Source organism: Hevea brasiliensis, unplaced genomic scaffold (genome assembly GCF_030052815.1).
Source record: "Hevea brasiliensis isolate MT/VB/25A 57/8 unplaced genomic scaffold, ASM3005281v1 Scaf32, whole genome shotgun sequence".
Classification (NCBI taxonomy): Eukaryota; Viridiplantae; Streptophyta; class Magnoliopsida; order Malpighiales; family Euphorbiaceae; genus Hevea; species Hevea brasiliensis.
Genome location: NW_026614829.1, coordinates 120,542 through 171,801, shown reverse-complemented (window position 1 = coordinate 171,801; position 51,260 = coordinate 120,542). Strand labels below are relative to the sequence as shown.

The 51,260-nt window shown below is 33.5% G+C and overlaps 1 protein-coding gene and 1 pseudogene across 1 annotated transcript; both read right to left on the bottom strand.

The window, feature by feature from the left end:
• Positions 1–37,508: 37,508 nt before the first annotated feature.
• LOC131177071 (ankyrin repeat-containing protein ITN1-like) lies at positions 37,509–41,663 on the bottom strand. Its single transcript, XM_058142064.1, has 5 exons — positions 41,327–41,663; positions 40,218–40,703; positions 39,824–39,973; positions 38,426–38,856; positions 37,509–38,111 (listed from the first exon to the last, which is right to left on the bottom strand). Exons 1-5 carry the CDS (start codon positions 41,661–41,663, stop codon positions 37,509–37,511), a joined length of 2,007 nt encoding a protein of 668 aa, XP_057998047.1.
• A 5,024-nt stretch (positions 41,664–46,687) lies between these two features.
• On the bottom strand, positions 46,688–50,950 carry LOC131177070 (uncharacterized; annotated as a pseudogene).
• Between the last annotated feature and the right edge of the window lie 310 nt (positions 50,951–51,260).

Here is a 51,260-nt window from a genome sequence, read left to right as displayed (position 1 = left end):
TGTTTGGGAAAAGAATAATTTGACTTGCGATATTTGATGAGACGTTATGATGATTGATCATCCCAGAAAGATTTCCTAAAGTATGTGGGATTATTTCGCTAAGGTTATTGCAGGAGAGATCGAGTATTTGAAGAGCTCTGAGACTTGACAAATTAATTGGAATTGACCCATTGAAAGAATTGTTTCTAAGATTCAAAACTCGGAGAAAGACATTTGTGAGAGAAAATTTGGGATTTCACCTCCAATGTTGTTGCTATCAAGATCAAGGTACTCAAGCTGGATGAAATTTGACAGATTTTGAGGCAAGGAATGAGAAAACTCATTTTCGCTTAATACGATCACTTTTATGCCCAAAGAAAAAGTTGTAGGAACCTGACCAGATAGTTTATTGGAGAAAAGATCAATATAAACTAGTGATGAATTTGGATTAAATATTCGAAACTCAATGCTTGAAAATCTGTTTCTTGACAAGTCCAGCAACAAAAGTTTAAGCATATTTGAGACGGACGTAGGAATTGGTCCAGAGCAATGGTTACCTGACAACATGAGTATAATCATTTCAGCGGCTTGACCAATAGTGTCTGGCAATACTCCTGAGCAATTGTTATTTGAAAATATAAGGGCATTTAAAGACTGAGATTCAAATAAGCAAGGTGGCAGAGAACCTGAAATCTTGTTATTCGATAAAACTAAACCTGAAAGATCTCTTAGAGGTAACCATTGAGGAAGAGTTCCTTCAAGGTTATTATCACTCAAGTCCAAGAACAAAAGCTTGGTCTGGTTGGAAATCCATATGGGAATTTCCCCAGAAAGATTGCAAGATCTCAATGATAGTGCAAGTAACAAGCTCCTTGGTGCTATTCTCGCATTATTCAAAACAAGTTTGTTTCCCCCAAGAATCAATTGTTTGGGGTTGTTGAAATCGAACAACCATGTTGGGATCTCACTAGAGAACAAATTATTTCCTAAATCAAGATTTGCTAATCTTTCCATCTTTCGAATTGATGAAGGGATCTCTCCAGACAAATACTTTTTATTTAAGAACAGAGATTACTTAAATTGGCAAACCCAACTCCCTGGATTTCACCATGTACATTATTTTCAGAAATGTCGAGTGAAATGAGTGTTTGCGAGTGAAAGAGTGGAGCTAAAACATCAGAGGACACTACAGTTTTCAGGTCTAGTGAGGAAATTAGACTATTAAAGCGAAGATGAGTCACCTTTGCGAAGTGCAGCCGACTAGTTTCCCCAGGCAGCAGTCAGAAGTGGAGTTCTCATTCCCATAAAGCTCCATGTTAGAATCAGAGGACGTGTTTCCAAGTAATGGAAATTTGAAGTGGAGGAGAGCTTCTTTCTGATATGAAGGGCAACAAAGAGAAGGGGTTATGAAGAAGAAGAAAATGAAAATGGGCAGGCTTAGTTTGGCCATTCTTGTGTTCTTTGCACTTCCTTCTACCAATTGCATGCATAATTGTAATCTTTAGTGTTTTTCTTATATAGAAGCATAGGAGAAGTACAAGTAAGTGATATGTTTTAGTTAATTAAACCAAGCTAGGCTTGTAATCTTTAAATCTTACACCATATATTGTTTTCTTTTTCTGCAATTGACTCCATGCACCTTTTTAAAATGTAAACTTTAACTTAAACACTCCCATCCACAGCCATGTCCGTGTTTGTTGTTTCAATTATTTCAATCAATCAAGACTCCAGAAAATAAATAAAATTAATCAATAATTGGGCATGATTTTTCTTTTAGTTGCGTGGGGATGAGGGAAATTTCGTTTAAAATAAGTTTCTTACAACCAATGATTATATTTGGAAATGTTAAACAGATAAATTATTTATTTAATGATTTTATAACGTTTGAAATGATGTTTCTCATAATTTGTTTTCTTATAAATAGAATGCTGATGACCTCAATTTAAGAAATAGTTAATAAAATATTTTCCCTACTAAACAAAATTCCAAAATTATTGGGACACTCATGCCTATTTAATTTTTAAAAATTAAAAAATTAGTTTATCCATGTGGGAAAAGACATAGTTAAAAAAAATTATCCAAGGGGGAATATAAAAAAAAAAAAATCACATATAGTTAACCGAAAACATAAAAAATAGTACTTAAAAAAAAAAAGAAGGCTTATATAGGAAATTTAACTCCACATAATAGCCTTACAAGAAAGGTTATATTTAACAATAATGATTTTTTATTATTAGATTTATAAATTTATAGTCATAAATTTATAATAACAATATATGAATTATTACATATTATTGTTATAAAATTATAGTCGTATATATTTTACAATAAAATTATGATTATTGAAAAAAATAGTTATTGACAATAATAATTATTATTATTAAAAATTTTTAATGATAATAATAATTTTTGTCATATCTATTTTATATATCATTAGTAACAATTATTCATATTATTGTTGAATGTTAGCTTTATATACAACAAAACAAAACTAATGTTGTTCCAATTTTAACATTTGTTGTAGTAAAAGAAAATAAGAATTACAAAATAAGTCAAAAAAAAAATAAAAAGAAAGAACGTAAATATGTTAATAAAAAATATATTTGAATTTATTAAATATAAATAAAAGAAAAATAAAAAAGAGCTACAGTTAGTTTATAATGACAAACTCAAACTAAAGTTGGAGTTAAATGAAAGTTTGAGAGAAAGGGATGGGTTTAGGGGAAATTTTGTTTAAAATAAGTTTTTTATAAGCCAATGCCGTTATATTAGGAAAAAAAAGGACAAATTATTTGTTCATGTTATTATAAGCTGTGGAATTAATGATTCACCTTTACAATTTGCCCATAAACAAGTTCAAAAATATTTGTTGGAATATGTTTAATTAGAAATAGAATGTTGATAACCTTAATATAAGAAATGATAAAGATCATCCCTGCTAAACGAATTGTCAACATTGTTGAAGTGAGAGACCTAATTTTTATAAGCTAATATTATTATATACACATGTGTTCAAGGGATCATGGTGGTCTTCAGCACATGAATATATTAGTGAATATATAAGAAAAAAGTGGGGCACATGTTCAAATGAAGAAGTCTTCGTGAGTTTGTGGCAAGAAAATCGAGGCAGGTTCATCTGTCAATGGATTGATCTTTTGGGATATCATATCGATTATAAAATGTGTATAAGTATGGGTTATGTGAGAATAAAAACTCTGTTAAAATTGCCATAAACGATGGTCCATTTCTATCACTTATAGGTGTGTGCATATATTCTATCTTTGACCAAAAAAGAAAAAGTCTTCATTAATATGGTAAGTTATATAGATGATATTTTAAATTAGGGGTATATAATAATAAATATGTAAATTTTAATTTATAATACAAAATCATTTAATCTTTAATTTAAGTGACATAAAATACATGTAACTTTCAGCAACTAATTTCTAAATTATTTATGCTAACTTCTCATTTATTAAATTCAAAAGAATTATATTTTCATGAATTGATGATTTCGAGTAAGAAATGTCGATTTATGTAATTTAAATTGTAAAAACTATGGGCAAAGAGAATATTAAAATCTTCTCTGATTAAGTTTAAATTAATAGAGAGAAAATATAATTTTTTTTAATCTAACAAATGTTACGTTAATGAAAATAATTTAGAAACTGACTACTGAAAGTCATAGAGGGTTTTATGTCATTTAAATTAAAAATTAAGGGATTTATATTACATAAATTAAAAATCAAGTGATTTTATATTACATATTAAAGTTTAAATACCTCATTGTTATATGCTTTTTAAATTGATGCACTGAGTTGGCAATAAACTTAGGTGGATTGTTGACGGAGCAAATAAATACTGATTAAAGCTCATATGCTATACTTATTGGGAAAGTTTAATTTAGTCTATTTTTAAGTTTTTATTTAATTTAATCTAAAAGTTTCAATTTAAGCTTAATTTAGCTAAAAAATAAGAAAAATAAAAATAAATAAACTTCTTAAAATTTTGAATTTAAATAAAAAAAATCAAGAAATTTAGTCATAAAATTAAGATATTGAAATTCTTGATTTTTTATTTAAATCAATAAATCAAGAAATTCGTAACACTCCTAATTTTTAAATTAATTATTTTATGAGTAGCTATTAATATTTTATTTTATTTAAATTTTAGAAAATTATTTGAAATTTTTTGAATTTTTTAAATCAGGTTCGATTTTTCGAAAATATAAAACTTTGATGATTTTTAAAAATTTATTTAAAGACCACGTGGTAAAACTAAAAATATATTTAGACCCTAAAAATTTTTCTAAGTTTTCTAGAATTTTTTTGAAATTTTTAGGTCTCGTTTTCAATCTTAATGCAGAGTAAAAATTTAATTTTGAGTATCCTGAATCGAACCGAATCGAATCAGACCAGTTGAATTGAACCGGTCCTTTCTTCTTCCTTTTTACCTCTCCCTTTCTCCTCCCGATGCCATTTTTCTTCCTCTCATTTCTCTCTCCTCTTTCTCCCTCCGCGCTGGCCACCGCCTCCCCTCTCCTCCTCACAGCGCCGGCGACCTCCCCGGCCCTTCCCCAACCAGCCTGTCGGCTGCCGGAAAATTGCACCAAACTCCTCCCCTGCTCGCGCGCAACTTTCCATACAAATTTAGGAGAGGCAACATTAGGCAACCTCTTATCAATTTGAAATGGTATCTTCCTCATAAGAAATTTGAATGGCATGTAAAGCCAAAGCATTCTTCTTGATCCAATCCTTGCAGTTGCAATCTATTTCTTCTGGTTTAGGTTCATCGCCAGAGACTACTCCTCGTAAGCCTCGCCCTATTAGGTCTCTTTTCAGCTATCAAAATTCTTTTATTCTTTTCCCATTGACGATACCATCAGCTGCACTCTTATTGGCAATTGCCATGCCTACCTTGACATTAAAACTAGAGGTTACATATAATAACATTTGAAACAATAATAAAGAAAGCATTTAAAGAAAATCTACCCAAGAATCAAATCTCAAATTAAAAATCCACTCAATAAGCATACCCAATTTGGAGCTCACTTGGAGATAAGGTTTCAAGTGCTAAATAGCTAAATGCCTTTGGATATAATGCATTAACCACTAAGCACTATTGGTTCATTTATACATACATATTTAGTTCCATTAATACCTTTCTCCATAAGTAATTAAAACAATTTTCTTTTCGTAACTGTCCATTTTATTACTTTTTTAAAGGTTATTTAAAGTAATAGGTTATTTTCTTCATCATTCATTCATCTTGTAATTAAATGTCTAATCCAAGATAAGTATTTTTGTTTCCCTTTACTCTTTAGTATTTTGAGCTGAGGATCCAGAGGTTAAAAAGTAAAAGAGGATCCAAATTAAAACATTAAAAAATTAATTTGAAGCCCAAAACACTTAAAAAACAAAAAGGAAAACTGAAAATAAAATTTTCTTTTATTGCAGGCACTGTTCATGCGGGTCCCCACCTCACTTTCAGCACATGGGTCATGGTCACAGACGAAGGATCAGTTGGCTGAAGGTTGCATCATGGATCTAGGGTGTTGGTGACTTCACAGGAAGCCACTACATGCTAAGAGGGTTGCTGGCATTGGGCGAATTGAAGCCCGTAGCTGCGAACCTCAAAAACTTCGATTTTTTTTCTCTCTCTCAATCGTCGTCTGAAATGGAGGCTAATGGGAGGGGTTATCGGCCGCTGGAGAAAATGAGGAAGTGCTGCATTTCATAACCTACCAGTGGGAGCCATCATCGTTATATAAAAGGCCTAAACTATAGAGCTGTAGTTCTTGAATTTGAACCCCAGTTGAGCCTATTGTCTAGGGCAGAATAATGTAGAAAATGACCAGGAAGTTCTTTTCTTGTTTCAGTTGCTTCAGGTTTTCCTATTATCATTGCCCTGCTTTGTCAAGTTAGTCTTTCTTCAATCCTATACAACCATTTGATTGTTGTGTAGTTCTATGAACTTTGTCTTAATGTTTATACATTCTTATACTAATTATGAAGTTTTAAAACTTTGAAGAATTTGTTACTGAAAATTAAAGTAGTGAACTGAATCCTGGAAACCTGAAACCTGCTCTATCAGGAGCTTACTGCTAGTGAACTTATTCATTCTACAGCACATTTTGGTCTTCTTGTTTAAAAAGTTGTAGAATTTATGATGGAATTTTAGCTTAGCTAAACTTAACTAAGAAAGAGAGCATATTAGGAACCAAAGAAAATGGGAGAAGGTTATTCTTTTTATTGAATAATGATCTGCTTAAATACATGAGTTTGCAACTAAAAAATCAGAAATAAAAGCAACAAACTTCCTAAACTTTAGCTACTAACTTTAACAGCTAGTAAATAACAGAAAATCAAAATAAATCTCCTAAAAACTTGGTCAAAGAGCATATGTTGCACTGAATATTAGTTGCAGCACTTACAATCTGATCTTATGTAAAACTCTAGGCAAATCTCATATCGGCAAAATACGGGAGAGATGCTGGGTTTATAAGTTGGCAGTTCGTAACTCCTAGTGACGCGTTTTAAAACTGTGAGGGCTTCGGCCCAGAGCGGACAATATCACTAGTAGGCCGGCCGTTACATTTGTGGTATCAGAGCCGCTCCGCATGCAACCTTCAGCGATGGTGGGGCAAATCTCAGCGAGGACACTGAGTCCCATAAGGGGGGTGGATTGTAACACCCTAGGCAAATCTCACATTGGCAAAACACGGGAGAGATGCTGGGTTTATAAGTTAGCAGTTCGTAACTCCTAGTGACGCATTTTAAAACCGTGAGAGCTTCGGCCCAGAGCGGACAATATCACTAGTGGGCCAGGCCGTTACATCTTAAAGACACTTGGCATTTAGACCTGAGCCTGCAGCCTTAGTTTCACATATGCAGCTACCTCTGCTAGCCATGTTAGCATCCATATCTGCAACCCTGCAGCTATTGATGCACACATTCAATACTTCTCCTTGCATCAGTGGGTGGAGATTCCAAGTTTCTCTCTTAGAAACTCAAACCTGCTTCTAGGAAAAGCTTTAGTGAAGATATCTGCTAGTTGGTTTTCAGTCTTGCAATACTTCAAGCACACTGCACCATCCTTTTGAACATCTCTGAGAAAGAACAACTTTATACTGAAATGCTTTGTTTTTCCATGAAAAATTGGATTGTTGGAAATGGCTATAGCTGCCTGATTATCCACAAAGACTTTTGTGCTTTCCTTCTGTTCCATATGCAAATCAGCCAATAATTTTTTGAGCCACAAAGCTTGATTCACTGCTGCTGGAGCAGCAATGAACTCTGCTTCAGTAGTTGATTGAGCCACTATCTCCTGCTTTTTTAAACTCCATGAAAATACTCCTGAGCCAAGTGTGAAGCAATACCCTGAAGTACTTTTCATATCATCATAGGAACCAGCCCAGTCACTATTCGAGAAACCAAGAAACTGAAAATCCTGGCTTTGTTGAAACAAAATTCCATGATCAAATGTTCCTTTGACATATCTAAGCACGTGTTTAGCAGCTTTAAGATGCAATTCACTAGCACAATGTAAGAATCTGGACAGAATACTCACAGCATGTAGTATGTCAGGTCTTGTTGCTGTGAGATACATCAAGCAGCCAATAAGACTTCTGTAGTTAGTGTAACACCCTAGGCAAATCTCACATCGGCAAAACACGGGAGAGATGTTGGGCCGAAGCCCTCACAGTTTTAAAACTCGTCACTAGGAGTTACAAACCACCAACTTATAAACCCAGCATCTCTCCTGTGTTTTGCCAATGTGGGATTTGCCTAGAGTGTTACAGTTAGTCTCCTCCACTTTCTCAGTTCCATCTTCCTTGCAAAACTTCTCCTTTTGATTTATAGGAGTGCTTATTGGCTTGCACACCTCCATCTGAAATTTCTTTAGGATCTCCTTAGCATACTTCTTTTAGCATATGAAAATGCCTTGCTGATTTTGTTTGATCTACATGCCAAGAAAGAATGCCATAGCTCCCAAGTCTGTCATCTCAAACACCCTTGTCATTTCTTTCTTGAATTGCTCAATAAGTGCTGCATTGCTTCCTGTCACTAAGAGATCATCTACATAAAGTGAGACAATCACAATATTTTTATCAGCATGCTTAAAATAAAGAGTGGACTCACTCAAACTCTTCATAAAGCCTAGGTCCAGCAAGTGTTGATCAATTCTGCTGTACCAAGCCCTTGGAGCTTGTTTCAATCCATAGAGAGCTTTCTTAAGGAGATAAACTTTGTTCTCTTGGCCCTTTACTATAAATCCCTCCAGTTGTTCAACAAAAATCTCCTCTTGTAGATATCTATTGAGAAAAGCTGATTTAACGTCAAGTTGAAATACCTACCACCTATTTTAAGCAGCCAATACTAGCAGCAACCTGATAGTGTCCAATCTTGCTACAGGAGCAAAAGTTTCTAAGTAATCTACATCGAACACTTGAGCATAGCCTTTCACCACTAGCCTTGCCTTGTGCTTGTTAATGGAGCCATCTGGATTCAGCTTGGTTCTGAACACCCATTTGACACCAATGACTTTTCTGTGCTCAGGTCTATCAACCAGCTCCCATGTCTAATTTTTCTCAATCATTCTCAACTCCTCCTGCATTGCAACCATCCATCTTGGATCATTTTTAGCCTCTTCATATCTTGCTGGTTCAAGAATAGCAACGCTGCATCTTTGATAAACATCAGAGAGCAATCTAGTGCCTCTTACAGGAGGCTCATCAATTAATTCATCCTGGTTTTGTATAGGATCAGCAATCAGTTTCTTTTCTGTAGTATTCCAACTCCATTGCTCATTCTCCATGAAGTGCACATCCTTGCTTATGAGAATTTTCCTTGTGTGCGGTTGGAAAACTCTGTAAGCCTTAGATATTGAGCTATATCCCACAAAGATGCCAGGCTCAGCTTTCTTATCAAGCTTATCTATTTTAATCTGTGGCACATGAGTAAAACACAAGCATCCAAACACTTTAAAATTTTGCAAAGAGGGCTTATAACCATACCAGGCCTCAAAAGAAGTCTTCCCATTCACTGCTTTTGTGGGAAGTCTGTTTAATAGAAACACTGTAGTGTTTGCAGCCTCTGCCCAATACTCTTTAGGCAATCCTTTTTCATAGAGCATGCACCGGACCATTTCCACAATTGTTCTGTTCTTCCTTTCACTCACTTCATTTTGTTGTGGAGTGTATAGAGCAATGAGTTGATGCTCAATGCCTGCTTCATCACAGAACAAGTTAAAATGTTCAGAAGCATATTCTTTGCCATTGTCAGACCTTAGAACTTGAATCTTGTAGCCACTTGGGTTCTCAATCCACTGCTTGAATTTCAAAAAAACTCCTGCAACTTTTGACTTAAACCTGAGAAAATAAATCCAACACATTCTGGTGAAGTCATCAATGAAAACTATGTAATATTTACTCCCTATGAGTGAAGGAGTTCTTTGAGGTCCAGCCAGATCAGTGTGGATGAGTTGCAGCTTTTCAGTTGCTCTCCAAGTTGACTGTGATAAGGGTAATCTTGCTTGCTTGCCAAATTGACAAGCCTTGCAATTTGGCACATCAACTTCTAAGTGTGGCAATCCCTAAACCAACTGATTCCTTTTCATAGACAAGACTGCTGCATGATGAAAATGACCTAGTCTTTTGTGCCAGGTCTCTATGTTACTCATTGCAATAGGATAAGCTACTTGCTCCTCCTTCATTGGATCTAGTGAGAAGCTTTTGCCTCTCATTTTGATTCTGAAGACTTCCTTATCATTGGCATCCTTGATTAGACATTGCTTATCTTCAAAGATGACTTTAAATCCCTTCTCAAGTAACTATCCCACACTTGGCAAGTTTTGGTCAATATCAGGTACAAACAAAACATCAGTAATTAATTTTGTACCTATGCAACTTTCAATGGCTACAGTTCCCTTTCCTTTGACAGTAATGTGCTCACCATTGCCAATTCTGACTTTTGATACCTCTGATCTGTCTAGCTCTTTGAAAAGCTCTTGATCATAGGTCATGTGATTGGTACAACCACTATCCACTAGCCAACATTCACATGAGCTATTGCTTGCAAAACAAGTTGCTACAAACAACTGCTCTTCCTCCTCCTGTTGGTCTGCAACTTGAGCCTCATTCCTTTGCTGAAAATTGCTTTTGCAGATTCTCTCATGATGCCCCAACTTGTTGCACTTATCACACTTAACATCAGGTCTTCTCCAACACTTAAAAGGTGGATGACCCTTTTTGCCACAGTGTCTGCAAGGAGGAAATTCTTTGTTTTTTCCTCCACTACTGTTGCTGGTGTTAGCAGCTGCTTCTGGTGTGCTAGAATTCTTCTTTTTGTTTTTCTTGATTTGCAATTTAGCTTGCAATGCACCCTCCACAGAACCTTCAGCCCTCATTATTCTTCTTTGTTCTTGGGCCTGCAAAGCATTTAGAAGTTCTTCCAAGCTGATTCTTGACAGATCTTTAGCATTCTCCAAGGAAGAAATGGTAGCTTCAAATCTTTCAGGGATAGTTACTAGTATTTTCTGAACTATTCTTGAATCAGAAAATTCAGAACCAAGTAATCTTACCTTGTTGACAATGCTAAGAAGCTTATCAGCATATTCTTTAATTGTCTCTGACTCTTTCATTTTCTGCATCTCAAATTCTCTGACTAGGTTCAGCACTTGCATTCCCTTAATCCTCTCATCTCCTTCATATTCATTTTTGAGGAAATTCCAGATTTCAAATGCTGATTTCATTGTCATAATTCAAGTGAAAATTGTTGATGAGACAGCAGCAAACAAAGAAGCTCTTGCCTTTGACTTTCTTGCTTTCCTTTCCTTATGATTTCTGAGCTGTGCCAATGTTGGATTGTCTGGTAATGGAAGAACTTCGTAGTCTTCCTCAACAACTTCCCAAAGATCATTTGCCTCTAGGTATGCCTCCATTCTGACTGCCCAGACATGATAATTGTCACCATTAAACACTGGTGGTGCCACCAGGACTAATGATTCTAAAGCTGTTGTAGGTTTTATCAAGTCAAACATTTTTAGTAAGTTTGGAATTCCTAGAGCTTTGATCAGTGACTGGGGCACACATTTTTGTAATAGAACTGTTGAGGAGATATGGTGTTTTTCATAGAGTATTTATAGCTTATCATCCTTAAACAAGTGGGTAAGCAGAGGTGTCTAATAGAGAGATCAAGTCTATTTTGGAAAAAAGAGTGAAGCCAAATTGAAAAGATTGGAGCCTTAGACTTGATGATGCTTTGTGGGCTTATAGGACTGCTTATAAGACACTAATAGGTATGTCCCGCTACAGATTGGTATTTAGTAAGTTGCGTTACCTTCCTGTTGTATTAGAACATAAGGCTTATTGTGCTATTAGAAATTGTAATTTGGATTTGGATACTGCTGGTGTGGAAAGAAAATTACAATTGTAGGAATTAGAGGAAATTCGACTTAAGGCTTATAAGAATTCTAAGATCTATAAAGAAAAGACCAAGGCATTTCATGAAAAACAAATTCTAAGGAAGCAGTTTGTGGTTGGACAAAAAGTTTTATTGTATAATTCCAGATTGAAGCTGATGCCTGGTAAGTTGCATTCTCGTTGGATTGGACCCTTTGTTGTTACTAACGTGTTTCCTTATGGTGCAGTTAAAACTCAAAGTTTAGGAACTAGCAAAGTGTTCAAGGTCAATGGTCATAGACTCAAGCCATTTTATGAGGGGTTTCAGGAGCATGTTAGTAGTATGCCCTAGAGCATATCATTTAGTATGTATCTTGTACATGCTTTATTAATAAAAGGCATTTTCACTTTTTCGTTTACATAATATATTTAAGTATAATAGAAAAGGTTCATTGATATTTTGTTAGAAATTCTATTCTTAAGTTGTTAAGAATATGAGTAACAATATTTCTAGCACAAAGTATTATAAATTGGTTCACAATCGAGGATACTTCACACAGGACATGACTTATCCAGAAAGATTGTACTCATGTTTGTTCCCAATGTATTTATATGAGATATAAATAAGATGGAATTGTGAGTCTCATGCCATATAATAAACATGATAGGCACTTATGCATGATAAGTAGGCCGAACCAGTGACATTTATGACAAGCACATGGAGTTTACTCTTGTCAATGCATTGTCATAAATCATATAAGTGCATATAATCTTTAGACCTGATATAGCACAGTTATCTTGTATATAGGTAGTTTGAGTTTGATACTGCTTTCATACTTGTAATGTGTATAGGTACATGGGCATGTGTTGGCTCCTACTAGTTATATATGGAGGTAGATATTGATCAAGATGGAATCTGTTACTCTAAGTAAATAGGGATAAAATCCTATGTTCATTTAATTATTCTTGATGTTTCAAGTTCCTGGCTAGGACAGATAGATTTAATCAGAAAAGAGTTTCTGATGAGAAAATCTTTTTAATCAAGAAATGGAATTAAAAGAGAACATAATATTCACAGCAAATGGGATTTGACATAAATCATGACTCCAGCTCGAATTGAGATTTCTAACAGAGAGATTCTAGTGCATGGTAACAAATGATTATAGGTTCATTTAAGGTAAACCTTATTACTGATTGGGTATCCATGGCATGCTATGCTAGGTGTTAACCATGGTCTATGAGGTGCATAAAATGATTTAAAGAAATCATTTATGGTAAGAAAGAGTTCTGATGATATTAAGAGTTGATATCATATCTCATTGCCAATTAGTAATGAGCTTAGTGAGTCACACACATACATAAGTAATCACCAAGTTAAATGTGATTTAATTAATTAATTAAAAAGTTTAATTGATTAATTAAATAGGTTTAGTTTGCAATTAGATTGCAAAGTCCCTAGCATGACTTGAAACCAAATCTAAGTTATTGGATGTATAGTATAAGTTAAATTTATATTTAAAGTGTTTAAATATGAATTTAATTATGAGAAATTGATTAGTAGAGATTAATTAATTAAATTATATTTGATATAAATTGATTAGAAGAAGAGAAATAATTATTTTGGATTGAGAACTCAAAATTAAGACACAAGGGTATTTTGGTCATTTCACAGGGTGACATGTGGCACCATGAGATGGTGACACATGGCACTACACATAAACTTGCCATTTATCTTTTAATCATATAAGATTATCAAAGTCAAGATTAAATCTAAGTTTGACACTTGGCACAATGTGATTGGGTCAATTAAACTAAGAGCCAATCATAAGGTGACATGTGGCAAGGGTTTTAAGTAGTGACCTAGCTGCATAAGGGAAAGGATGAAAAAGAAAAATAACAATTTGCTATTTCTTCCAAAGGTGCAGCCACCCTTGCCTTGTTCTTCCTCTCTTCTTTTCATTTCTCATCAATTCAAAGAGATTGTCAACATTCTCTTGAATTAAAAATACTAGAAATCATTTCTAGTGTCTTGTATGCATCTATAACATCTCTAAAGGCAAAACCTGATTTTCTAATTAATTGTAAAGGCTTGAGAAGCTATTCAAGGGGCTGCCATTGGTGATCTTAGTGTGGAAAAGCTAGAGGGACAACATCTGGTATCCTAGGCACATCCCAAAGGTGCCAAACACAACTACAGTATATCAAAAGGTTAGTGCACTTGTTCTTGATTTAATCTAGGGTTCTAATGAATTAATTTGTTAATTCTAAAATCTTAAATGACAAATGTAGATCCAAAAATATATTAAAATTATTTTAATATGCTGTTTATCATTGAAATCAAATAGATAAATAATGAATCTTGCATGATGCATGAGACCCTAGAAGAAAAATTTTGAATTCAATGATCTAAACTTATGTTCTTCATACTTCCGCTCCTTCAATTGGTATCAGAACCACTATATTTGCCATTTAGATTGTTTAATATTTGGTGTGATTTGATCAAAAGTTAGTTGATTCATTGCTGGTTGCAAAGAATAGGTGGCGGCATGCTTGGTTGAGCACCACCATGGTGCGCATGGTATTGGTCTTCAATTGTGCAATTATTGTATGCTTGATGTCCATAATTATGCCTATGTCTAATTAAATTGTTTAATTAGAATTATAATCACACAATTAAATTTGTTTGAATGTGATTCAAATCTGAATTTTTAAATTTGTTTGAATGTGATTCAAATCTGAATTTTTAAATTTGTTTGAATGTGATTCAAATATGAATTTTTAAATTTGTTTGAATGAGATTCAAATCTGGATTTTTAAGTTGAATATGAGATATTCAATTTAATTTTAGTGTATATGTTTTATTTAATTGTTAAATGGTGATATGCATGATGGAGGATCTTGGACAATAAAAGATCAATGTGATTGGATTTATTTCTTTTATGTTTCTTTGGGTTATAAATTAATTAATTTATTTTAATTTATTTTGGTGGCATGTATTATAAAGGTTGTAATATTTTTGAGTTGTAATTTTATTTATTTGGTTTTTGTAAATTCGCCTTGGTATGCCAATGATTACTATGTAATTGGATTGCAAGAAGATCAAGGAGGTCAAGAGCATTGGTGGAACCAGTGGGAGGAATTCAAGATCAAGTGTTGATTATATACTCCTTCAGCAACTCTTGTAATATGAATGAATGAAATGCACCTAGGAATGCCCTGATTCAATTCTTGGTGGCTCAGAATTGAATCCCTTAGAAAGTCTATGATCATACCATATTTATTATTATCCATGAATGCATAAGATGTATGTGAATGTATGCAAATATATGATATATGCATGCTAATTGGATAGTGTGCAAAGTGAGACCATAATAGTAATTAGGACGACCACAAAATCTTTCAAACAAATGATTAAGTTGGAAATGGTATAATTAAAGTAATTATAACATGGGCCCTCCATTGAGGCAATTATTGAAGAAATTTTAAATACTTACATGTGATGCAATTAATTTAAGAGATTTTCTTAAGAATAATTGTTAAGCATGAGATGTTGTAAAAATGTAAATGGTTTGGTGGCCAATATTGGTTGTACCTGAGGAATTTAAAATTATTTGCATGTTTACTGGCTCAATGGGATCAACTTAACTAATGCAAGATAAGTCAATAATAGATGTACCTGAGATTTTGAGCATTAGGAGCTAGGTAAAGGATTGAACCTCACATGAGATGTGATGGGCAAGGAGTTGCTCACTTATAGTTTATTGTAATTCCAATAATAGATGTACCTGAAGATGATCAATAAGACTATAAGAATTCAATTACCCACTAGAAATTCATCCAACTAGGATTTCCGTTTTCTACTATGAAAGTGTAGAATTCGCTAAGTTAGTGGGATGACCAATTTGATTAAAAGATCATAATCTTTTTGGTAATTACATGATACATTTACTAATTAATCTGGTTATTTTCTACAGTTAATTTTCTGATAATAATGAGCACACCACAACCACCACCATCCAATATCCTTGCAAGCATACTTGATCGCAATAGGTTGACAGGACCTAATATCTCTGATTGGCTAAGAAATTTAAAGCTTGTCCTGAACCTTGAACATATAGGATATGTTCTAGACTCAAATGTTCCGAGTCCCTTACCTCCAGAGGCCACTCAAGAGGAACATGAAACTTTGGACAAGTGGAAGGAGCATGATATGAGAGCCAAGTGTTACATGCTTGCTTCTATGAGTAATGAGTTACAGAAGCAGCACGAGAACATGCTGAGTGCGAGTGAGATCCTCCTTCACCTACAAGAGTTGTATGGTGAGCATAGCAGGAATGTTAGGTATGAGATATCTAGACAGCTATTCTGCATGAGGATGTCTGAGGGACAGAATATTGGAGATCATGTCCACAAGATGATTCGGTTGATTGAGTAGCTGGAACATCTAGACTTTAACATGGATTTCCAACTGCAGACGGATTTGATCGTTCAGTCCCTTCTTGAGTCATTTGGGAATTTTGTGATAAATTTTCATATGATTAAATAGGAATGCACCTAGGCTGGTTTACTCAACATGCTGGTTATTGCCCAAAAGAATATGCTGGGCAATAAAGGAAAAGAGGTAGCTTTGATTACATCTTCTTTTGCTGGAAAGTCCAACAAGAAGAAGGGCAATAAGAAAAAGAAACCTCAAATTCCTGATCCTTCCAAGAAAATAGCTAAACAGAAAGGGAAGACTAAAGCTGATGGAGGCAAAGGAAAGTGTTTCCACTACCAGCAGGATGGGCACTGGAAAAGGAACTGCCTAGAGTATCTTGCTTCTTTGAAGAACAAGAAGGATGCACCTTCGAAAGGTATGTCCATATCTTGTTATTTAGATTCTGATGATACTCATAGTTCATCTACAGCTTGGGTTTTAGATACTAGTGCCAGTTCTTACATTTCTTATGATATGCAGGAACTTGCAAAAAGTAGCAGCTTGCGTTCTCGAGATGTTAAACTTCGGATTGGCGATGGCTTAACTGTTGGAGCTTTAGCCATATGATCTAAATCTTTTTATATGTCTGGACATGTTTTGTGTTTGGATAATATTTTATATGTACCTGATGCTTTTAAGAACATTATTTCTATATCTGGTTTGACTAGAAATGGCTATGAATTTCAGTTTACAGATGATGTTTGCAATATTTATTTTGGAAATAAATATGTTGGCTCAGGTTATATGTATAATGGTCTTTATTATTTGGATAATAATGACAAATACAAATTGAATGCAAGTGATCTAAATGAATGCAATGCCATGGTGAAAATCAACTCAATTACAAAATATATTTGACACTTAAGATTAGGTCATGTTGCAGAAGATAGGATTACAAAACTGGAGAAAATGGGAATTTTATCCTCATTGAGTTCTGAGCCTACTCCAACTTGTGAATCCTACCTTCAGGGCAAAATGACTAGATCACCCTTTGTTGGACAAGGGCTAAGAGCTGAAAATATTTTGGAGCTAATATATAGTGATGTATGTGGTCCATTTAAAGAAATGGCCAGAGGCGGTTTTCATTATTTTATTACCTTTATTGATGATAAATCAAGGTTTGAGTATTTGTATTTGATGAAATAGTATTTGATGAAATACAAACATGAATCCTTTGAAAAGTTCAAAGAATTTAAATTTGAAGTAGAAAATCAAACAATAAAAATCATTAAAGCTCTTCGATCAGATCGTAGAGGTGAATACTTGAGTACTGAATTTGATAAATACTTGAAAGAGCATGACATTGTTTCCCAACTGACTCCTCCAGGAACACCACAGTTGAATGGTGTATCTGAAAGGAGAAATCGTACCCTATTAGATATGGTACGTAGTATGATGAGCTATACTGATATACCAATCTCCTTTTAGGGAATTGCATTAGAATAAGCTTTGCATATTCTGAATAGGATTCCATCAAAATCAGTATCTTCCACACCTTATGAGATATGGCATGGAAGAAAACCAAGTCTTAAGCATGTTAAGATTTGGGGTTGTCCAGCTTATATCAAAAAGCTGAACACTGATAAATTGGAAACCAGATCAGAAAACAGTCAATTTGTTAGATATCCAAAAGAGAGTTTTGGATATTATTTTTATTTGCCTATATAACAAAAGATTATGGTAAGTAGAGAAGCCACATTTCTTGAATAACAGTTTGTTCAAGAAGGAGGCAAAGGAAGGCCAATAGAGTAAGAATTGGAGAATTCTGACTAACCAACAGATCATATGAATATAGATCCACCTAGTCAACCTACACCTGTTGATGAAATATCTACTGTAATTCCTCGCAGATCAACCAGGATATCTCACCCACCAGTGAGATATGGTTTTTTTCATGAAGAAGAATAAGAGTTATCTACTCATGAAGAAGTAGATCATGGAGATGATCCACTTACCTATGAAGAAGCTCTATCAGATATAGACTCTTCAAAATGGATTGATGCTATGAAATTCGAGATTGATTCCATGTATAAGAATCAAGTTTGGGATCTTGTTGACGCACTTGAAGGTATTGTACATATAGGGAACAAATGGGTTTTCAAGAAGAAAATTAGTTCTGATGGAAAGGTAGAGGCCTATAAAGCAAGGCTAGTAGCGAAAGGATTTTATCAAAGGCAAGGAATCGACTATGAGGAGACTTTCTCGCCTGTTGTCATGCTTAAATCAATTAGGATTCTATTAGCAATAGCTACATACTATGATTATGAGATTTGGCAGATGGATGTCAAAACAGCTTTTCTCAATGGATACATTGAATAAAACATTTTCATGGAACAACCTAGGGGTTTTGAATCCCAAGATGGTTCCAAGGTATGCAAGCTAAAACGATTCATTTATGGGTTAAAACAAGCTTCGAGGAGTTGGAACATCCATTTTGATGAAGCCATTAAGTCATTTGGTTTTATAAAAAATGAGGATGAGCCATGTGTATATAAGAAGGTTAGTGATAGGGCTGTCACTTTCCTTGTCTTATATATGGATGACATTTTATTGATGGATAATGACATAGGTATGTTGACAACTGTAAAGGTATAATTGTCAAATACATTCTTCATGAAAGACTTAGGGGAGGCAACCTATATTCTTGGGATTCGCATCTATAGAGATAGAGTTAAAAGAATAATTGATTTATCCCAAAGTCTATACTTGGAAAAGGTGTTAAAGAGGTTTAACATGTTTAATTCCAAGAGAGGATTGTTACCAATGAGACATGGTATCCACCTTTCTAAAGAGATGTCTCCAAAGACACCTGAAGAAAGAGATAAGATGGCCAGGATTCCATATGCTTCGGCTATTGGAAGTTTGATGTATGCAATGTTGTGTACTAGGCCGGATATCGCATATGCTGTTAGTTTGACTAGCAGGTATCAATCTATTCTAGGTTTGGAACACTGGATAGCTGTTAAGAATATCCTTAAGTACTTGAGAAAAAACTAAGGATTTATTCTTGATATATGGAGGTGGTGACTTGCAATTGGATGGTAATACTGATTCTTATTTCTAATCAGACATCGATGATAGAAAGTCTACCTCTGGGTATGTGTTCATTTGTAATGGAGGTGCAGTCAGTTGGAAGAGTTTCAAACAGAGTACGACTGCTGACTCCACTACTGAGGATGACTATATTGCTGCATCAGATGCTACAAAGGAAGCTGTTTGGATAAAGAAGTTCGTGACAGAACTTACAGTAGTTCCTTCCATTGAGTCAGCAGTTCTACTCTACTGTGACAACAATGGAGTAGTCATACAGGCTAAGTAACCCCGGTCTCACCAGAAGTCCAAATACATAGAAAGGTGCTATCACATTATCAGAGAAATAGTTGGATGAGGTGATGTAGCCATATAGAAAATAGCATTAGTTGAAAATCCAGCTAATCCATTCACTAAGCCTATGTCACAAACTCAGCTAGACCAACATCTTGAGAAGATGGGTCTAAGATATTGTAATGAATGGCTCTAGTGCTAGTGAGAGATTATTAGTAGTATGCCCTAGACCATATCATTTAGTATGTATCTTGTACATTTTTTATTAATAAAAGGCATTTTCACTTTTCCATTTACATAATATATTTATGTGTAATAGAAAAGTTCTATTGATATTTTATTAGAAATTCTATTCTTAAGTTGTTAAGAATATGAGTGACAGTATTTTTAGCACAAAGTATCATAAATTGGTTTACAATCGAGGATACTTAACACAGGACATGACTTATCCAGAAAGATTGTATTCATGTTTATTCCCAATGTATTTATATGAGATATAAATAAGATGGAATGGTGAGTCTCATGCCATATAACAAACATGATAGGCACTTATGCATGATAAGTAGGCCGAACTAGTGACATTTATGACAAGCACATGGAGTTTACTCTTGTCAATGCATTGTCATAAATCATATAAGTGCATATAATCTTTAGACCTGAGATAGCACAATTATCTTGTATATAGGTAGTTTGAGTTTGATACTGCTTTCATACTTGTACTATGTATAGGTATATAGGCGTGTGTTAGCTTCTACTAGTTATATATGGAGATAGGTGTTAATCAAGATGGAATCTGTTACCCTAAGTAAATAGGGATAAAATTCTATGTTCATTTAATTATTCTTGATGTTTCAAGTTTCTGGCTAGGACAGATAGATTTAATAAAAAAAGAGTTTCTGATGAGAAAATCTTTTTAATCAAGAACTGGAATTAAAAGAGAACATAATATTCATAGCAAATGGGTTTTAACATAAACCATAACTCCAGTTCGAATTGAGATTTTGTAACAGAGAGATTCTAGTGCATGGTAACATATGATTATAGGTTCATTTAAGGTAAACTTTATTACTGATTGGGTAGCCATGGCATGCTATGCTAGGTGTTAACCATGGTCTATGAGGTGCATAAAATGATTTAGAGAAATCATTTATGGTAAGAAAGAGTTCTGATAATATTAAGAGTTGATATCATATCTCATTGTCAATTAGTGATGAGTCTAGTGAGTCACACACATACACAAGTAATCACCAAGTTAAATGTAATTAATTAATTAATTAAAAAGTTTAATTGATTAATTAAAGAGGTTTGATTTGCAATTAGATTGCAAAGTCCCTAGCATAACTTGAAACTAAATCTAGGTTATTGGATGTTTAGTATAAGTTAAATTTATATTTAAAGTGTTTAAATATGAATTTAATTATGAAAAATTAATTAATAGAGATTAATTAATTAATTTATATTTGATATAAAATGATTAGAAGAAAAGAAATAATTATTTTGAGTTGAGAACTTAAAATTAAGACATAAGGGTATTTTGGTTATTTCACAGGGTGACACGTGGCACCATGAGATGGTGACACGTGGCACTACACATAAGCTTGCCATTTGTCTTTTAATTATGTAAGATGATCAAAGTCAAGATTAAATTTAAGTTTGACACTTGGCACAATGTGATTGGGTCAATTAAACTAAGAGCCAATCAGAAGGTGACATGTGGCAAGGGTTTTAAGTGGTGACCTAGCTATATAAGGGAAAGGATGAAATAGAAAAATAACAATCTGCTATTTCTTCCAAAGGTGCTGCCACCCTTGCCTTGTTCTTCCTCTTTTCTTTTCATCTCTCATCAATTTAAAAAGAATTGTCAACATTCTCTTGAATTAAAAATACTAGAAACCGTTTCTAGTGTCCTGTATGCATCTATAACATCTCTAAAGGCAAAACCTGATTTTCTAATTAATTGGAAAGGCTTGAGAAGCTGTTCAAGGGGCTGCCATTGGTGATCTTGGTGTGGACAAGCTAGAGGAACAACATCTGGTGTCCTAGGCGCATCCCAAAGGTGCCAAACATAACTATAGTTCATCAAAAGATTAGTATACTTGTTCTTGATTTAATCTAGGGTTCTAATGAACTAATTTGTTAATTCTAAAATCTTAAATGGAAAATGTGACACCCCTTACCCGTGTATAGTATACCCGAGTAAGTAATGCCACACGATGTACTGGCACACTCTAATATACCTTAATTAATTTATATCATGCTTTTTCATATAATTTGTAAAATATAACTCATTTAAATCATTTATTAAAATCATAATTTATTTGAGGTTCCGTAAATTTTAAAGAAAATCCGGCAGGGTACCGGCTAAAAATGGAGAAAACAGTTCTTCGGAACCTGTTAAAAACACTTCCAATGAACAAATTCATTCATTCTCAACTCCAATATCATCACAAAGCTCAATATCAAGATCTCAACATTTTTTTCAATTTCAGGTCTCAACAACCTTTTCATTTCTCAAACATCCCTTTCTCAGGGTTCTCATATATAAACAACAATTAAATACTCAAATTACTTCCATACATAACCATAAATCTTTATTATTTACATGAACCTCAAAATACATTACATAAATCCCAAATACATATGAGAAAATAAAAATTTAATTACAAAATGACAAAATGACATCTAGTGTCCTACCAATGCACTGCAGGTGACGAGGTGACACGGACACTGTGCAGAACTGCAGGATGGACTCACCCGATGCCGTGGTCTACTGGGCTCACGATCGGGATCTCCAGTACCTACGCGTGGCAAAAGCAACGCGCTAAGCAATAATGCTTAGTGGTGTCAATAATACAAGAAAATATAATATGCAAATAAAAATAATAATTTCCTTGCTATTGTGTTCATAAGAAATGAGTAATTACTAACTTAATGTTTAGTCGATGGCTAATTACGTTTTATGATATTAACTTCTTCATGCATTTTGTTAATTATTTTCTTCATGATCTTGAGTTTCTTTGTATTCTATCATAATCATTCCTGATATTTAATTTTCGTATTTTCTTTAACAATCAGTTCAATTACAGTTATACTTTTCCATTCATTTGGTTGCCCAAGTAACCTATACTGGACGATTGGACTGGATAACGGGTCGTTGGCACTGGACACCGCGGTGCCTCGGGCCGTCATACCATGGGATGCAGAACGTCAACCATGTATGCAGTCAGTATGGCTAAAAAGCCATGATATCACATAATCGGGCATAAAAGCCATGCATACGGGCATAAAAGCCATGAATACGGGCATAAAGCCATGAATACAGGCATAAAGCCTTTCGCGATCGCTAAAACAATACCCTATTGGCATGCCAATCTATCCAAACCAATCACATTAGGGCTACTAGGGCATTTTGCACTTTTAAGTTTCACAATTTTTTAATTTCAAGTTTTCATATCACTATTCATTTCATTAGTCAACTAAAATGTTGACTTTTGCATAAACAATAGGTATATTGGTTTTGACACTCCCAACATACCACATTTTGCATTCAAAACTTATTGGTTTTAATCACTTTCTCAAAGCTTAGGTCATTTTGGAAAAATTGCCAATTTTTGGTTTTGGTGTCACTATTCGCCTCATTGGTCAACAAAAAATTTTGACTTTTGGATAGAAAATAGGTGTATTGGTTTTAACAACCCAAACATACCACATTTTGTATTTAAAACTTGTTGGTATTGGTTGCCAATACCATTTCTAAGCTTAATGCTAATTGAACAAAATTTTTAGATTTGGTGCTTCATTTTTACTGTTCCATTTGTTATTTTTACAGTGGGAATTTGAGGAAATGGTAAACATGAAAGTTGTTCCTTATTCTGTCTAGTTGAATTTCCTTTTTTGAATCACTCCATTTGGAGTTTTGTAGCTCAAGTTATGGCCAAAATAAGTTTACTGTTCATGCTGCACTTTTGGGTTTTGGCAGATTTTAGTCTAAATTTGGTCAGTAATTTGATCAAGTTAAGTTCATAATTTGGCCTAACTTTCTTCATATGAAATGTTCTACTATGCCTTAGGTTTTCATCGGTTCAAGAATCGCCTAAATCCGAGTTTTCTAGAGAGAGTTATAGCCATCCAAACATTACTGCTCAAATGAAAATTCTGAAAATCTCAGTACAGTAAACTTCACTTTGCTCAATGAGTTGATTAGGTTAATGGCATAATTTAGATTGGTGTCCTTCATGAAAGTTGTTTGTCTATATCTTATCTTGTTGCTGTAAAAATTTCAGGTCAATTGACCATATCTACAGTGAGTTATGGCCAAATGAACAGTTACTGTTCATTTGGTCATTTCTGCAGGGGCTGTTTGCAGGGTATCCGGATTGGGGCCAACTTTTGGTCCTCTTGCTTTGGTCTTTTGGGCATGGTTTCTTCAGAAAAAATGTGCCATTATAAGCCTAGTTTCATGTCCAATTGGCCAAACATCAATTGGACTAACACAGCCCAAGTTATGGCAGTCCAAGTGGACTGAATTTTCAGTCACTCTGCTGCACTAACAAGGCAGCCTACACATTCACTTGGCTATACTATTTTTCAGTCCAATTCATGGTCAACATACCTAAAATGGTCACTAATTGACCATTAAGATGTTCTCTAACAATTTCCTAAGCCAAGTCAATTTTTCACTTCTCAAAACCCTAGTTTTCCCTTATGATTCACACATACACCTAATTAAGCACTTCCATTCATTATTTATGTGTATATACACCTTAAACATAATCTCTAATTCATTCTAAGTCCATTAAAACCATCAAAAACACTCCACCTTTGTTCCTTCCTTAGGGCAGCCGAAATTCATAGGGTCCATATACATAGATTCCATTCATTTAATTTACAAAACCTTACTCACTTTAAGTCTTTAACATGAATTAAAAGAGATTTAAGTGTAAATAGGCACTAACCTTTAGGTGGCAGATTTTTCAAGCTACCCAAACTCCTTCTTTCTTCTTCTTTTGGCTGCCTAGAGGTTGCTTAGGATGTGGGGACAAGTTTTAGTGAAGATAACTTAGGGTTTTGAGGTGAGAAAGGGTATGGATTCAAGCTTTGTAAGCATGAAAATGGAGAAGGGAAAAGAGAAGCATGAAACGTTTTATTGGGGAAGAAGAGTAGCTGCAGAAAATTCTCTAAAATGGTCTTCTTTTTCTGCCCATTTATGTATTATAAATGTCTTCCTTTAATTTAATTGGCTAAGGGGTTCTAATTACATCAAGCTTATGTCATTAATGCCTTTTTATTTGATTTTTCTTTCTTCTTTCTTTAACTCATTTCTAATTAAATTTTTGCTAATATTTATTCATATTTTAGATCATAATAATTATTTACTTAACTGGACAAGTCGGCCAAAAATCACCTCTGAAGGCGAAATGACCAAAATGCCCTCCGTTTGGCTCAACGGGCCAAAATTGTTTGTACCGATTGAAAAATTTTTCTAAATATTTTCTTGGCATTCTAATGCCATAGGAACCTCAATGACCCTTCTCTGGAGTCCCAAAAATTATTTTATAATTTTTTTCCCTGGTCTAGGGCTCCTCGTTGTGAGAACCGCAACTTCCCTCTGGGTTACCCATCGCTTGGGCACCGGCTCGTGTGACTTAGTTGTATTTTATTTCTAAAATTTTTACTAAATTTTTCTTATTAATATTTAAGTTAATTATGGTTCTTCACTTTAGTTTAAATATTTTTTTTCCAAAAGTTCTAGTCTGACCGACACCGGTCATGAATAAGAGATGGTATTGAATTGCTCCCGGGAGGATGTTACAACTCTTCCCCTCTTATTTAAATTTCGTCCTCGAAATTTACTCAATGTAAATAGCCAAGGAGCTAATACCTCTTTATTTCTTCACCTTTCCGTGTTATCCTACTTCACTTTCTCCTTAGTCTCAATCCTATCCTCAAACAGTTATGTACTCATCCTTTTTCATCTTAAATATAGTCTCCTTCTCATCTCCATTCGCTGTCTCATTGTCTCTTCACTCTCTTATTCCATACCTTAACCTAAAATAAACAGGAAATACAGATCTGCAATAGTGTCACCTCGACTCTTATGAATGCAATGCATGATATGCAATCTATCTAGGTCCAGAAACGCCTAAACCGCGCTCTGATACCACTAAATGTGACACCCCTTACCCGTATACAGTATACCCGAGTAAGTAATGCCACACGGTGTACCGGCACACTCTAATATACCTTAATTAATTTATATCATGCTTTTGCATATAATTTGTAAAATATAACTCATTTAAGTCATTTATTAAAATCATAATTTATTTGAGGTTCCGTAAATTTTAAAGAAAATCCGGCAGAATACCAGCTAAAAATGGAGAAAACAGTTCTTCGGAACCTGTTAAAAACACTTCCAATGAACAAATTCATTCATTCTCAACTCCAATATCATCACAAAGCTCAATATCAAGATCTCAACATTTTTTTCAATTTCAGGTCTCAACAACCTTTTCATTTCTCAAACATCCCTTTCTCAGGGTTCTCATATATAAACAACAATTAAATACTCAAATTACTTCCATACATAACCATAAATCTTTATTATTTACATGAACCTCAAAATACATTACATAAATCCCAAATATATATGAGAAAATAAAAATTTAATTACAAAATGACAAAATGACATCTAGTGTCCTACCAATGCACTGCAGGTGACGAGGTGACACGGACACTGTGCAGAACTGCAGGATGGACTCACCCAGTCTGTGGTCTACTGGGCTCACGATCGGGATCTCCAGTACCTACGCGTGGCAAAAGCAACGCGCTAAGCAATAATGCTTAGTGGTGCCAATAATACAAGAAAATATAATATGCAAATAAAAATAATAATTTCCTTGCTATTGTGTTCATAAGAAATGAGTAATTACTAACTTAATGTTTAGTCGATGGCTAATTACGTTTTATGATATTAACTTCTTCATGCATTTTGTTAATTATTTTCTTCATGATCTTGAGTTTCTTTGTATTCTATCATAATCATTCCTGATATTTAATTTTCGTATTTTCTTTAACAATCAGTTCAATTACAGTTATACTTTTCCATTCATTTGGTTGCCCAAGTAACCTATACTGGACGATTGGACTGGATAATGGGTCGTTGGCACTGGACACCGCGATGCCTCGGGCCGTCATACCATGGGACGCAGAACGTCAACCATGTATGCAGTCAGTATGGCTAAAAAGCCATGATATCACATAATCGGGCATAAAAGCCATGCATACAGGCATAAAAGCCATGAATACGGGCATAAAGCCATGAATACAGGCATAAAGCCTTTCGCAGTACTGCTAAAACAATACCCTATTGGCATGCCAATCTATCCAAACCAATCACATTAGGCCTACTAGGGCATTTTGCACTTTTAAGTTTCACAATTTTTTAATTTCAAGTTTTCATATCACTATTCATTTCATTAGTCAACTAAAATGTTGACTTTTGCATAAGCAATAGGTACATTGGTTTTGACACTCCCAACATACCACATTTTGCATTCAAAACTTGTTGGTTTTAGTCACTTTCTCAAAGCTTAGGTCATTTTGGCAAAATTGCAAATTTTTGGTTTTGGTGTCACTATTCACCTCATTGGTCAACAAAAATATTGACTTTTGGATAGAAAATAGGTGTATTGGTTTTAACACCCCAAACATACCACATTTTGTATTTAAAACTTGTTGGTATTGGTTGCCAATACCATTTCTAAGCTTAATGCTAATTGAACAAAATTTTCAGATTTGGTGCTTCATCATTACTATTCCATTTGTTATTTTTACAGTGGGAATTTGAGGAAATGGTAAACATGAAAGTTGTTCCTTATTCTGTCTAGTTGAATTTCCTTTTTTGAATCACTCCATTTGGAGTTTTGTAGCTCAAGTTATGGCCAAAATAAGTTTACTGTTCATGCTGCACTTTTGGGTTTTGGCAGATTTTGGTCCAAATTTTGGTTAGTAATTTGATCAAGTTAAGTTCATAATTTGGCCTAACTTTATTCATATGAAATGTTCTACTATGCCTTAGGTTTTCATCGGTTCAAGAATCGCCTAAATCCGAGTTTTCTAGAGAGAGTTATAGCCATCCAAACATTACTGCTCAAATGAAAATTTTGAAAATCTCAGTACAGTAACTTCACTTTGCTCAATGATTTGATTAGGTTAATGGCATAATTTAGATTGGTGTCCTTCATGAAAGTTGTTTTTCTATATCTTATCTTGTTTTTGTAAAAATTTCAGGTCAATTGACCATATCTACAGTGAGTTATGGCCAAATGAACAGTTAATGTTCATTTGGTCATTTCTGCAGGGGCTGTTTGCAGGGTATCCGGATTGGGGCCAACTTTTGGTCCTCTTGCTTTGGTCTTTTGGGCATGGTTTCTTCAGAAAAAATGTGCCATTATAAGCCTAGTTTCATGTCCAATTGGCCAAACATCAATTGGACTAACACAGCCCAAGTTATGGTAGTCCAAGTGGACTGAATTTTGACCACTCACTGCACTAACAAGGCAGCCTACACATTCACTTGGCTATACTATTTTTCAGTTCAATTCATGGTCAACATACCTAAAATGGTCACTAATTGACCATTAAGATGTTCTCTAACAATTTCCTAAGCCAAGTCAATTTTTCACTTCTCAAAACCCTAGTTTTCCCTTATGATTCAGACATACACCTAATTAAGCACTTCCATTCATTATTTATGTGTATATACACCTTAAACATAATCTCTAATTCATTCTAAGTCCATTAAAACCATCAAAAACATTCCACCTTTGTTCCTTCCTTAGGGCATCCGAAATTCATAGGGTCCATATACATAGATTCCATTCATTTAATTTACAAAACCTTACTCACTTTAAGTCTTTAACATGAATTAAAAGAGATTTAAGTGTAAATAGGCACTAACCTTTAGGTGGCAGATTTTTCAAGCTACCCAAACTCCTTCTTTCTTCTTCTTTTGGCTGCCTAGAGGTTGCTTAGGATGTGGGGACAAGTTTTAGTGAAGATAACTTAGGGTTTTGAGGTGAGAAAGGGTGTGGATTCAAGCTTTGTAAGCATGAAAATGGAGAAGGGAAAAGAGAAGCATGAAACGTTTTATTGGGGAAGAAGAGTAGCTGCAGAAAATTCTCTAAAATGGTCTTCTTTTTCTGCCCATTTATGTATTATAAATGTCTTCCTTTAATTTGATTGGTAAGGGGTTCTAATTACATCAAGCTTATGTCATTAATGCCTTTTTATTTGATTTTTCTTTCTTCTTTCTTTAACTGATTTCTAATTAAATTTTTACTAATATTTATTCATATTTTAGATCATAATAATTATTTACTTAACTGGATAAGTCGGCCAAAAATTTCCTCTGAAGGTGAAATGACCAAAATGCCCTCCGTTTGGCTCAACGGGCCAAAATTGTCTGTACCGATTGAAAAATTTTTCTAAATATTTTCTTGGCATTCTAATGTCATAGGAACCTCAATGACCCTTCTCTGGAGTCCCAAAAATTATTTTATAATTTTTTTCCCGGGTCTAGGGCTCCTCGTTGCGAGAACTGCAACTTCCCTCTGGGTTACCCATTGCTTGGGCACCGGCTCGTGTGACTTAGTTGTATTTTATTTCTAAAATTTTTACTAAATTTTTTTTATTAATATTTAAGTTAATTATGGTTCTTCACTTTAGTTTAAATATTTTTTTTCCAAAAGTTCTAGCTGTCCGGACCGACACCGGTCACCGGAACAGTAGACTGTGCGGAATTGCTACCGGGAGGATGTTACAGAAAATATCGATCCAAAAATATATTAAAATTGTTTTAATATGCTGTTTATCATTGAAATCAATTAGATAAATAATGAATCTTGCATGGTGCATGAGACCCTAGAAGAAAAATTTTGAATTCAATGATCTAAACTTATGTTCTTCATGCTTTCGCTCCTTCAGAGCATTCAGTGGAGAAGCTCAAATTGAGTAACCCAATTTATGTGGATTAAGGAGCTTTACCATGTCGAGGTAATGACGATAAACAAAAGTGCTTCTTGGGAGGCAACCCATGGGTGGCTTGTTAGCCACAATCAGATTTGTTTTCTTTCCCTTATCTTATTTTATTTTATTTTCTAGCATTTTTTTTCTCTTTTCTTTTGCATTTGGGCTTTACATTAGGGACAATGTAAGTTTTAAGTGTGGAGGAGGAGAAATTTATTGCTGTAATTTTTTTTAATAAAAAAAAAATTGTTCTCATAAGCTTGATTCATGATTCTATATTAATTCTCGGAGAGAAGTGCATTGTCCTTGAAATGATTTTTCTATTTTAAGTTAAATTTTCAAGATTTTAGGCAAGGTAATAGTAACTTTAATAATGGATTTTTCCTCTTCTCCATACCATAGAGTAATTTTTTTTTCCTATATAAATCATTTAGTCTTGATTTAATAGTAAAATGATTAGTTATGTGCGTTTTAAACTAATGTCATGCATATTTTAAAACTTTGTTTAATCTATCAAGGCACTTTATAATATATTGATGCATAAATTAGGGGAAATAAAGGCTGAACTTGAAAATTGCTCCGCTATTTAGTTAAATAAAGTAACCAGGGGCCTTCACAAACCCCATGTCGATTCTCAGGCCAAAAGCTAGCTAGGATATAAGCAAAGTACTTTTCTGAAGGTGACGGTTAAAAAAAAAGTAACTGTAATGGGAGAGAAGTATCAATTTCAAATTAAAAAAAAAAAAGCCCATTTCTATCTCCCCTAAGATTTGTAAAGAGCTATAATTATTGTGCCTTAATAAATTAGCCTTGTGTTTTGGTATGTATTGATTTAAAATTTTATGAAACTTTAATTATGTAAGCTTAATTGATTTCAAGCCTTTTATTTTGTGTTAAAGAATTGTTGATATATTGGTATGGTGTTGATGGAATTTGTTGTGATGGTTATTACCTTACTTGCCTCTTCTTTCAAACCTTTAATCTTTTGTTAGAGAATGTTGTGATAGAATGGCGTAACGCCCTCACCGTAAGTAGTCCGTACATTTTACTGTTCCGACGACTAATGTCTGTTCGGACAGTCAGGATGTCTGGAACTATACTTAAACTATAGTGAGGAGACATAAATTAATGAAATAAATATTAAAAAAAATATAGGAAAAAAATTTTTGAGAAAAATAAATTAAAGTTTAGAGAATTTATAAATTAGTATAAAATAATAAAAATAACCCGATGAGCACCATGAAAGGCATTTTAGTCATTTTACCCCTAGAGGTGAATTTTGACTTAAATGTCAAATTAAAATTATGAAATAAAATAATTAACAAAATTAAATTTATGAATTTGAATTTGGAAAATGAGAAGAGAAAGAAGAAGAAAAGAAAAGAAAAGAAAAGAAAAGAAAGGAAATAGACTTATGGCATTTTAAAAAAAATAAAGTACAATAATTATAGAATATATATATAAGACACAAGAGACAAAAATTCACCAATCACAAGTCTTCGTCATTTCCTCTTCTCTCTCTCCTTGCTGTCTCCATGTTCTCCCCCCTCCACCATTTTTGCTCAAGCTTTGAGCTTGAGTTTCTCTTTATTTATCCACCAAAACCCATGGTCCCCTTCATTAAAAATTTAGCCCACATCATAAGGAAGCTCTAGGTACCTATAGGGAGAAGGAAAGTTGAAGTTTTAGGAAAATTTTCAAGTTGGGTCACAAGAGGTTAGTGCTTTTCTCCCTTCCTTCTTCTTTTAATACTTGAAAGTGACTTGAGATAAGTGGAAATTTCAAGAAATTAACAAGAAATTCATGAACCCATGATGTCCCCAAATTTTGGCAGCCATGAAATGTGTTGGGCTTTATTATGTTCAAATAATGTAAATGAGTTTAGAGATGATGATTGATATGATTATATGTATGAGAAGTGAAAAGGGATTGAATTGATTGAGTTTGAAACTTGGAAATTAGGGTTTGTGTACATGACTTGGAGATTTTGTGTAAATGCTTGAAATTTGACCTAATTGGGATGAGATTGTTGCTTATAAAAGTGTATTGCATGCAAATTGAAGTAAGGAAGTTGGAGGAGATTAAGTTTTGGAAGTGTCAATTTTCTGCAAGATGTATTTGTTGAGGGCAGTGTACATTTTAGGCCATAAATAAAATTGTGTTACCCGAATTGGTATGAGGCCAATTGGAGGTGAAACTAGACCCAAAATAGCCCATTTTCCATGAAGAAACCATGCCCAAATTCTGTCCAAAACTTGACCTAAGTACTGCCCAAATTCGGATTTCCCTGTACCCAACCTAGAAAATGACCAAATGAACAGTACCTATTCATTTGGTCATAACTCTCTCTATACTAGTCCAAATGACCTAAAATTTCACCCATGGAAAGTTTAGACATAGGGCTACACTTTTCATGAAGACCACTTAACCCAGTTTTGCTTTTAACCAATTCAAATTGGTAGCACAAGTTGAGTCACTAAAACTGCCAACCCAGAAATTGTCCAAAAATACTGTCCCTTTGGTATGCTTGACCAGTTTTGGTAAAAATGCCATAACTTGGTCTGCAAAGCTGCAAATTGAGTGAAACTAGTGCTAAAAGTTTTATGAGACATAGCACAACAATTTTTATGTTTTGACCAAGCTCTAAAAACCATTTCATCCTAGGGAAAATATTAGCCAAAGTTAGGAAGTGAAATCTGGAAAATGTTAAGTTGAACCTAGAATGCCATTTGATACCCGTGTGTTCATTTGGCCATAACTCCCACTAGAAATTCCATTTGAAATGTGCAAATATGATCTGCAAACATGATACTTTGGGCTACAATATTGATTTAGACACCTTTGCCAAATTCTAAGTGTAAAGACCCTAAAAAGAGGGTCAAACATACTGCCCTGAAGTTGGTTATTGCCCTTATAGGACTGAGAGTCCAGGTTAATACACTTACTATAACTCACCATACCAAGCTTGAAAAATTATGAAATTGTACCTGGGAGTCCCTAAGACATAGAGGAACATATCTTGTGAAGGAACCTAAGCCTAAAAATAACAATAAAATGATCAAATGACTAGTTAAAATTTATTGACCAGAAATTGTAAATTCTGGACAGCTTAGAGGCAAACGGACCAGTTATGGTATTTTGACCATAACTTGAGTTCTATAGCTCCAAATTCAGTGATTCAAAAACTGAAATTCAAGTTTAAACATAGAGGAGCAATTATTATGAAGGAAGTGTGACTAAATAGACATCCTAACCTAGTCAAATTCCTAGATAAATATGACATATCAACATGAACCTAAAGAAAGGTTCATGGGAAAAATGCTATATATGAAAATTAAAATACTCATAAGGATAATTAAATATTAAAAATGATATGAATATGTAAATTGGGACTAATGTCCTATTAATATGAAATTAATAGTACCAATGAACAGTACTAAAGAATAGTAACAGTGAATAGTGCTAAATTAATTAAAAATATTTAATTGCCTATAGTATACCTAGACTTATTTATTTAGTTGGATAAATTGGTATACCAATTAGGGACTACAGATAGCAGTACTGCCTACAGAGAAAATCATGAACTGACAATATATGTCTGGTATGATTGTTCTACAGGCTATATGCCTACTTACTGGCCATTGTGCCTACTTTATTTCTGGCTTTACAAGCCTGACAGCGGGTCTCGTGCCCGACAGCTGGCTTCATGCCTGACAGATGTATACAGGGTAGACATATGGCTATCTAACCCGTATACTCCCGTGTATCCAGTTTTTATAATTTGTTATAGGTTTCTTGGGCATTGATAATAATTAATTAATACTGAATATACGATAAGTAAACAGGAAAGATCCCAATAATTTTAATTGTTTCCAAAGTGTAATAAAAAAATGTAAAAGACCCAGAATTTATGATTTGTAAATATTAATTCAATTATTTAATTATTGTTATTATAAATTATGCACAACTAAGCATTATGCTTAGCGTGTTGGTTTTCCATCGCGTAGGTACTGAAGATCGTGCCCACACGGTAGTATTCGGACAGAGTTCGACGGATCGCCACGATCAGAGTCACCTCACTAGTCTTTTGTATTTTGGTAGGGCCCATGTGTAGACTAGTATTTTGGTTCATTATGTCTAGTCATGATGTAATTACTAGTTTATGATGTATTTTATTTTGGACTTGAAATGAAAACTTATAATTTATTATCTATGAATTTCCATATGAATGCAATAGACGACACTTCATTTTGAGATCTCATAAATAGTTGTGAATGATATGATAAAAGAGAATATGATATGGAAATATGTGAGATGACTATGAATATGTTAACACGTGATAGTGGAACCCGCTAGATGCTAATAAAACAGAGGAGGATCTAAGTGCACGCATGAAATAAGATAAAAAAAAAATTCTACACATAAATTACCTGATTTAAATGACATTAAAATTTACAATAGACATGACAAGACAAGATAGGGTGCTCCAGCACCGAATATGGCACTTCTTGCTCGGTTATACAATAGACGGGTAAGGAGCGTCACATTTAGTTACAAATGTAATGGCCCGGCCCACTAGTGATATTGTCCGCTCTAGGCTGAAGCCCTCACGGTTTTAAAACGTGTCACTAGGGGTTACGAACCACCAACTTATAAACCCAGCATCTCTCCCGTGTTTTGTCGATGTGGGATTTGCCTAGGGTGTTACAATCCGCCCCCCTTATGGGACTCAGCGTCCTCGCTGAGGTTTGCCCCACCATCGTTCAAGTTTGCACGCGGAGCTGCTCTGATAACACAAATGTAATGGCCCGGCCCACTAGTGATATTGTCCGCTCTGGGCTGAAGCCCTCACGGTTTTAAAACGCGTCACTAGGGGTTACGAACCACCAACTTATAAACCCAGCATCTCTCCCGTGTTTTGTCGATGTGGGATTTGCCTAGGGTGTTACAAATGGAGTTAAGTGAACTTCTAAGTGGAGTTGATTGAGAGTTTAAGTCATGCTCGAGAACAAGCATAGAATAAGTGTGGGGGAATTTGATAAGTGCATAATTTATTAGTTTTACTCCAATCATATTTAGTGTTTCTAGGGTATCTTTATGCCTAATTCAGTTGATTAAGGTATAATTATCTATTAGGCATATGTTTAGAGAGTTGTTGGAATAATTGTGTTAAATGGAGAAATTTTTAGCATTGGCATTAATTTGACTATTGCTGCATTTTTTAGGGTTTTGGTAAGTTCCAAAGCATAGAAGTGTGGAAGGAAGCTTGGAAAGGTCAAAGGATTGAGAAGTGTTGCTGATACAAAGTACACGGGTCGTGTAAGCACAACTATGGACCTGTGTAACATTCTGTTAGAAAATTTCCAAAGAGCTGAGGAAGAAACAAAGTACACGAGCCGTGTAACTTGACCCATGTAAATCCTAGAGACTCGTGTAACCTTCTATGCCAATGCAAGACATACCCATTTAGCTCCAGTAAGTTACACGGCCCTGGGTCGTGTAGTGACACACGGGCCGTGTATCCGTCGATAATCATTTTCTTGATTTTGCTCGATTCTGATTTTGTGAGAGAAAGACTCTTAACACCTCAGGGACTCTAAAAACCTAACACTAGGCCATTTATTATAAATAGAAGAGGCAGCAGCCAACACAGGGGGGGTCAGACCTTCGTTCTCCATTCACATTCTAGATTTCTTCAATTTTCTTCTTTAATTTTCTATAAGCCATGAACATGAGTGGCTAAGTTCTTAATTCAGTTCAAGGGATTCAAGTTCTTTTGCGTGATTTGTGAGACCAGGTTCTTAATTTAATTTATGTCTTTTGAATATCTATTGTTTTCTAATTTTATTGTCTTTGATCTACTGAATGATTTGCTAAAAAGGTTATTAGTTAATTGTTTGATGTGATAAATTGCTAGTTTATCTTCATAATTCATAATTGTTGTGTAAGATTGAACATGAGTAGCAATTAGGTTTTATTGATTATGATTCCAATTTTCGATAATAACCTAAGAAAACAATAGGGTGAATTAAATGATTTATGCTTCATAAATTGTTGTTCAGCTTAACTACTTCCTATTCTTAAAGCAGTTATTAATTTGATGAGGATTGCTTAATACAAATTCAGTAATAATTAGAGTCAACAAGAGTGCTGAGCTCGAATTGATGAATATAGGGAAGTTAGGGATTTTGCCTCGCTGTTTGGTAAATCTACGTTAAGTATTCAATAAATGATAATTGTATTTCTTTTGTCTATGATCGAATCAATGCATTGGAATGCGAATTACCTTGGACTGAAGTTTGTTTAATTTGAGAGTTTCATATTTAATTTTAGTTTTTAATTTCTGATTTCTGATTTCTTCTTTGGACTGCGAATTACCCCGCCGCCCCCCAATCTTTGTTTCTTTTTCCATTACACAAGTGCACGAAATTTAATCATTTAGTGTCTAAGGTTCGACCTGAATTTACCACTTACTACAGAAAATATTTTATAATTGGTAATTTCAGTTAATTTAATTTCTGGTGAATTCGACAGCCATCAGTATTTTGAGCAGAGAATCCAAATGTTAAAAGTAAAAGAGCATCCAAATCAATTTTGATTCAAATTAAAACATTAAGAAAATTAATTTTTAATCTATAATTTTAATTTGATTTTTATTTTAAATTCAATTTAAATTTAAATATTAACTTTACGTGTAAGTTCAATTTATTTTTTTAATTTAATTTTAATTAAAATTTAGCTTAATTTTAATTTTAATTTTTATTTGCAAATTTGAAGTTTATATTCTTATACTTTTCGAAAAATAAATTTCCATAAATTTGAGTATTTTAATTTAATTTATTTAGGTCTAAATTAATTATACATTTCAAACGGTGAAAAACAATTTCATTATAAACAAAAATATTGGCATAAAGAAAAAGAACAAGGACAAATTTTGGATTTTTTCAATCAAAGCCATTGACTTTAGGTCTAAAATTCATACCATTGGATTGAGGCCATTTAAAAAGTAAAACGGGCAACAAAGTTGGCACAATATTTTAGGTCCAAAATTTAGATCATTGGCTTGAGAGCTATTAAAATTAAGAAAGGACAAATTTGTCATGGCACAATCTAAACTATAAATTTTAGTTGTTCATTTTAGACCATTAGATTTTGAATTTTAAAGGCTATTAATATGCCTTAAAAGCCCTTGGTAAAAGGGAGGGGACCCCTTAATTTTTTTTTTTTCTTTCATAATGCATCTAACTTCTCTCTTATGCCCTTCTATTCTCACAGAGTTGAAATATAAGATATACCTAGAACTAGTATATATGTGTTTGTCGAGACAAATTCACTAAATTAACTCGCATGAAGATGCCATACTCAAATTTACTTTTATCTATAGAAAAGTTCAATATATTCTTTCTCTTATGAAAAGAAGCAACTATTCTTATAAAATTGAGATATAAACTATACTTAGAACTAACATGTTAGTGCTTATCGTGATAAGTTCACTAAACTAACTCTTACGAGGATTCCATGCACAAAATTAATTTTGTCGATGGAAAAGTTCATGTGTCACTCTTTTATATTGGAACTACTATATTTTGATACTACTTACACATTGTTCAATTTAGAGATGATAAATGGAGTAGATGTTGGATACGGTATGAACTACATGGAGCTATTTAGTTCTCAAGAAATGATTCATCGCCCCAAGTAATTAGGGATAATGATCCATTCTTCTTCCTCTTCTTCTTGGAATTTGAACCCAGTTGAGCCCGTTGTTCGGACAGCATAATGTAGCAAATGACCGGGAGAATTAAGTTCTTTTCCCGTTTCAGTTGCTTCAGGCTTTCCTATTACCATTGCCCTGCTTTGTCAATTTAGTCTCTCTTCAATCTTATTTGTCAAGAATTTTATCTTGCTCATAGATTAATTTGTGATTTTAACAACTATTTGATTGCTGAGTAGTTCTATGAGCTGTATCTTAATGTGTATGCATTCTTATATTAACAATAATGTTTTAAAACTTTGAAGAACTTGTTACTGAAAATGAAAGTAGTGAACTGCATCCTGGAAACCTGAAACCTGCCCTGTCAGGAGCATACTGCAAGTGAAATTATTCATTCTACAACACATTTTGATGTCCTTGCTTAAAACTTCTGGAATTTAGTCAGTGGGATTTTAAGAAAAATACATATCTAAAAAACATTCTAAATACTTAAACACAGATAAGAAAGTAGATACTTGATAACCAATGAGACATACATATATAGAACAAACGAAAGATTATAAATTCAATACATACAATCGAATTAATTATGATTTCTTTGGTTTGTCAAAGATTGAACGTTTGTGTGTGTTCTTCACCATCTGAATCAGGAGAGGAAATTGGTAGAATACAAAGAAAACAATAGGGATTATGGAAAGAATAGTGACGGGAATAGCGATCCAAGAAAGTCTTTTCTCCAGAATAATAAAAAGGGTGGAACCAAAGGCTATCATCATGGTTACCACAGAGAAGAAAAGAGTGAAAAGGCCCAGAATCAATTTCTTAGGCAAGGACTCGAGGAAATCTATTTCTGCAAAACGTGCTGTGAGAATTCCTAGGAATATTAGTACAGAAGTACTAGAAGAGAAGAGTGATAATGCATTTGAAACTATAAATACCAAGAATGCATCATAGCCTAAGAAAATAGGAAACCCTTTTTTATCGTTCCCTCCTGGAACTGTAAATGCTGTTGTGAACATGACAGTGGCAATGAGAGCAGCGACAACCATACATGATGCTGTGTTGTTCTTCATCCATCTCTCACCTTCTTTTACCAATTCTCTGTGTTCCTTAGTGAATAAAGCAACGGGTGTGAGGCCATTTTCATTGAGTCTTTCTCCAAATTTTGGTGGTACCATGCTCTCTATTTCCTGAAATAATCAAGTATAGTTTTCTCTCATCCAAAGTTCAAGCATTTTTTTTTCATAGGAACTGCTAGCATCAATTATACATAGACCTATTCACAGTCTCAGAGACCTTTTCAAGCCAAGCCTAACTTGTTCCAGTCCAGCCATTGAATATGTCTATTTGTAAATTGTTACCATTGACACATCTAGATGCTATTGATGGACTCCACCACTAAAACTAAGTACAACCCACGTCAATCATTAGCATAAATGAGCATCACTCTCAACCGATATTAGCATTTTTCTTCTTTTTTTATTCTAAATATAAAAATATTTACCTTATACCATTGTAGCTCCCTTTGCATTTGCAGAGCTGCTCCAGGGACTCGATCAAGTTGAAAAGAAGGAGACAACTTGGCAGCCAAATGTAAATAATTGTTTCTAAACACATCACTCTGAATCACAAATGTACGTCTCTTTGCACCCAATCCATAGATTAGGTTGAAGATTTTTTCTTGACGAAGTGTGACTGCATGTGCAAATAGTGTTCTTCCTCTTTTATCAGCTCTCCATATAATTACTGGATTGCATGTGATCAACTCGTTGATAAACTCAAATGAACCACACTTGATTGCATCATAGATCACTTGATCCAAGCCAATATTCTTGAGTTGTTCATTGCTTAATGTTGGGATCTCCTTGACAATGACTTTGAGGAGTTGCAAGGCTTTAGCGTGTTTGAGCTTTAAATCTTTGATGCTTTTAGGGACTAAAATGATTGAATACTATAAATCAATACAACGTAAGCTTTTTTTGATAAGCTTAAAATTTTATTAAAATAGAACTATAGCTAGAAAACTAGCTCTAGAAACCATCTACAAAAGCCATGATCAACGCAACAACTAATCCTAGCAACATGCAGCACAAAATGAGTAGAGAGATCAATACAATAAGTTGAGAAATAAAATGCTACTTTTACCTGCTCTCAGTTTATAGTATACATATAATTTAAAACAGACACATTATTTAAAATTAAAATCACAATGATAAGGCCTGCCTATAAATATGATATGTTGATTACTGAGTGATTGAGTATATACACTTTGATTTAGATAGGAATTTCCAGAAAAAAGTTGTGTACAGTGTTGCTTACCAAGAAATTGCAAGAATCTCCAAACAACACGATGTAATAAATTGACCACTGTAGCAATTAAAAGATTGGATTTGCAAAGTTAATTACTGCTACAACAAATCAACAATATCACCACATTAAAATGATTTGAGTATTTAGCACAATATACCTTGTTTTGTTTTGATTTTCCCATAATTTGAGCCTGGACTATTAGACCTTTGGTCATTCTCCTCATCATTAGGCTCCCGAGAGGACATTTCACCAAGATAAGCATTCGGCACGCCTTATAATTAATTATATATAGTTTATATTTCCTCATTATTTCATCAAATTTCTTATCCCAAACATATATATTCTAACACAGTCTTGGAAATATACTTGACCTACGTCCTAACTATTCAAAACCCTACCCCTAAGACACAATTTGAATAGATTTAATTTTGGCTAAGTAATAATTATTGCATGACAACGTGGTTCATTATGGAATAAGATGCAGATGTATGATAAGATTCATCTATTTTGCATATAGGTCTCACATATTTATATTGTTTCATTTATAATAGACTAGTTTCTTTAAAAAAATCTGGGAGATACATATACTTACATGAGTAGATCCATTGCTTCCAAAATTCAAGCTTACTTCCACTTAAAAATGCCGAAGGTTCATTGGCTAACAATTTGATAGCATAGTTGTTATGAAAATCTTGGGTGTAACCAAGTTGTGGATACTTTTTAAGCAGATCCAATGCTTCATCTATAATTATAATAATAAAAAAAAGAATTGAATTGATGAAATAAAAAATAAATTTTTAGAATATATATATATATATGATGAAAAATTTAAATAAATTTTAAATGTTGAGCTTGATCAAAATTGAACCGAATTGAAATCAAAACAAAATTCATAATTGTAATTTATTCTATAGTCTTATCACAATTCACCTAAACTTTGAATATCAGACCAGTGACCATGTCTACATGTTAGTGTGTACACATACCGTACATCTCATTTGTTATAAGGCAATTAAGTTGTGTGGCGCCATTCTTGTCATTAGTTCGAGGTTGAAGAAAATGGATGGGAGTATGCTCAGAAAGATAGCGTATCATTTCCTGTTGACCATATAAAGAAGCTGTAACAAGTGGAATTTGGCCATTGTAATCATTTTTTATGGTAACCAAATCTTGATTCTTTTTCAGCATGACCTTAGCCATATCTATCATTCCATTCAGGGCAGCAAGAGCAAAGGCTGTGTTACCAAAGTTGGTTTTCATTTCCAAATCTTCTTTTGACATAAACTTCACCAGTTCTTCTACAATCTTTTCTCTTTCAGCCAAAACAGCTACATGCAGTGCTGTTTGTCCAATCACTGTTATCTTAGCTCTCAAATCATTGGGATTCCTCTTCAGCAATCCCATCACAGTGTTCAAGTCACCTTGTTCCACTGCCATGTGCAGGCTGCTGTACTCGAGGATGCTTGATGTTGCTGCATCAATTAATATTTAAACATGCAAAAGAGAAATAATTATCACCAAATATATTACATATTAATTCAACCTTAAAAGAAAAAAAAAAAGAAAAATTTAAACTAATTATTCTTTTTCTGTTTAAAATTAAGTAAAAGAGTGAAAAAGTCTAAAATTTGGATCTCTTCATTCATTAATTATGTGATTTATCATCTATAGAAGAAGATTTTTTTTTTTTTAAAAAAAAAGCGATACCTTCTATCATATAATCTATCAGTTATTATTCGTTCATTGAAATTTCATTATATATGTAAAAAAAAAAATAGAGAAAAGAAAAATGAGCCGACCAATAATTAACGGCCATACCAAAAAGCCAATAGCTGAAAATAAGCTTGCCTACCATCTAGTTCAAACTTGGAACTGAATTGATCTAATCCAAATTAGATCAAAACTGGCATGAATAAAAGTGGCCTTGAATTGGACTATAACTGTCTAGTCCAATTTCAGGTCAGAATCATATTCTCTTTGAAAAAATAAATAAAGAAAATTATTATTAGATTTATCAATATCAAATAGGATCAAATTGAAAATAGAAATTTTTTGTTGTTCAATTTATATATATTTTATGTGCGCATAAAATTACCTTCCTCCTTATAACTGGTTACTTCTGATTGCATGTCAGCCAAGTTGTCCCACATACATTTAGCAGAGTCAATGTTGGGGAACCTCCTCATCAAATGTGAAATGGTATCTTCCTCACAAGAAATTTGAATGGCATGCAAAGCCAAAGCATTCTTCTTCATCCAATCCTTGTAGTTGCGATCTATTTCTTCGGGCTTAGGTTCATCTCCAGAGACTACTCCCCATAAGCCTTGCCCAATAAGGTAGTTTTTCAAGCACTCCTTCCAGGTTTCTAAATTGTCTTCTCTTCTTTTCTCATTGACGATATCATCACCTCCACTTGTTTTGATAATCGCCATGCCTACCTTGACATTAAAACAAGAGGTTACATAAAATAAGAATTGAAACGATAATAAAGAAAATTTACCCTTAACTAAAAATGCACTCAATAGCATACCAAATTAATTTGGAGCTCACTTGGAGTTGTTAATTGCCTTTTGGATATTATGCGCTAACCATGCATTGAGCACAATTAGTTCATTATTAGATACATATTTAGTTCTAATTAACAATCCATTGATACTTTTCCCCCACAAGCAATGAAAGCATTTTTCTTTTCATACGAATTGTGAAGAATTTGTCAAGGAAAATTTTACAATTTGGTCCTTGGATTTTGCCCTATATTACACTTTAGTCCTTAGATTTTGAAAATTTAATTATTTAGTTTTTAAATTTCACACTATGTTATATTTTAGTCCCAAAATTTTGAGAAATGAATTATTTAGCTCCTTTAATTTTAATATATAGAACAATTTAGTTTTCGTAATTTTAAAAATTATAATAATTTCATCCATTGATAAAAGGACTAATTATCCTATATATTAAAATTACAGGGACTAAATAATCTATTTTTCAAAATTCAAAGACTCAAATGTAATATAGTGCAAAATTGATAGACTAAATGATTAATTTTTAAAATCAAGGGACTAAAGTATAATATAAAATAAAATTCAGGGACCAAATTGCAAATTTCCAAATTATTAAATCCACTTTTACTTTTTCATAATTCTTTCTATGTTTTGTTACTTACTTAAACTAATAGGTTCTTTTCTTCATAATCATTCAATCATCTTTTAATTAGGTATCTAATGCATTATGTGGCCAAGATAAGTATTATTCCCCCCTTTTTCTTTACTATTTTGAGAAGTTATGCAATGGTTAAAAGTAAAGGAGCATCCAAATTAATTTTGATCCAAATTAATTAAAACATTAGGAAAATTAATTTTAATGTTTAATTTTTATTTTAATTCTAACTTTAATTTTTAATTTTACTATCTCTCAAAATTATCATGGTTTTAAGGTGTGGTCCATTTTCATCGTTGATCTTAGGTGTGCGTGTACATTTCTATTTAACAAAAAAAAATCATCACTCCATTTCCACACTCTTAATTATACCAACTTTCCACGCTCTTAATTATACCAACTTTCCAATCCATCTGCTCACTTTCTCCCTTGAATGCTATATTCTTCGTCTCCCTCCATTCCCCACCCTCAGTTAAGCCCTTTCATCGACGACACACAAAGCCGCCATTTCCCTTCACCGTCGACCAGAATCGCCCAAGACCAGCACCTCCACAGTACCTACCTACTCACCCATTTCCTCAAGCTCGTCCCCGAGATCATACTCACCTATCCAAACCCACCTAAACAAACCTAGCTCTCGACGCTCACAGACAGCACCCTAACCTTCCAATCAACGCTCCAACGTCGCCTATATTAGTCACATAAGCACATCACTCACCGAGTCCAACTCCATTTCAATGAAGGTAAAGTAATGGTTTTTTTTTTCTATTTAAAATTAAATACAGATAATGAAAAAGTCTGGACTTCGAGTCTTTAAATTTGTTAATTATGAGAAAGAGAGTTATTAAAAATAAATAAATAATACTTACCTTCTATTATATAATTCATGAGTTATTATTTGTCTCTATTATAAAAAAAAATAGAGAAAAGGAAAATTAACTAAACAATAATTAATAACAGTCAAATATTAGTGATTAACGGTCAGTAATTGTTTTGCTTATGGCTTAAGACAAGCTTGCCTACGGTCTAGTTTAGGCTTAGGAACCGAACTGATCTAATCCAAATCCAAAATTAGGTTGAAAATGGCATGAATGAAGCAGCCTTGAATTAGATAAAACCGACTAGTTTGATTCAGACCAAAATCATATTCTCTTTAGGAAAAAAAAAACCAAAAATAAAAATAATAATCCATCTTCTTACAAGTTAATTCAACGCTTTCAATTTTAACAGAAGCGATCAAAATTTTAAAATGTCAAAAAATTTTATCTAAAATTAAAATTGAATTTGGAGAAGTGTGCCATATCTTATGTGACATTCTGGCTGACATTTTTTTTACTCTCTCCGTCTATAAATTATATATATATATTCTAAATGATTGGATAATATTATTTTCATAAAAAAATATTAATAATTTAAATAATTATCCTTTTTTGGAAATCTGAAGAAAAGAATATGAAAGTAATAAATAGCTGGTTTAATTAAGAATGAGGTGATAATATTAGTTCAAAAAAATTATATAAATATTTATTATATTTTACAAAGAAAAAGGGTAAAATTAGAAAAAAAAAAGTTAATTCTCTTTGGTATTATAAATGTGACAGATAATTTTGAACAAAATAAAAAAAAAAAATTATGGCTATCATTTGTGAACCAAAGAGTATCATAAATAAGTAAGTCTCACTTGACATATAGATAATAATAATAATAATAATAATAAAAGGTAACCCTAGTTAACTATAGTTAACTATATAACTAAAGAGTAATAACGTAAATTGAGAAAGTTAAACACTAACTTTAAGACAAACCAAACAAATTAACTAAAACATATTCTGAAACATCTCCCATATCTAAAGGATTGCAACAAAATTTAACTAGAAATAAGGTAAATATTTAATAAAAAACAATGATTTCCAAAACTCTAGTGTTTTCAAAAGGATTAAAATGTGTACACAAAGAGGGAAAAGAAGTAACAGAGAAAAGACGCACTTATATGTTCGAAAATGAGTTTACCAATTCTAATATCACAGCAGCAGTAAGAATTCAAATTGTCCAGGCATAATAAAAATTCAAAAACAAGGCAAAACATCTCCAAATAAGATTTGGCACATTCCCAAATGGTTCAGCAGTGGAAAGGACTTCAGCATTAGCAGAAGGTGCAGAAGCTAAAGCCTAGGCTTGATGTGCATAATCTCCTCGCCAACTGGTTCTCTGGAATGTCTCCTCTTCTATAGTGAAATGCCTTAGTCCTAGTTTAATTTAAGGATTGCAAATGAGAGTAAGCAATACAATTTTTTAAATTAACAACAATTAATTATTTTTTAATTTTAGTTTAGCTGTTGATTGTGGATAGTATGCTTATGTTGCTCAAGAGTCCCACAAGATAATATTAAAATAATCCACCTAATATGCTAGGTTAGCTTTCCCAAGATTTAATTCAAAAATTAGATAACATTTTTGTTATTTTAAAATTTTAATTGATTCTCTCAAGATTTAAAATATTTAATTAAATTACGAAAACACAAAAAAGATTTGATTTTTTTAGGTCAATAGGCCTGTATGCATGTGTGCGCGTACGTGCACACACATAAAATTACCTTCTTCCTTATAACTGGTTACTTTCGATTGCAATTTCAGCCAATTTTTCCCGCACAAATTTAGGAGAGGCAACATTAGGCAACCTCTTTTTGAAATGGTATCTTCCTCATAAGAAATTTGAATGGCATGCAAAGCCAAAGCATTCTTCTATTTGTTCTGGTTTAGGTTCATCGCCAGAGACTACTCCCCGTAAGCCTCGCCCTATTAGGTAGTTTTTCAAGCACTCTTTTCAGCTATCAAAATTCTTTTATTCTTTTCCCATTGACGATACCATCAGCTGCACTCTTATTGGCAATTGCCATGCCTACCTTGACATTAAAACTAGAGGTTACATATAGTAACATTTGAAACAATAATAAAGAAAGCATTTAAAGAAAATCTACCCAAAAATCAAATCTCAAATTAAAAATCCACTCAATAGCATACCCAATTTGGAGCTCGCTTGGAGATAAGGTTTCAAGTGCTAAACAGCTAAATGCCTTTGGATATAATGCATTAACCACTAAGCACTATTGGTTCATTTATACATACATATTTAGTTCCATTGATACCTTTCTCCATAAGCAATTAAAACAATTTTGTTTTCATAACAGTCCATTTTATTACTTTTTTAAAGGTTATTTAAAGTAACAGGTTATTTTCTTCATCATTCATTCATCTTGTAATTAAATGTCTAATCCAAGATTAGTATTTTTGTTTCCCTTTACTCTTTAGTATTTTGAGCTGAGGATCCAGAGGTTAAAAAGTAAAAGAGGATCCAAATTAAAACATTAAAAAATTAATTTGAAGCCCAAAACACTTAAAAAACAAAAAGGAAAACTGAAAATAAAATTTTCTTTTATTGCAGGCACTGTTCATGCGGGTTCCCACCTCACTTTCAGCACATGGGTCATGGTCACAGACGATGGATCAGTTGGCTGAAGGTTGCATCATGGATCTAGGGTGTTGGTGACTTCACAGGAAGCCACTACATGCTAAGAGGATTGCTGGCATTGGGCGAATTGAAGCCCGTAGCTTCGAACCTCAAAAACTTTGATTTTTTTTCTCTCTCTCAATCGTCGTCTGAAATGGAGGCTAATGGGAGGGGTTATCGGCCGCTGGAGAAAATGAGGAAGTGCTGCATTTCATAACCTACCAGTGGGAGCCATCATCGTTATATAAAATGCCTAAACTATAGAGCTGTAGTTCTTGAATTTGAACCCCAGTTGAGCCTATTGTCTAGGGCAGAATAACGTAGAAAATGACCAGGAAGTTCTTTTCCTGTTTCAGTTGCTTCAGGTTTTCCTATAATCGTTGCCCTCCTTTGTCAAGTTAGTCTTTCTTCATTCCTATACAACCATTTGATTGTTGCGTAGTTGTATGAACTTTGTCTTAATGTTTATACATTCTTATACTAATTATGAAGTTTTAAAACTTTGAAGAATTTGCTACTGAAAATTAAAGTAGTGAACTGCATCCTGGAAACCTGAAACCTGCTCTATCAGGAGCTTACTGGAAGTGAACTTATTCATTCTACAGCACATTTTGGTCTTCTTGTTTAAAAAGTTGTAGAATTTAATATATGGGATTTTGAGAAAAATACATATCTAAAAGACATTATAAAAACTTAAGACATAGATAAGAAAGTAGACACTTGATAACCGATGAGACATACATATATAGAACAATCTAAAGAGTGGAAATCCAATACATACAATCAAATTAATTATGTTTTTTTTGGCTTGTCAAAGAAGGAAAGTTTGTGTGTGTTAATGACCATCCGAATCAGAAGAGGAAATTGGTAGAATACAAAGAAAAAAATAGGGATTATGGAAAGAACAGTGACAGGAATAGCAATCCAAGAAAGTCTTTTCTGCAGGAGAATAAAAATGGTGGAACAAAAGGCTATCATCATGGTTACCACTGAGAAGAAAAGAGTGAACAGACCAAGAATCAATTTCTTGGGCAAGGACTTGAGGAAATCTTTTTCTGCAAAACGAGCAGTGAGAATTCCAAGGAATATTAGCACAGAAGTACTGGAAGAGAAGAGTGATAATGCATTTGAAACGATAAATACCAAGAATGCATCATAGCCTAAGAAATTAGGAAACCCTGTTTGGTCATTGCCTCCTGGAACTGTAAATGCTGTTGTGAACATGACAGTGGCAATAAGAGCAGCCACAACCATACAAGATGCTGTGTTGTTCTTCATCCATCTCTCACCTTCTTTTACCAATTCTTTGTGTTCCTTGCTGAATAAAGCATCGGGTGTTAGGCCATTTTCATCGAGTCTTTCTCCATATTTTGGTGGTACCATGCTCTCTATTTTCTAAAATAATTAAGTAAAGTTTAGTTTTCTATCATTCCAAAGTTTCGATTTTTTTTTCCCTTAAGAACTGCTAGCATCAATCGGAGATAGAACTGTTCACAGGCTCATATAACCACCTTTTCAGGCCAAGCCTAACTTGGGTCCAATAAAGCCATTGAACATGTCTGTTTGTGAATGCTACGACTGATACATCTAGATGTTATTGATTGATGTGGAGTCCACCATTTAAAATCAAGTAGAGCCCATATCAATCAATGGCGCAAGTGCATCTCTAGCAACTGATACCAGCATTTTTCTTCGTTTTTGTTCTGAGTATAAAAATGATTACCTTAAACCATTGTAGTTCCCATTGCATTTGCAGAGCTGCACCTGGGACTCGATCAAGTTGAAAGGAAGGAGACAACTTTGCAGCCAAATGTAAATAATTGTTTTTAAACACATCGAGCATAATCAAAATACGTCTCCTTGAACCAAATCTATAGATTAGGTTGAAGATTTTTTCTTGACGAAGTGTGATTGCATGTGCAAATAGTGTTCTTCCCTTTTTATCAACTCTCCATATAATTACTGCATTGCATGTCAGTAATTCGTCAATAAACTCAAATGAACCACACTTGATTGCATCATAGATTACTTGATCCAACCCAATATTCCTGAGTTGTTCCTCACTTAATGTTGGGATCTCCTTGAGAATGAATTTCAGGAGTTGCAAGGCTTTAGCATGTCTCATCTTTAAATCTTTGATGCTTTTAGGGACTGAAATAAATCAATACAATAAAAGCTGAGAAATTTTTTTTGTTTTTGATGAACTATAAGTTAAGAGTTTGAAACATAAATCCTTAACTATACCGAATGTATTCATTAATCCAACCTAAAATTGACACAATATTTAAAATCATTATGAATCCTATCTAAAAATATAATAATGCCTGCTTACAAACATAGTGTGTTGATTTCTTATTGATTGGGTGTATACACCCTGGGGTTAATAAGAATTTTTCAAAAAGAAGTATATATGTATATAGATAAAGTGATGTTGCTTACCAAGAAATTGCAAGAATCTCCCAACAAGACAATGTAATAAATTGACCACTGTAACCATTAAAAGATTGGATTTGTTCACTTCATTAACCAAATCAACAAAACAAGAAAAAAAAAAAGAGATTTGAGTATTTAGCATAATATACCTCTATTTCTTTTGATTTTCCCATGATTTGATTCTGAATTATACGACCTTTGACAATTCTCCTCATCATTAGGCTCTTGAGAAGACATTTCACCAGGATGAACATTGGGCACACCTTATAATCAATTAAATATATTGAAATTAAAATAGTTTAGATTTCCTCATTATTTCATCAAGTTTCTTTCACAAACATATGCATTTCCAATAGCTAGACTTAAAGACACAGTCTTGGAAATATACTTGACCTAACTCGTCAAAACCCTACCCCTAAGAAACATTTTGAATATATTTAATTTTGGCCAAGTAATAATTATTGCATGGCAGCACATCAATTATAGACGTATATATGACGAGACACATTAGCACATGCAAGTACTTACATGAATAGAGCCATTGCTTCCAAAATCCAAGCTTACTTCCACTTAAAAATGCTGAAGGTTCATTAGCCAACAATTTGATAGCATAGTTCTGATGAATATCCTCAGCGTAACCAAGTTGCGGATACTTTTTGAGTAGATCCAATGCTTTATCTATAGTAATAATTAAACAACAAAAAGTTGAATTGATGAAATAGAAAATAACTTTTTAAAAATTATATATATATACACACACACACTAGGCCACAGACTTGTTCCAATTTGAATCAGTTTGAAACTATTGGTTCAAGGTGTACTAAAAAGATGAACTTGAACCGACTATTAAACCCTCTAAGGTTTCAGTTCTGGTTCAAATCCAATCGTTGAAATTACTTTTCAGAATTTTTTTAACCTTTCAAATGTAAAACAAAAAAAAAAAATGGCTTTCCTCAAAACTGAACCGAACAGTTTCAATTCAAATTTGGTTCAATTCATTCATGATTTGTGTCAAATACAGTGTGACTGATTTCGGTTTAGTTTAAACCGGTCCAAATCCGATTTGAACAGGCTGATGGCTAGGTCTTTATATATGTCTGTATACATACCGTACATATCATTAGTGCTTAGAAAATTAAGGTGTGTGGCGCCGTTCTTGTCATTGGTTCGAGGTCCAAGAAAATCGATGGGAGTTTGCTGAGAAAGATAGTTTATCATTTCTTGATGACCATATAAAGAAGCCATAACAAGTGGAATTTGGCCATTGTTATCATTTTTTATGGTAACCAAACCCTCTACCAATCCATTCAAGGCAGCAAGAGAAAAGGCTGTGTTGCCGAAATTGGTTTTGATTTCCAAATCTTCTTTTCACACCAACTTCACGAGTTCTTCCACAATCTTTTGATTTCCACCCAAAACAGCTAGATTAAGTGCAGTTTGTCCAATTACTGTTATCTTTGCACTCACATCATTGGGATTTCTTTTCAGCAACCCTTTCACAGTGTTCAAGTCACCTTTTTCAACTGTCATGCACAGGCTGCTGTACTGGAGGATGCTTGATGTTGCTGCAACAATTAATATTTTTTAGACAAAGATATCCAATTATTTAATGATGTGGGGATAGAGATAAATATCACTGTGCATATTAATTCATCCTTAAAAAAAAAAGGAAAATGCTAATCAAAGATAAACTAATTGATTTTTTTTTCTATTTAAATGAAGTAGAGGTGGAAAAATCTTGAATTTAAGTTTCTTTGGTCTCTCTATTTATTAAATGTGAGATTTATCAGATTTATAAAAAGAGTTGTTAAAAAAAAAACTACCTTCCATTATAAAACTCCATTAAATAAAAAGAAAAAAATATAGAGAAAAAGAAAGTGAACAAGATAATAATAATAATGCTCAATAATTGAAAGCCAAAAGCTGATAGCTAAAAATAAGTTTGGCCACGGTCTATCTGGACTGTTCTAATTAAGAATCAAAATCAAATAGAAACTAGCATGAATGAAATCGTCCTTAAATCAGATTAGAACCATTTGGTCTGATTTCAAATCAAAGTCAAATTTTCTTTTATAAAAAAAGAAAAATTAGAAACAGAATTAATCTTTAGATTTTATTAAAATCAGACCCAATTGAAAATCAAATGTAAACCAGAGAGATCAAATGGTTCAATCCTGATCCCATTGAATCAGTGAATTAAAATTGACCCAGACTGAACTGGCAGCCAGGATTTCATACATATATATATATATATATATATATATAGACACACATAAAATTACCATCTTCGGAACTGTTTACTCTCCGGTCCATTTCAGCCAAGTGTTCCCACACCAATTTGGCAGAGTCAACTTTGGTGGGGAACTTATTTATCAAATTAGAAATGGTATCTTCCTCACAAGAAATTTGAATGGCATGTAAAGCCAAAGCATTCTTCTTCATCCAATCCTTGTAGTTATTGCGATCTATTTCTTCTGGTTTAGGTTCATCTCCACATACTACTCCCCATAAGCCTTTCCCTATTAGGTAGTTTTTCAAGCACTCCTTCCAGCTATCAAAGTTAGCTTCTGTTCTTCTCTCATTGACTATGCCATCAGCTGCACTTGTATTGGTAATTGCCATGCCTACCTTGAAATTAAAACAAGAGGTTGAACAAAGTTACATAAAATAAGATTTTAATCAATATAACTAATAATAGAATTAAAAATCTCTAATAAATTTAGAATTATCAAAACTTGTGCTTTACTCAAACTGTAAAATATATTTCAGTTTACATAAAAAAGATTTGAATAATAATAAATAATATATTTAAAGAAAATATACTAAGAATAAAATCTAAAACTAAAAATGCACATAGCGTACCAATTTAGAAGCTCACTCGGAGTTGTTAAGCTTGGGGTGGTAAACAGTTAATTGCCTTTGGATATTGTTA

What these genes read in the sequence shown, in the direction of transcription:
- LOC131177071 (XM_058142064.1), bottom strand. Translation starts at nt 41,663, where the DNA reads ATGGCGATTATCAAAACAAGTGGAGGTGATGATATCGTCAATGAGAAA. An exon ending in AACCAGTTATAAGGAGGAAG is followed by an intron (nt 40,704 to 41,326) that starts GTAATTTTATGC and finishes TAATTGATGCAG; the next exon opens with CAACATCAAGCATCCTCGAG. An exon ending in GGGAGCTACAATGGTATAAG is followed by an intron (nt 38,112 to 38,425) that starts GTAAATATTTTT and finishes TGATTATTTCAG; the next exon opens with GAAATAGAGAGCATGGTACC.